Consider the following 60,948-nt stretch of genomic DNA (forward strand, 5'->3'; position numbering starts at 1 on the left):
AGTCTGCTATTTTCTTTGGGAACCAATGAACTAACAGAGAAGGAAGGGGAAGTGACTCAGTTCAGTTGTGCTGTTTTTGTGGTTAGTTCTGCAAAACATAATAATTCTGCTTCATTTTGTAAAAGCAGTGAAAGGCTGTTACATTTGACTTCTTTGGTGGTTTTAACATCCTCCGCGTTCCTCTTGATGGAGCTGATGAGAGTACTGACGTCTGAGAGGTGCACCTCACAGCGGACAAAGTACTCCAGGCCTTCCAGGCTGTCCTTGAGCTTTCGACACGGCCGCGTCTCCAAATGGTGCATCTTAGCTTCAAATGTCTGAAATACAACCAATACAACACAATGTGCTGAATCACATTCAAAGCATGACAAAGGTGGGGTACAGTTATGGAGCACAGTATTTCATATGGAGAGAAGTGCCTCCTCTCAATCCTCTGTCGCTAAGATCTTAATTTTTGACACAAGCAAGCCCATTAAAAATGTGGAGCAGTTTCTGTGACTCAAAAATAAAATGTGCATGCATTCCGTGTCAAGAAAAATGTGCACAGCTTTGTATGATAACAAACTAAACACTTCACTAATTTAAAAAGATTGTTAAAAGATATAAAACTGAACTGCAACACCTACATTTAAAAACATTTTTTGCCGAACAAAAGACGTTATATTACAGTTTCAAACCATTCCACAACCTTCATCTCTCATAGAGGGTCGGGATGTCACTGTCCAGTAAATGAGATGCACTAGCCCACAGTATATCCAATAATGAGGGATATAATATAACATTGATTACACATATTTATCTTCCAAAACCTTTTTTGGTTGGCTACCACATCTAGTGAGGCACCATTTATAAAGGGACTTTCATTTTATACAAATGTTTTAATGTTAAGAAATCATTTGCTAATTCTTTACAGATCAGTAATAAGCCGTTGATAGAACATCTTTTGGGTTGCCAGGTTGTGAAAAATCACTTGCCTCATGGAAAAGGGCTCCAAATGATCTCGACCACGATCTATTCATCAACAACTTATCAGAAAGTTAGAAACCCATGAGCATATTAATGAATTACCAATATTTATAACTGTATTCCCAAATAAAAAGCAACCAACCAGAGGGAATTTCAACAACCTGGCAACCCCAAATCTAGTCTTTAGACCATTAATAAAGCCATTAATTCATTGTAACCTTTAGTCATTTGTGGAAACTCTCGATGCACATCTATTGTGATACCTCGAAAACTTTAAGTGTCCGCGACAGCGCAGGAGTCTTGGAGTTCCTTAACGTGAAGAAGAGGTTGAGAAGCGCTTTTCCATCGTCTTCCTCAAACACTATCTGTTCACTGGCCTCTGCAGCCTCTGCCGCGGCAGCGGCGGCTTCCCTCTCCTTGCGCGCATCCTCGATCAAGCTTTGCCGTCTACCGAGGAATCTGGGAGACTGTTCAAAAAAAAGGAGAAAGATATAAAGTCCGGCATGCAGCAAAGGTTTTGATTTTACTCACTGACAGAGCACACAGACACGAGAAGAGAGCAAGGTATCTGCTGGGCTTTTCTTACCTTTTGGATATCTCTTTGGATATTTGATGGGAGCGCTTTACATCTCCAAATGCGCATTAGAACAGCAATGCAGTCAAGGTAAACCTACGACATAGCTAAGACTGAGTAGCTGCCACAGCACACATTTAAGCTGGTGTTAGCTATAAAAAAAATCTTTTTTTTTCTTCCTATGTGGATATGATCTTGTGCACATCAGCCAGTGCGTAATGTTCGCCTCCACGCCCACCTCGCCAAACTGTCTGTGCGCAATAACGCTAACTTTTTAGTGGTGCTCTGAATATAACTTAGACATGTCACTGGGAAAAACAATTACAGACAGAAAATTATAACTCAATCTTTAAATTTTTTTTAAATAAAATAAAATTTTGTAAATTTGACACTGTTGATATTTCTTACCGTGATGGAGTCAGACCTCTCCAGCTCGGATGCTGCTCTGCGGATGCTCTTTGTGGAGGATGTGGAGCTGCTTGAAAGGGGCATCTTTAGTCTTCTGTATTATCTTTGTTTGCGAGTCAAAGTGTGACTGGAGTGACAGTGTAGCTGTGGCGCTCACGAGACCTCTCAAGCTGTGCTGTGCGCCCAGAGCTTTCCTTTTTTGTTGAGACAGGTTCCCTCTTTTTATGGGGTCATTTGTTTGCAGTTTCTGACGTCAAACACGCTAATCCCGCTCTAATCAATCAATGCGCAGAATCTATCAGTCACAACGTAACTTGGAGCCGTCTATTTACAGAGATATGACCTTTTGTAAAGTGCATACAAACACAGAGAATTTTCAAACAGAGCGTATTACTAATGTTTGGCACATTTACACTCATGTTAATCATCAATAATACAATGAATGTTGAATTTACAATAAAATTAACATTTTAAGTGCATTTCAAGTTATTATGATTTATATATTTTTTTACTTTAACAGAACATCTTGATAATTTAATCTCTAAACATTTCTTTATAATAATTTAATGTAAATTTCGTATTAAATGGTTTTTCAAGTTTTTTCTTCTCAGTTCATGTTTGTTTAATCATAAGTTTTTACATAAGTAAGGTGCAGTTTTGTGGTTACAAAAAACAGCTGGAAACACTGTAGTCAACTTAAGACAATAATGAAAGCTTTGACCTCAGGGCTTTACATAAAGGTTAGACCTGAGAAAAGTCAACTGTGGAAAATTAAGTCACTTTATCAGTTCAATCCAATCTCCACAGATCCTCACAAAATTAGATTTGATTGTGGAAACATACACACACACACACACACACACACACACACACACACACACACACACACACACACACACACACATAATGAGGAAAGTGAGAACAACACATTGTTTTCCTGTTTGGGCCATTGTGTTTGATTCTTACCTCAGCAACAACTAAATCAAGTGACTGTGCGCTGCTTTTGGCTGAGGACTGTGGTGGTTATCGCCCACAATCACAAGATTGTGGAGTGATGTATGGTGCCCACAGGCTAGAACAGGTAAAGGGATTGTCTTTGGACCTCTGGCCACACGCTGCCACAGCAGCAACCTTACAAGAGTGCGGAGAAGACAAACGGACCCCAGTGTGACTCTTCCTCCAGAACACACAGGATGAAAATGCTAAAGAGCACCGATGTAGCCCCGGGCACAGACAGCGGCATTTCCTTCATTTATTGGGGGATGACAGCGTGAGTATGAAGAAAGAAAGATAAAACAAACAGACAATAAGATAGAAACCACCTTTCCACCTTGTTAGCCTCTTCTCTGCATGGAAACAGAATAAATTATCTTTAATAATGAAGCTTTTTGCCTTTTTTCTCTTTATTTTGACCTTTATATGACATAAAAGACTGAGCAACAGGCAGTAGCTTGACATTTATTCAGAGATAGGAACAATTATCAATTTCATGGTTTGTTCCATCCACGTCTTTTAAGTAGTTTTTTATTTTTTTTATTTTTTTTAAAGCAACCAGAAATCTTACAAATGACTCCTGGGGTCGATGTAGATGATAAGAGATAGAACAGTTAGATTACTTGCTGCCATAATAATACACAAGTTATTGAGGCTCCCCAGAGAGAGACATGTTAAAACAGCCAGGAAAACATTTGCCATTCAAAAATACATCTCTGACCAAAAAAGTAACATAATATTTTTACATAATTGTGTATCTATACTAACTGAGTCTAGGAAGAAAAAGAAATTTGATATAGAACAATTGTATTCCAAACCACAAGAGATTTAATGATTGTACAGCAGCCCACCAGATTTTGTGTCTGTGGAGCTACAGGCTGAATCAGGATCAAGATAAACTGCTATCCCTCCCTCCAAATGTCTGCTTTCCTGTGTCAGCCCAGTTTATCAAGACCACAGCCTATTACTGGTTATTTAAAATCTCCGGGAGAAAAAGCTTTCCTTGATCTTCCCTTCCCTTCACTAAAACTCGATACATAACACAACGCATACTGTAAATGCAAGATGATAAAAGTTGTAGTATAAGGCCACGCAGAACAAAATTCATTCTGGACCTCTCACATAGAGACATTGTAATTTCAACCGTGACTGTGTCCAACCCACCAGTGTGAGTGTGTTTTTGTTTTTAATTCAAAGCACAGAGTAACTAATAATTAATAATACATTAAGCGCATTTTTTCGTTTTTATCCTTATTGTATTCAGTGCACGCTCTGTTTATTTCCCTCTCAAACCTCAGTGAGACTGCTGATCCTGTATCTGCTTTAGCTCCCTGTTACCAGGCTGCGACAGCTCCTCATGGCCTTTTTTTTAGCATAACCTGTATATATTATCAATTTGACATATGGGTGTTTTATAAAGCTGCAAGTTATTATTATTGTCATTGTCAACCCACTGTTCTTACTCAATTAATGGATTAATTGGTTTGTCTTTGACATACTTGAAAATTGCGAGAAAAAACAAGAAATTTAGTTTTTCCAGAACTGTTGGTGATGTCCTCAAAAGTCTTTTTTTATTCAATCAACAGTCCAAAACCCAAAGGTATTAAATTGACAGTGATATCAAACAGAAAAAAGCACCAAATCCTCACATTTAAGAAGCTGGGACCAGCACATTCTTGACATTTCTACTTGAAAAGTTAAATCACTTTATTAACAAAAATAGTAGTCAATCAATCAACCAATCATTTCTGCTCATGTTTTACATTTGTGAATAATATTATTTGAAATGACGTAATCTAAGTTCAAGCCCTTAAGTGATCTTGAATGTGGCCAAGTAAAGTGTTAAAGCCTTGGTCTTTAATTCTCTTCTAGCAGTGTGAGAAGTGTTGAGCCATACAGAAAATCCTGTTGGTTATGTACCGCGGTCTGAAGCACGTGTCGTTTAAAGTTCAAAGTGTCTAATCTGTGTTCCTGTGAGAGATTTGAAAACGGTGGAAGTGAATTACCTTCAGAAATAATTGTGACACACACCCTATCCTACTCGACTCTTGCTGCTGTGTACAGTCGCTCAGCAGCAGCAGAGGGGCTGCAAAGTCCTTCCTGTCTGCGTGTAGTTAGGCTGACTCATCATCACCACTGAGCCGACACCCCCCCCCCCCCCCCCCCCCCCCCCCAGTATTGCTCATACCAGGTATTGAGGCTGCCTTTTGTTAGAAATGTTGCACTTGAAGAGGCGATATCTCTCTGCAATTCATCCAATGTTTATCCAATTCCATCTTCTTTTCTGGAAGTGTCAGACGTGTCCACAAATGACACCAGGATGATAATTATTACAATTATGTATTGATTCGGCGGCAGCATTGTGGCATTGTGAGTGTCAGCTTTTCCCTGCATAATTGTGGGACTTCAGATGGGCTAATTGCAGCTAACACGACCAGCTGGGCTATTATTCATCATCCCCCACATTTCTTTTCTCTCCCTCGCTGCTGAACAATGCTGGTCACCTTTATGGGGGTCATTAGGACTCATCCAGTTGATGAAGCGAAGAGGAAACACAAAATAAATGTCCTATTAATCTCAATAATGTTGGGTAAACAACCTCAAAATGAACATATTAGCTTGTAGTGCTTGGTGCGTGACTATTGGTACTCTCACAAACCTGTGTGTGTGTTATATGTCTAGAAGTATGCATATTTGTGCATTGTGGCTGCCTGTTCATAGTGAATGCTCTCATAGCCACATACTCTCGGTTTAGCAACCTGAACACAACTCTCTCAAGATGTTTGCTTTGATGATGTTTGAAACAAAAACCTCATTGGAAAAATGACATTCAGAGAAGCTCATGCTAAAGAAAACTCAGCTTGGCAACTGTGATGCTGGAACCATCTATATGACGTCTGATTAAGTGTGATTGATTGTCGCTTGTGATTAAGATCAAATTGCATTGCTCTGGTATTTGTACCTCTGTAGCTTGTACACACTGTACATACGCATCAAAAGTAAGACTGATGGGCTGATTGAAGTTTACTTTGCAAGTCACAAACATGATTTCTCATTTACTTACAGTTGGAAAATTATGTATCTAAGATTAAAGCTCAGCTAAAGCTCAAATAAAAATAAGCTTCAAAACATATTGTGTTTCCATTCTCATAAAAAATATTTAAAGCCAATTTTTTTTTTAACATTATACCACCCGCATTGTTTACACCCATGTTTACATGCTAACAGTCTTCATCTCCCCTGCGTATCACCACCACCTGTACAGTGGAACACTGGAATAGTATGAAACCTATGGCAGGAATGTGTATCGCATTAGCCACACATGCACAAGGACACATTCAAACAAACAAACAAAAAAGAAGCTCTATAGCACTACTAGTGGTCAATAATTCTTCAGGGTACTGTGCACTCGTAAATGAACAATATACCAATAGGTGACAAAACTGTTGCAGAGGCCTCCATACAGGACATGAGTGGTCATACAAAATGATACAATAATATATTGTGGCCTTCCAAGTCACCACAACCCAAGCCGATTGAACATCTATGGGAGATTTTGGACAACGTTCTTCAATGCCATCATCAACACACACAAATACGGGAATTTCTTTTCGGAAGAACTGTGTTCATCCCTCCAGCAGAGTAAGGTATCCCGACACCTTACTAAGACAGTTTATGTTGCTTTTCTTTTAATATGTCAGCCATGTGAAGCTGGCTAGTGTCCGTATATTTTTGGTTCAACAAGCATAAGGTGATCATGTTAAGAATAGCGTGCATAAATGTGATCAGTATAAAAAGAACACAATACAACTTTGCTCTCTTTTTAACAGAGCATCTGGGCGTCTGTGACTGGAGATGACTGTGATTGTTTTTGCATGTGTCAAAATACAGCTGCCAAGTGGAATGACTAATCACACAGAGTGCTCCTCCAATGTCTCTCTCTGCATGTGTAATTTGACAGTGGTGGCATAAAGTGTTGCTGGGGTGGGCGAGTGGTTGAGGAACTGATGCTCAGTGGTCAATGTAAACTGTCGTCACTACACCGGTGCCATGGTGGAGCTGCGGATGTGACACCACCACATCACCACTAGAATCCTCACACCCGAGGGAACAAACACTCACGCAGAGCGCAAAGGTAATTTCACGTCCTCCCATTATGATTGAACAGGGACTTTTTTTAAAACAAAAAAACCAATAGTTACATGATACTAATATTAAACCAATCCTACACCAATGTAACCCTCAAACAATACCAAAAGTAATTATTAATATCTATGAACTTCAGCCACACTCTTTTGTTGAAACATAAATAGCATTCAGTGTTAATACAGCACTAACAGAGAAAACAAAAACTAATCGAATCCATAACAGCTGTAGCAGCAGCAACACAAATACTGAAGTAACACAAGACAAAAAAAAATCAACAGGGAAAGTTGATTTAAGATTTCTAAATTGAGCACAATGACTACTCTGATCTTTGTTTCTTCTTTAGGAAAACAAACCATTTATCTTAAGTGTTGCAAAAAAGGAACAGCAGGTTATGATGACAAAGAAACACTTTTGAGTCTATATGTGTTCAAGAGCAGTTCAAGGGAAGCAGTGGTTTAAACTTTGTAAGCGATAACTTGGAAGCTTTTCTACCACACATCATCAGAGCTTTAGGCTACACGTGTCACGCCTCTCTCTTGCTCTTTGTTTCTCAAGCAGCCTTTGCTTTTCTAAATGTCATATCTGATAAGTCTGATTGTGGTCCGGATGCATCCACATATCTACTGTGTGTGTCATGTTGGATATGCCCAGCAGGATAAAAATTCACATGAGGAGTTTTATGTCATTCAGCAATGATTTCCATCAGTCACTATAAGTGGTCTGAGAACTAACCGGTCACAAATTGGTTTATTTCTGGCTCATGGGCTGCAAGGAATGACAGAAAAATCTATATTTGACATCATGATCCATTCAAATATTAAATGATTTGTATGTTTGCTTTCAGAACAGGATCCACTCCCTTGCACATACACACATGCACACAAAAACATCCATGTTGATTTGCTTAACACGCAGACTTGTAATGCATCTCCTTAAAGCTACCACACGTCCAGAGAAACCACTCTTACGACTCAGCACTTCTCATCTCTGACGTCCTCCCTGTGTGTCCAGAAACATAAACCTGCTCGTAGATAAGTAGTCTAAGCACCATGTTAAAGTCTTATCCAATCATTTGCCCCGTGCTTGGGTCACAGAAGCAGCATAATGACGCTGTAACATTGCCCATTTCCCTCCAGCAGTGACACACGGCGCTGTGGCTGGAGAGACTCCTGATTAGATTTACCTTTCCTTAATGGGCCCCTGTCACCCACCAGCCTGGAGGGCAATGCTATTGCAGCTCATGACAAAAAAAAAAAAGCAGCTGGATTCTCAGATAAACCCCACCTGTGGTGTTGCTGCTCATTCTGCCAGTCATATGACTGTGTTCTGCTGGTTTAAACTATTCATGTTTGTTCGTTTTAAATTGACACATATTTAAAAGCAACGCAACAGTATTCTTGAGATGAAGACATGTTGCATTACACTGCTGCACCTTGTATCAATATCCTTGGGAGAGAAAACAGTTGGTGGGAATCAGCTCTCTCAAACATCCTCTGGGTGAGAGAATGAACTTTTAGCTGTCAACTATTTGGTATATCAACTGTCAACCATCTTCTACATGCCACATCTGCTTTCAATACATACACAAACTCTGAAAATATTGTAATCGACCAGTTTGATGTGCACAGAGTCACAGACGTGTGTGGAGCTGTTTTGCAGCAGTCTGGTGTTGGCTGCGTGTGATTTTAATGGACCTAGTTGGACAGTTGTCAACATACTGTGAAAGAACCTATTTCCACCAAAATACAGGATTAAAACCTCACCTTTGCACCTTTGCATCATGTGAATGGCAAAGGATACAAAATGCCAAATGGCCAAAGTGCATGATATGTCATAGCTCTTCAAAAGATTGTTTTCAGCATTAAATTAAAGGTCCTATAAGGGGGTACTGACTCCATTAGTCATTGTTGTTTTTGAACATTTGACAAAATGAAGGTTTTACATAAACTGCCAAATTAGTGCAGAAAAATGTGTAAGATGTGGTGTAGTTGAAACCATTTCATATTTTGACAGTTATCTTAACTCAAAATCCTTTTTTTTTTCTTCAATTTAGACTTAGTTTGACTTTAGAGTGTACACCTTGAAAGACCAGACATGCGGTTCAAGGATTGGGAAAAAAAAAAATTACGTGGACCTCGTCTAAATTAATTCCCACAGAAAGTCTAAGACTAGTTGACTTCAAGACTTACTTCAACACACCAAATGTAAATGTTTGCCCATTGAAATATTTGGCATCAGGGCCAAAATTCAAATTGGACATTGCTTCTTGGACTTGTGATTTACATATTGTGGTCTGTGGTCAGCCACACAGCTGTGTTGATCATCGGTGCTGATCATACTTAAACCACACAGGAAGTTCAAACTACACCGTCCACAGATGGAGGCACAAGAACCAGATTTCAGCTAAATGTTTTGCACTGTCCATCCATACATAGGGTCTATGGACGTAACCTGTCAGTCCTGGTGCAAAACATTTGGTCGGCCTAAATATGAAGTAATATGTCGAAAAAGCTTGTTATATGTAATGTTTTTTTCCGAGTTTGATTGAACATTTTATACATTTTTATTATAGGACTATAACACCCCCAAAGCCCATTATGTTTTTGAATCTTGTGGGAGCAAGATATTTAATGTGTCCCCAAGTTTGGGACAGTCATGAGCATCTCTAATACTTCTGTAAAATAAGCTCAGAACCTTTCAGGTTACTGCTCGTCTTTGAGGCAAATGATTTTGCATGAGAAACTGTCAATACATTAATAAACACACCAAAAGACTGTGTGTTAATATTGGTTAATGCACCAATGTTCTGTCTTCAGTGAAGTTGTCGTCTCTGCTGTATGCTCAGGATAAACATCCATCTGGAGTTATGCATTTCCCTAAACTGCGTAACTGATCATTGTGAAGGTCAGTGTCATGATCAAAATCTGTGTATGACTAACCCTTTTGTCCTTTAAAATATGCAGCATATGATTTCTATTTAGAACAATCCTGTGTTATTGTGCCAGAGGAGCAAGAATTTAATCACATCACATGCAGGTGAAAATAAAACTTGATTAACTCTCCATTTTGAGGAGAGTGGGTAAGCACATCAAATTATGTTCAATTATCTTGTTCCAACAAGGTGACAACTTGTGTTCCCAATATACAGTTCTTGTTCTAGCACAAGATATATATATATATAAAAAAAGGCGTCATTTTTTGGGATCTCAGGGGAGTGACTGACCACTGCTGCATAAATTAAAGTATGGACACAAAACCCATTAAAATAAAACAAATTTCCCTTTTAGAAAAATAACTGGTACACTTGCAGAATAAATCTATTCATAATTAAAATGATAAAACATGAAAGTAAGTGTGCCCTTGGCAGAAAATCCTTAACTGTCAGAATTTGAATAAACTCTGTTTTGATGTCAAATTTTTGATACTGAAATTATAGGGAAAAAACAAGTCAATTATATTTTGTCAACACACAAAGTCTGTCATTTTGTGTGTGTCTGTGCGTGTGATAGGAGGTGTTATGGGTCGTTTTTGTTGGTGGCTAAAAGGTTTAGCTGTCGTTGCAGAATGAGAATGATGGCGACCGTAGAGGACAACCAACAGACAAAGACAAACAAACAAGATGTCATGATTGAAATTGCTTATCGGTGCACATTAAAGTAAATTGCACACACATCGCGCAAAGCGTGAGCAGAGAACTCAGCCTGCCACAAGTTGGATCGATGGCTCTGCTGAATTTGTTACGCATGCAGGGCTGTCTGTCGAAGCCACCTCAGACGAGATCTAGTATTTCCGCTTGCCATTTTTCACCCCCCCCCACGAACCCAAGACCTCCTCCTGTGAATAATGACTGCAGCTGTGTCAATGTGGCTGCAAACCGTGTGTGCGTCTGTTTGTGTGTCTTATTTTGATGGCTTTTTACAGTCAGTGTGTATGTGTGTGTCTGTCTGATTATGGTGTACAGATAGGCCATTACCCATGCGTTAGGAGGAGAGGGGCTTAATGGATGACAGAGGATGCAGGGGCAGGATGGCTCGTAAACACTCCCCTGTCCTCCCGGCCATATCAATACTGCCATCTGGGAGTTTGGACACTTCATTCACAAAACCAATACCCCAGTGGGATGAGAGGGGCCAACGGAGACACTGCTGCTACATGTTTAATCAGCAGGAAGAGACAAGAGCTATCATGACATCCACCTCCAAGAGGAAGTCGATTCTCTTTTTTATTTTTATTTTTTGTGTGTGTGTGTGTGCATGTGTGCATGTGTTAGTGCAAGTGAGACAAGGACACAAAAAACAAAGACAGAGAACAATAAATTACAACAGGGGTGATGACTAGCATCTAGACCACTTTGATTCCAGGCCATGACCAATATAGGCAGCAAAATGTGTATTTCTCTTTCCAATGGCAAAGATATTGATCAGAGAGATTTTATAGTCTCCAGATCTGTCTGCACCATACATTTCCACCTTCAAGCAATCAATGCTGAAGAATCGACTAATCAATGTATGAAAATGTGAAGACAATTACAAACAAAGGTTCAGTCATTCATTTACCGTTTTTACCTACTTATTTCTATTCACTGTCACGGGGGACGGCCAAGCATGCATCGGGCATACGATCACACCTGGTAACTGGTACAGCAACCAGAAATGCTGGATAATACACAAATATATTCAAGTCAAGCACATTCTGTTTATATTGCCAAAAATGTATGGTTTGAGCAACACACAGCATATCAACCACTATCTTTACATCCTCAAATTGGATAAGGAAAGCTTTAACAAGAAACCTGTAACTGAAGAACATACAAGTACAGACATGCTCTAGCTGTTGTATGTACAGAGGAGACAGAAATACATAATATAAAAGGAAAAATCTGAGATTGACAACACAGTTTGCAGACATTTTGTTTTAGTGTTGGGTGTTGTACTGAAAAGAGAGAGCAGACAGACACTCTATTGTTAGAGACAGAGAAAATGCATTTGACTAATTCAGATTTGCTGTGATGTTCTCTGTGTTTCCACCAGCTCTAACAACCTGTTATTCAAGACAAAGAGTGATGTATGATGAGCACAGGAATTGGTGAATTTCACCTCTTAACACCCACTCTGTGGTGCTTCTGCCGTAATTCACAGACATGATCTCAGTTGTACAGATAGATACAGTGCTTGAAGGTGTGGTTGCTATCAGCCAATCTGACAGAATGCACAGGAGTGTGATAAGAATTCATCTTGTATACTCTACGTGTGCACAGCAAACACTTGCACTATCATACAATAAAATGTGTGCACATACAGCTGGGCAGGCCCTTTGACTAGACAAGATACACCAGCATACATAACATTTGTACAGCCAGGTGTATGCTATCCACTCAGGAGGGGGATACAAAAGACTGAGGGCGGGTGTAATCTTGTAGTTGACTTGCTGATGGGCTGAGGCTGTAAAGTAGAGCTTTGTGTGAGAGCCGCAGGTGTGACTATTGTCTTAACAGGCACTTCAACAAAGGTTATGCAGAGGGTCACAAAACTATAAAGGGCTTTCAAAAACCTTAATTCAAAGTCACTTTATTCTTTGATTTATTAGTTTTAACTCAAAGATCCACATTACATTGAGGTGATAGTGTACAATGAGCTCCTCTGTACATTTAGTTATGGATTCTGCTTCAAATGACACTACCACCACCCTACAATTCCAAAACTAGCGATTACTGTACACTTTCTACGTTTCTAGATCTCTGGCTCATCCCAAATGCTACACAATCACATTTGATTTCCTCTGTGAATACAGACCCTGCTGGTAAATGTCACACTGTGACAGGCACAAAGCCTGGTCACCACAATCGTACCCTAAGGGGCCCCAGTGCTGTCACTTCCTCTCAAGTGTGTAGACTACATAATGGTTGATAGCAAACAGAATTTTAGTGTTGTTTTATGTCTGTTACTCAATGGGCTATTTCCGCAAAAAACATTTCCAACAGAAAAAACTAAAGTTAATGGTGGGTCAGTAGGATACTGTATATGAACAGATGATCACTATTGATTTAGCCTTGTAACATGCTCTGTGCCCTTGTGATAGTACATTTTCAAATAAATACTGTATTTCTAAATAAATGAGATGTGAAAAGGCTGTGGAATTTCAAATTTTAGATGTAATTTCTAATGACTGGAGAAGAAAAGCAAATGGGTCTGTTCATTTGTGGATGGTGACAGAAAATGACTCAAAGCTATTACCACTTCCCACTTTGAAACCTCTCTGTCACACATATTTAAAATCTCCTTCTATGTCATCTCTTGGATCCAATAAAACACTGATGTTATCTGACAATGCAGGTAATTGATAGCTATGTGCTACTGCCTAATTCATGCAAACACGAACTACCAGTGCTCGCTGATAAGGCTTTTTGTTCAGCGATGATGTGTTGTTTCATAATACAGAAAGGTTATTTCAGCTAATTTATAGTGTAAGAAAAAAGTTTTGCATTTGTGTCATCAAAAATAATTATCATAATCTTCAGCTCATACCACCAGAATCATTCCCAATTAGTTGTTGACCAGTAAAACCACAAAATATTTGGCTTTAACCATTATTTTCCATATTTTCAAATTTTGTAAAGAGATTTGAACACATGGACTCATTCCAGTCATAAATCAGCTGATCCAATCATCTCTAAAAAGCCATGTTAATGCACTAAGAGCTAGGTCAGCTAAACTAAATGTTCTGTATATCTCATGTGTTCCTGTTTAATAGAGTTTTTTTTGTTGTTGTTTTGTTTGGTATGTAAGATTTGGCAGACAAACACCCCATGGGCTTGTCAGATATGTCTTTGCAGAATGAAAACAAGCATGTTTGAGTGTTTCACAGGTGAAAACACACAAAGGTACACACACTCACCACAACACACACACATCAAATGATGACTTTTAATGCAAATATAAAAAATCTCAGCCTCTCAGTGTGCAGACACTGATACAGTCACTGTCTCCTGTGAAGCACAGGTATATGAAGCCCTCTTGTGGTCTAAGCATAATCTCGAGCACTCACAACATACATCTATAGACAAAAATGTATTCCAAGTTGTAGTCTGAATCCCACACGAAAAGACTGAACGTATGTCTCTTATTTCAAGACCCCCCCCCCAAATCTCACAATCTTTTTGTCTAGATCTGCTGTTTGGCAGAAATGGTGCAGAGACTTATAATTAGATTTTATTAATGCAAATTTATTTGAGAGAACAGAGGCGATTGAGTAAGACTGTAATTGTCTCCAAGATTAGGATTTTCTCAATGCAGCACTTGAACGCAGCACAGTGTCCCCTTCACCTGTTGTCCAATCAGAATCCAGGATGCTGAAGCGCGTGTGTTGCTCGCGCGTGGGGGTTGAAGCGAAGACGCGTGAGCGAGGCGACCAGCAAGAATTCCGCTCAGCTAGAGGTAAGTCAGCGAAAACAGCAAGTAAGCACAGGTATATCATTAATTTGAGCATTTTCTCGCATGTTATAGCATTAATCAATAACATGACGAATTATTTCACCAATTTGACTGACTGCTGGTGAGCTGTCTTCCTGACACTTTCCTCTGACTCTGGAGCTTTTAATAACCCGCGAGCTAACCGTAGCTAGCTTGTGGATGCGGCTAGCCGTAAGCTAGCAGTCGTAACGTTAACGGCTAGTTTTATCTACATAATCGAAAGGCGTAGCTTTTTTGCTTTAGTCATTCACTGGAACAATTCATTCCAAATATATTGTGTGAGTGGAGGAGAGAGGGTTGATGTCAAGTGTTAACCTTCGCATTTGCTGTTAGCTGAAGCATTGTTCATAGCACGTTGTCTCGTAGTTACTTGGCTAGCTAGCTAGCTAACCCGGTTAGCTGCTGTCAGATCTTTGCCACCGCCCATACTGGGTGGTTGTTAGTATTTGCGTGTTGGTAAGATGGTGTTAGCATGTAGATTCATTTGATATTGTTTTCTCAGTGGTACTCTGTAACTGTCAGAGGCTGCGATGGCCACTTTAGTATGTATAAATGGAGATGTGCTAACTCTGACTGTCATAGCCTAGCCCAGCTGCCATTAGCATGTCAGTGCGTCATCGGCCTGCGCTTGCTCAACACCAGTGTTGCTGTTGATCACTTGGAGAAAACTCAACTGGCTTGCCACTCTCTCCCTCTCGTAGTTAGGGCTTGTCTCAGCCTGTACCTCTGGTGAAATCATATTTAACCTTTGAGATTTTAGTAATGATGTCTAACAAGTAGAAGTGCGATTAAATGCAAACCCAGGCTCCCTGATGAAATGCAATCGACAATGATTGTGTTCCTCAATCACGTTGTAGGTAGCTTCCTCTGTAAGTACCCTGTCGTGACTCCTGATTAGCATATGTTTAATATAACTGATCTGCTTCTAACAGAGGAAGGAGTTGCCACTCGAAAATGGACGCCAGTAAAGGTAAGGAGGTTGTAGGACAGTTGTATTTCAACTTACCACAATGAAGTAGACATATAATGTGAGAAATGTTGGTTCTTCTGATGAGAGTCAGTATTAGCTGTCATATGTTCATGTTTACATCCATGTAATAAAGAGAATAGTAGAAAGGCTAACTTGTTTAGTTGAATATAACCTAAAAAAATACCAATTATCAGTAACACTGAGTCAGTTATAAATAAGTCAAACAGTCAATCATACACTCAACATTGTAATTGTAGCAAAACATCTCAATAATGTGAGGGCTGTTGTATTGGATGGATTTTCTTGCATCATTTTGTGTAGGTTGAGACATAATTAAAACATAGTTTAAGAAAAATCACTGCTGGAAAACTCTTTAAATGCAGATGAAAAGAATGGCACAACTCAGTTTTGTAATTTTAAATGTGAAAAGTACAATTCAATGTTCTTTGTTGGTTTGGCAGGTAAAGGGGATCAAGGGATGCAAAATCCAGGTGGGCAAATGGACAGACCTGTCAGCTTCCACTTCTTGGAAAGGTCAGTGTAGATACTTTATACTGTGTTTGTGCTATGGCAGTTGGAGGGTAAAAATGGAAAGATTGTCATGGTTACAACATACAAACATTCACATTAGTTGCTGGACAACTTAAGGTGGCAATAGTGTAAAATGGTGACTGCTTTTGCTTCTCTTTTGAAATACCTAAACCTTTTTATCTACCTTATTAAACCCTAAATGTCTTATCTAAACAACCGTTAGAAGGGATAAAAGTAAATATATGTAGTGTCTTGGCACTAACAGACAACGAGCAACTTCCACATAATGTAAATATGGTATTGTAATTCCCAAGATGTTGATTGTATTGAGGTATACTGTGACTTCGATATCATTTGGCGATATTTTTGTTACCTTATTTGAAATACTGTATACATAGATACTAAAATCAGAATCAAATTTATGCAAAATTGCATAAAACAGTATCCAGTTGAGGTGAACTACAATGAACTATTCTAGTGCTCATATCAAATTGCACAAAACTTGCCATACATGTAAAACAAAAGTACCTTTTTGGATTGACTTTCTCAAATCAACATACAAAGTTGATGAATGAGTCTAGGTAATTGACAGCATCACTGACACCCAAATACAATCAAAGTCATCTTTCAATCTCACAAAACCATTAGGATGAGGACTCACTAGTTTAACAGATTAAAGATTGTGTACGAGTTGTTTGAGGATTACAGTTATACGTCATAGTAAAAGAAACAACCTACTTTATAATCATATTTTTACTATAAATGGCTTAAGTTTAGATGTGTCCAATGTTTCTCCTCTTTCTTAGCATGCTTCCCAAAGCAGTGAAGAGGCGAGTGCATGCCTTGAAAAGGCTACAGGTGCAGTGTGCTAACATAGAGGCTAAGTTCTACGAGGAAGTCCATGAGCTAGAGAGGAAGTATGCTGCCCTCTACCAGCCACTGTTTGACAAGGTACAGTTGATAATATTTTTATAACAGAATGTTTTCTTAACACTGCTTTACTGTACTTGACTAAATGTACTAAATGTCAGAGTTTTCTTTGTTCAGTATATCTTCATGCAAACGCAGCAAAAACTAAAAAAATTGCCATTAACAAATAAGTTCCCTTATTTATAAAGAGAAAAAATATTTAAGATTCACTTGTCATTCCTTGCACTACTGGGTGGTGAAGTATGTCTCTCTGATCCGACCTGAGGTCAGTGAGGATGCATCCTTGGTGCTAAATCAAAAACTGCCACAACGAGTAGTCAACTGTTTGTAAGTAAAGGCTATTTCCAGAGCCAGTGACAAAAACTGAGCCATTCTTAGTCGCCCTGAAGACTGGCAGCTGTAATCCTGCTGCACCTGTTTGTACTATGTGTGTGTGTGTCTGTCTGTGTGTGTGTCCATCTCGCTCTCAAATGGTGTTGATTTCAGCATGCTAGCTGAAAATAATTCAGCCTTGTTAAATGAATGCTTGGTCATATACAAATATTTCATGCTAATATTCCCAAATCTCTCTCTAAAATCCTTAACTTTGTCAAAATGTGTTTCTGTCACAGAGACGAGATGTTGTCACAGGAACAGTGGAACCCACAGATGAGGAGTGTGAGTGGCACAGTGACAGAGAGGAAGAAGAGGAGCTAGCTGTAAGTACAACTTTGATTTGTTTACCTTTAGAGCCTGATCACTTTTCCAAATCGTGCTTCTTCTGATTGTCCACAGCACAGGTTTTTCATACCACACCACACACAGGAATGTACCAAAAACAAAAAAGACTTCAAGATCTTTATCCTCTTCAATAAAGCAAATGAGAAAACACACATACTGTACTTAAAGATATACCCAAACATACGCATACACAAAGCTGAGAGTAGTGTCCAACAGGAAAGAAGAGGGTAATGGGCGTCTGATCACACAACATCTGTGTTTTGTAAAAGGTCTTGATCTCAATAAGACATCACAAAAGCTTTAAAAAAATGTATACAAATTTATATTTATACACAGTGAGTTTAAATGTGCTCTGGTCACTGCTTGCAGGAGGAAGTAAAGGAAAAGGCTGCAATTGAAGATGCAAAGAAAGAGGAAGCCACGCCAGAGGAAGACCCAAAAGGCATTCCTGAGTTCTGGCTCACCATATTCAAGAGTGTGGACATGCTCAGTGACATGCTACAGGTGTTTTTTAATTATTCATCTACCTCCTAGACAATTCAAATTTCTGAAAAGTGTCCGAAGTGTCTGACCTGTCTCTTAATCTCCCCCCAGGAGCATGATGAGCCCATCCTAAAACACCTGAAAGATATTCAAGTCAAGTTTTCTGAGCCAGGACAGCCAATGGTCAGTATCTACATGATGTCATAATGAATTGATATCATTCCAAACCAACAAAACAATAAATGCTGAGTGAAATTATCTTGTTTTTTCTCTCAGAGTTTCACATTAGAGTTTCACTTTGAGCCCAATGGTTACTTCAACAATGCAGTCCTTACTAAAGTCTACAAGATGAAGTCAGAGCCTGATGCCTCAGACCCTTTCTCATTCGAGGGACCAGAGATCATTGACTGTGAAGGGTGAGAGCCAGAGCACACATCATGCATTTTAAATTGTGGCTTGGACATACATGATGTTGAGTTGTAAAGTAAAAAATAGATATTGTGTGGTTTGTAAAACATTTCTGTTCACTCTTTCTATATTTACATCCCACATATCAGCCTCCTCTTGGCATCTCTTCTAGCTTTTACCTTTTTGCGTCCTTACTTTCTGCAGCCTCTCACTTCTTTCCACACCTCCTCTCTCTAGCTGTCAGATAGATTGGCACAAGGGGAAGGATGTGACAGTGAAAACTATTAAGAAGAAGCAGAAGCATAAAGGCCGTGGCACTGTTCGCACTGTTACCAAACAGGTCCCCAACGACTCTTTCTTCAACTTCTTTAATCCTGTCAAAGGTGAGAAAACACATAAACAACCACACACAGAATGTAGTGGATTTCTCTGAAGGTCTAATGTCACTTTCAAAGCAATTACTCCCATTTCTTTTCAACAGCTTGTGCAGCATGTCTTTGTTAACCTGCAGTGTGGCAACATGTTAACATGCATGTCATGTGGTCTTACTATCACTGCATTGAACAAAATTCAGCAGCAGGTGGTGCCACACTCCTTTGCTGTGTCGGATTATGCAGTCACTCTGCAGTATGTAGGTGGAATTGGCAGCATGTCTCTTGCTCACTGAGGTGGACTTTGTACATGAAGCTTTGTTCACTCAACTTTATATCAACTTTGGTTTTTACTATCTGATTTTACTATTAATTTCCATCTTAGAGAGTACAGGGTTTTATATGTTGCTAAACAGCCAGTGAATGACTGGGATATGTGACTAACCTAAAAATATGAGGCAAAGATATGAGACCACTGATAAAACCAGTCTTTTTAGCTACTATCTGATAACATTGCACATATATATTAATTATATTATAAAGATAAAGTAATTGAAGAGGTCAATTCACAGACTGAAAAGCTGAAGAGGAAATTCCAAAGTTTGGTTAAAAAGGAAAAAAAAGTTTTATGTTGCGTTATTTAAAAGATATTAACAAAACCTAAGCATTTTCTCAAATTTGTTGAGTTGCTGTCATCAAAGGTTAGGAAGGTCAGTATAGAAGCAGGCCTTTGTTTCAGTTTAACTGCCTTTTTTCATTTGAATAAACAGTAGATTGAATAATACAATGACAGATATCCTATGAGTAATTCTTCCTCAAATAAAGGTGTATTCTGCCTAACGTACTGATCCTTTAATGACTCTATTGTCTTTCCTGTATAGTCAACTCACCTGTCAGACATGCCCAGACTCATTCTGACTTTGAGAAGTTGGCTTGAACACTGATTGGCTGAGCAAATGTTTGTCTTACTGGTTCAATCATAACCTTGGTATATGACTAGTGAATATAAATAGCTCTTTGTCAGCTGTGCAAGGTGTGCAGTGCGAGGACTGGGATGTCCATAAGTGAAGAAGCCATCATGTGAATACGCATGTGCATGTGTGACTTCACTAACTAGCTAAGCGCATATAAGATTGCATAAGAAAGTATGAGAGATGTCACAGCAAATATTGGTTTTGATGAGTCAGAATTATTGAAGAAGAAATGGTATCTTATCATTTTTACTATGGCAATGCTAACCAAACAATATGAACCCAACTTTTCATATCTACATCTACTCTTAGCGATGTGCATTTTTTGCTTATAAATCTTATCTCTATCAGGGTATAAGAGAAAGTATTTTGAGAATGTTTTTGTCAAACAGCTAAACATAACATTGATGCGTTGATTGCACAAACTCAATGGAATTCTGTTCTCAATCCTGAGCAAGACTTAAAAAATCTGCAGGGTAGATATTAGCTTATTACAGATACACTAATATGAGTGTATATGTAGGCAGATAAGTAACAAGAAATGTTAGTACAGAAGTGACAAATGGGTATTTGAGGTAACATCAAAATGATTTCTCCATGTTTTGTCCTCCACAGAGTACTCACAAGTTTTCTATGTTTAAAAAAAAAAAAAAAAAAAGGCATGTCAGCCAATACGTCATTATCTAATTTTTTTCTTTTTGTTTCAGTGGGCTGTAATTGCACACTCCACCATGAAAAAATGTATGCTTTTGACTGACTGACATGCTAGTTTGTATTTATTTTACACAAATATGTGAAGTTAATTGATGCTCAGATTTTGTTCAAAAATTGGTCCCAGCACAGGAAGGATTATTTTGAAATTAGCTACAAAACTTGTGTTTTATTGGTTAATTACATGAAGTAATACAACTTCAAGTGACAGTGTTATTTTTTGTGAAAATGTGTGGAATGTAGATAACAAGCTAACAAAAATGTAGTTGGTCTACATTTTTGTTAACCAGATAAATGGAGATCCTGGGTAGTGTAATGCTGGCAAAGCAAATGCCATTCAGGGCAAGATTTTGCAGTTACTCTGAAAAGCATGGGTCATATTGAGCATGTTTTTTTGTTGTTGTTTTTTTTTTTAATTGATGCTAATTATGGTACTGTACTGGACCTACATGATGAAATTAACATGTTAATGTGTGCACAGATCCATGCAAGTGTAACAAATCGGTCAAATACAATAGTGTTGACAGAGCAGGAAGGACAGGGTGATGTCACCTTTAGTCAGTTTAATGATGGGCTGGTAGGGCACAGCTGTTTGCTAAGGGCCTGTCACAGCCTCTGTGGTGTGACCTCATTTATAATAAGTATAGTCTTAACCATAAATGGGCTGTTGGTTGAGTTAGAGGTAATGCAAAAGCTGTCTCAATTACAACATATCTGACTGACTGTTGGCTTAAATGGCAATTAAAAAATTAATGTGCCAATTAAAATTCATTTTTTCCATCACACCTTAAAATTCCTTGTAAACCAGTATGTTAAGCTTCTTATTGCTTAAATTCTTTGTCCTTTGCCTTACAGCTTTACCAGATGGAGAAATGGTGAGTAAAATGTAGCTTATTCTTCATAAAATCACCACCCATTTTATTGCTTCTTCTCTTACTGTCAATATATTAGATTTGTAGTTGTGCTTAAAAAAAAAAAAGTGTCTATGTTCTTGTCTTATAGGACGAAGACTCTGAGTTCACTCTAGCCACAGACTTTGAGATTGGTCATTTCTTCCGTGAGAGAATAGTTCCCAGAGCAGTGCTGTATTTCACTGGAGAGGCCCTGGAAGATGACGAGAGCGTGAGTGATTTTCCTCCAACAGACACTCATGCACACAGTTACACATGAACACAGAAAAGTTCCACAATTCTAGCAACAAGATGGGATGTTTGCAAACTGACTCATTTTAAGGTATATAAGCTAAACTTGTCATTGCTGTTGGGTTTGTTTTCATTCTTGATTTTATTGATTTTACTGCAGTTTGAAGAGGAGGAGCTGGAAGAGGGAGATGAAGAGGTTGGTAATACTTATTAATACCACTGTCACTCACAAATGCTTTATATTTGATCTGGAATGCCAGACATCTGATCACCAGTGCTCACACAGGACTTAAGTGTGCAATTTTACTGCTATATAGATCACTGCTAAACCTTAGAATTATACCAGCCCCTCATATATTTTTCTTAAACAAGGGTTGTTTGCACAATTACCTTGTTTTTGTGTCTCAGGAGCAAGACGAGGAGGCTGATGATGACGATGATGAGGGAGACTTCGACCCCAAGGTCAGTTTGCATCCCACACTTTTTTTATTTTCTTTTATTCCCTTCATTTAAAAGTCATCAAACAATTGGCATTATTGAGACTGTTCCAGGACCGGGCTCACTGGCCATTCACAACCAAGTTTCAACCCCCACATCATGTTAGTACAGCAGATAAGCTATATGGAAGGTATTGTGTGTTTTATGACTAAATCATGAAACTTTATCCAGTGTTTCTATCAACCATGAAGTTTATTTTCAGACGTGGAGGCATTACCAATGTGACCTCAGGGACAGGACAGCGCCCCCTGGAGTAATCAGTGTGGTCCAGAACAAACTACCATGCTAGCTTCTAATTAGGATGTTCACTAATGTCCGTATAGTAAGGCATGAAAAAGTCATAGTATAGTAAGACAATTTTATACCTTACTATACTAACATTTTATTGACTATTGACATTTTTAATGCTTTACTATACTATACTATACTACTACTATACTATGCCATTTTTTGACGATTTTATGTCTTACTGTTCAATGATGTTTTTTGTCAATTTTACACTTTACTATATTATGACATTTTTATGCCTTACTAAGCTATGGCAATTTTGTTATTTACTGTACTATGACCTTTTTATGACTTGCTTTACTGTTTTTTTATCACATTTTTTATGCCTTACTGTACCATGATGTTTTTATACCTTAATATACTATGATGTTTTTATGCCTTAATTAATATGATGTTTTATGCATTTTTAAGCTTTATTATACTATGCCATTTTTTGGCGATTTTATGCCTTATTATACGATGACGTTTTATGCATTTTTATGCCTTACTATACTATGGCAATTTTTTGACTTACTGTACTAAGACCTTTTTATGACTTACTGTACTATGATGTTTTTTATACCTTAATATACTATGACATTTTATGCATTTTTATGCCTTACTATTCTATGCCATTTTTTGACGATTTTACACCTTACTATACTATGACATTTTTATGTCTTACCATACTATGCCATTTTTTGACATTTTTACACCTTACTATACTATGACATTTTTATGTCTTACTATACTATGACATTTTTATGTCTTACAATACGATGACGTTTTTTGACGATTTTACACCTTACTATACTATGACATTTTTATGCCTTACTATACTATGCCATTTTTTGACGGTTTTATGCCTTACTATACTATGACATTTTTATGCCTTACTCTACGATGATGTTTTTTGAAAATTTTACACCTTACTATACTATGACATTTTTTGATGATTTTATGCCTTACTATACTATGCCATTTTTTGATGATTTTATGCCTTACTATACTATGCCATTTTTTGACATTTTTATGCCTTACTATACTATGCCAATTTTGACGGTTTTATGCCTTACTATTCTATGACATTTTATGCATTTTTATGCCTTACTATACTATGGCAATTTTTTGACTTACTGTACTAAGACCTTTTTATGACTTACTGTACTATGATGTTTTTTTTATACCTTAATATACTATGACTTTTTATGCATTTTTATGCCTTACTATTCTATGCCATTTTTTGAAGATTTTACACCTTACTATACTATGACATTTTTATGTCTTACTATACCCTGACATTTTTATGCCTTACTATACTATGCCATTTTTTGACGATTTTACACCTTACTATACTATGACATTTTTATGTCTTACCATACTATGCCATTTTTTGACATTTTTACACCTTACTATACTATGACATTTTTATGCCTTACTATACTATGCCATTTTTTGACGATTTTACACCTTACTATACTATGACATTTTTATGTCTTACCATACTATGCCATTTTTTGACATTTTTACACCTTACTATACTATGACATTTTTATGTCTTACTATACTATGACATTTTTATGTCTTACTATACTATGACATTTTTATGTCTTACAATACGATGACGTTTTTTGACGATTTTACACCTTACTATACTATGACATTTTTATGCCTTACTATACTATGACATTTTTATGCCTTACTATACTATGCCATTTTTTGACGGTTTTATGCCTTACTATACTATGACATTTTTATGCCTTACTCTACGATGACGTTTTTTGAAAATTTTACACCTTACTATACTATGACATTTTTTGATGATTTTATGCCTTACTATACTATGCCATTTTTTGATGATTTTATGCCTTACTATACTATGCCATTTTTTGACATTTTTATGCCTTACTATACTATGCCAATTTTGACGGTTTTATGCCTTACTATTCTATGACATTTTATGCATTTTTATGCCTTACTATACTATGCCATTTTTTGATGATTTTATGCCTTACTATACTATGACGTTTTATGCATTTTTATGCCTTACTATACTATGCCATTTTTTGATGATTTTATGCCTTACTATACTATGCCATGTTTTGACATTTTTATGCCTTACTATACTATGCCATTTTTGACGGTTTTATGCCTTACTATTCTATGACGTTTTATGCATTTTTATGCCTTACTATTCTATGCCATTTTTTGACGATTTTACACCTTACTATACTATGACATTTTTATGTCTGTCACGACCCGGCTCTAAGGCCGTGACATACAAGGAGGGAAACGCAGACCAAGATAAACAATCAAGATGAATTTATTTAACAAAAGACCAAAATCAACACCTAAACAACGCAAAATACGGTGGGATGTGAGCATCAGTAAATCTGTAGTGAATGTACATGAGTGAGTGAGTGGAAGGCAATGTGTGTGAGCGAAAGTGTTGGATGTATAAAACAAAAGACAGCAACGCCGGGAAAAATGAATGGGGTGAGAGAGAGCTCTGGTAGAATGAAGCCGAGGCTTTATAGTAGTGGCAACATCGGGCCCAGGTGTCATCAACTACCGCTTAGCACCTCCGCTCACGAATCACCTGCAGACAAATTAACAATCAAAATGAACACAACAACACAGCCTGACAGCTGACGACGGAACAGGGGTCCGTCACATGTCTTACTATACTATGCCATTTTTTGACGATTTTATGCCTTGCTATACTACGCCATTTTTTGACGATTTTATGCCTTACTATACTATGACATTTTTATGTCTTACTATACTATGCCATTTTTTGACGAGTTTACATCTTACTATACTATGCCATTTTTTGGCATTTTTATGCCTTACTATACTATGCCATTTTTTGACATTTTACACCTTACTATACTACGCTGTTTTTTGACGATTTTATGCCTTACTATACTATGCCATTTTTTAATGATTTTATGCCTTACTATACTATGACATTTTTATGCTTTACTATACTATGCCATTTTTTGATGACTTTATGCCTTATTATACTACACCATTTTTTGATGATTTTATGCCTTACTATACTATGCCATTTTTTGACATTTTAAACCTTATTATACTATGCCATTTTTTGACGATTTTATGCCTTACTATACTATGCCATTTTTTGACATTTTTATGCCTTACTATACTATGCCATTTTTTAATGATTTTATGCCTTACTATACTATGCCATTTTTTGACGATTTTATGCCTTACTATACAACCACCTTTGTATAATGAACTGAGTTAAATTCAAATACAGAGTATAATCTAGGTAAAGTTACAGTTTTAACAGTTGCTATCACAGCATGTTCAGAATGTGTTGTCCGTCAGCATTTTCCACCACCAGCTCAGACATGCAATCCATTCTGCATATGGTAGAGTTTTAAAGAGGTGTTTGCTTTTCTGCTCTCACTTTCTCATGCTTCAAAATATTATGTAATGACAGCCAAAGAGAGAGCGCTTTATTTTGTGGTTCAGTTGGAGTTAAGTTGAAATGAGTATGCCCAATTATGAGCTATTCCAGTCTGATAGTAATAGTGCATCACATGTCCTGTAAGCAGTTTTTCTAGGAGTGAACAACAACAATGGTGCTGTGTCTGTGAATGAGTTTCTTTAGTAGTTGTTGTGTTTTTTTCTCATGGTACCTGCTGTCAGCTTATCAGTTATTCATTTTGCCTCAGGAATCCAGCGTGCTAATTCACCAACTTCACCAATGTTTCACTATGCTCACTGTCATTTCTCAATGTGACAATTAAATTTGTGCATATTGTTGTCTCTCCCTCCCCTGGATTCCCCTCCATTACAGGCATAATCAATCATTCTCATCCCATGCATTTCTAGGTAAGGAAGAAATAAGGAAGGCGCCCCACATACACTGTACACTGTCTTAATCTATCGGTTTTTGTTTACTATTCGGGCTGCCTCTCTCTTTCACTACATCCTCGATTCTCCCAGTAGACTGAGGCGTTTAGGACCTTTTAACTCACAGCTTGGGTAGATGCAACTTCTATTCTTCTGTCCTCTTTTTCCTCCTGTAGTCCCATCCCAGGTTTCTAACACTGTTCCCTTTACTGTACCAAACCAGGTGCTTTCATTCTCTAGCGTCTGCTTCCTTTTTAGCTTCCTCTACTTGCTAGTTAATGCCTTGTGGCTTCGTTACCTCTTTCTCCTTATTTTCTAATCTGGTTTCTCTCTTTCTCTGCTCCCCACAGAAAGAACAGCCCCAGCCTGCCGAATGCAAACAGCAGTAACCGTGATGATCAGTGGAGGTGGAGACCTGCTCTCAGTCAATTCAGATCTTAGCCAATCAGCAAGTCCTCCCACTCTTACAGGCTCCGCCCTTTTATGAACTCTCACCTGAACGCAATAGAACGCAAACCAAACTGCGTTTTTACTATGTGCATGACTTCTTTTTCTTTTGTCTTGCGCCCATCTCACCCCTTTTTATTTGGCTTCATTCAAACTCAAAGCAGGAAGTGACCTGAATTAAATTGAAATACCATGGCATCAGTTAGGGACAGTCTTCTTCTTCCTTGGTAAGATAGAGTAGGTTACTACTGCCAAAAAAGTGAGATCATCATCATATATATATAAATAAAAAGAAAAAAAAAGAGAGGAACAGAATGGATCCCAACTTTAGTTTCATGGAAATAAATCAGTTACTCAGGGTTTTTTAATGCCAACAAGAGAAGTGATAGTTAACCAGGAAACTGCTGAACAACTTTGACTTAATCTTTCACTGGGGTTGCTGAAGTGTTTTTCTTTTGTTATGGTGTTTTTTTTTTTTTTTAAGAGACATACAATGTATCATTTTGAATTTAATTTACAATTTTTTAAATGTTCATTGTCATGTCATTGGACTATTTATTCTGGTGTCATGCAGCTGTATGAAGTGGTGCATTTTGAGATCTCTTTAAGGCCCAGCTACAGTTATAGGTCCCCCTTCTCATTGGTTCAAACATTTGGGCTTAGCAGGTCAACAAAACGTGAATACTGCCAAATTGTGTTCAATGATCAAAATGCATTTGAAACATTGAGGAACTGTGTTCTCCGTTAATACTGCTCACTACTGCCCAGGTGTACTGGGTTTAACAAGCATTTAAACTGAGCACTTGAGTAGACACGTAACACTAATTAAGATCATGTGACAGGCGTGTGGTTATACCTCAGATATAACCTCCAAAATGACTCTTCCCTGTTTTCCCCATCATCCGTGAAATGCTTTTAATTTCTGTTACAAAGAATGAAATTAAGACACGGATTTCCCAAGCATGACATGTAGTCTGGTAAATGAGATGACAGATCTAAGCAGACACACTGGCTGACACTCCACCTTTTGTGGTTTATAAGAGATCTCTTCTGGTATGTATGTATGTAGTTCTTAACAAATTTCATTTAGTGATGGGACAGGGTGCAGGATGTTTGGAATAAATTTAACTTCTGTTGCCAAGAAGCCAAAATGGAAGACAAAACACACCGTCCTCTTTTATGAAATTGTCTGCCAATTGTCATTAACACAGTGTAATCTAATTCAGCATTTAAAGTTGTTTAAGAATATATAAATATTTCTGTTATTGTCTGATATGATTCTGTAGAATGTCTGTGGAAAACAAATGGAAGAGGTTGCCAATGTATTTTATATACTGCTCTTGGATTTCGGCCGTTTGGTTGGACCCCTTTGCCTGGTGGCTGGTCATCGATAGCAGCGACAGCTAAATAATAACCCACCCTTTCTCTCTTTTTAAAAAGAACGATTGTAGATCTTGTTGGACAGATCTCTCAGAGCCACGGTTGACATCTTCAAATCTACCACATTGGACCGTGTGCTAGCAATGGCCTTAACTGGTTCTTATTCACAATTTGTTACTTGCGCAATATTTCTTTTCAATTTGTACAGAGTTAGTTAAAATATTCTATTAAAGTTGTGTGACATGGAAATGTGTCTTCTTTGTCCCTGGTTGTGTGTTTGTGTCTCATTTGTGGGTTTACCACTAGTGTAGAACATTTGTACTCAAACATTTTGCCTTTTAAATTAAGCAGCGTTTACAACATTTTACAACCCATCATCACAGGATGCATAGTGCATGAGTAGTCCCACCAAAGACTGAATTTCTCTTTAAAAATAAACAAAGACAAGAAAAGATTTGAGTGAAGTAAGTTTGTGTAGTAGAACTGTATTTTTCTTCTTTCCTGTCATATAAATGTCAGATTCAACATGTGACCCCTTGGAGATTTGCTCAGGGATTTTAAAGCCCCTAGTAAAGAGGTAGAGGCCTGTGAAAGTAATTAAGTGAAGTTCTTGGGAAACTTAATGACCTATTGGCCGTTTTTACAGCAAGTATAACAGTAAAAGCACAGGTGTCAATAACAACAATGTCTCAGCTGAATTTAAGCATTCCAGTGAGCCAGCATGAACAAAAAACAAGGACCCTGAAACTGAAGCAGCTAAATGGAATTCGGCCATCTTTCATTATATAATTTACACCTGTGCTTTTCCTGCTGGGACATTTCAACATGTTTGCTATGACAAAGACCTGAACACGGCAAAGCAACGGACTTCAATTTTATGCCTTACTATACTATGCCATTTTTATGTCTTACTATACTATGCCATTTTTTGGCATTTTTATGCCTTACTATACTATGATATTTTTATGCCTTACTATACTATGCCATTTTTTGACGATTTTACATCTTACTATACTATGACATTTTATGCATTTTTATGCCTTACTATACTATGATATTTTTATGTCTTACTATACTATGCCATTTTTTGGCATTTTTATGCCTTACTATACTATGCCATTTTTATGTCTTACTATACTATGCCATTTTTTGACATTTTTATGCCTTACTATACTATGACATTTTTTAATGATTTTATGCCTTACTATACTATGCCATTTTTTAATGATTTTATGCCTTACTATACTATGCCATTTTTTGACATTTTTATGCCTTACTATACTATGACATTTTTTAATGATTTTATGCCTTACTATACTATGCCATTTTTTTGATGATTTTATGCCTTACTATACTATGCCATTTTTTGACGATTTTACATCTTACTATACTATGCCATTTTTTGGCATTTTTATGCCTTACTATACTATGACATTTTTATGTCTTACTATACTATGCCATTTTTATGTCTTACTATACTATGCCATTTTTTGACGATTTTACATCTTACTACACTATGCCATTTTTTGGCATTTTTATGCCTTACTATTCTATGATGTTTAATGCTTTACTATACTATGTCATTTTTTGATGATTTTATGCCTTACTATTCTATGCCATTTTTTGACGATTTTATGCCTTACTATACTATGCCATTTTTTGATGATTTTGTGCCTTACTACACTATGCCATTTTTTGATGATTTTATGCCTTACTATACTATGCCATTTTTTGGCATTTTTATGCCTTACTATACTATGCCATTTTTTGACGATTTTACATCTTACTATACTATGCCATTTTTTGATGATTTTGTGCCTTACTACACTATGCCATTTTTTGATGATTTTATGCCTTACTATACTATGCCATTTTTTAGCATTTTTATGCCTCACTATACTATGCCATTTTTATGTCTTACTATACTATGCCATTTTTTGACGATTTTTATGCCTTACTATACTATGCCATTTTTATGTCTTACTATACTATGCCATTTTTTGGCATTTTTATGCCTTACTATACTACGCCATTTTTTGGCATTTTTATGCCTTACTATACTATGATATTTTTATGTCTTACGATACTATGCCATTTTTTGACGATTTTACATCTTACTATACTATGCCATTTTTTGGCATTTTTACATCTTACTATACTATGACATTTTATGCATTTTTATGCCTTACTATACTATGATATTTTTATGTCTTACTATACTATGCCATTTTTTGGCATTTTTATGCCTTACTATACTATGCCATTTTTATGTCTTACTATACTATGCCATTTTTTGACATTTTTATGCCTTACTATACTATGACATTTTTTAATGATTTTATGCCTTACTATACTATGCCATTTTTTAATGATTTTATGCCTTACTATACTATGCCATTTTTTGACATTTTTATGCCTTACTATACTATGACATTTTTTAATGATTTTATGCCTTACTATTCTATGCCATTTTTTTGATGATTTTATGCCTTACTATACTATGCCATTTTTTGACGATTTTACATCTTACTATACTATGCCATTTTTTGGCATTTTTATGCCTTACTATACTATGACATTTTTATGTCTTACTATACTATGCCATTTTTTGACGATTTTACATCTTACTATACTATGCCATTTTTTGATGATTTTGTGCCTTACTACACTATGCCATTTTTTGATGATTTTATGCCTTACTATACTATGCCATTTTTTAGCATTTTTATGCCTCACTATACTATGCCATTTTTATGTCTTACTATACTATGCCATTTTTTGACGATTTTATGCCTTACTATACTATGCCATTTTTATGTCTTACTATACTATGCCATTTTTTGGCATTTTTATGCCTTACTATACTACGCCATTTTTTGGCATTTTTATGCCTTACTATACTATGATATTTTTATGTCTTACGATACTATGCCATTTTTTGACGATTTTACATCTTACTATACTATGCCATTTTTTGGCATTTTTACATCTTACTATACTATGACATTTTATGCATTTTTATGCCTTACTATACTATGATATTTTTATGTCTTACTATACTATGCCATTTTTTGACATTTTTATGCCTTACTATACTATGACATTTTTTAATGATTTTATGCCTTACTATACTATGCCATTTTTTAATGATTTTATGCCTTACTATACTATGCCATTTTTTGACATTTTTATGCCTTACTATACTATGACATTTTTTAATGATTTTATGCCTTACTATACTATGCCATTTTTTTGATGATTTTATGCCTTACTATACTATGCCATTTTTTGACGATTTTACATCTTACTATACTATGCCATTTTTTGGCATTTTTATGCCTTACTATACTATGACATTTTTATGTCTTACTATACTATGCCATTTTTTGACATTTTTATGCCTTACTATACTATGCCATTTTTATGTCTTACTATACTATGCCATTTTTTGACGATTTTACATCTTACTACACTATGCCATTTTTTGGCATTTTTATGCCTTACTATTCTATGATGTTTAATGCTTTACTATACTATGTCATTTTTTGATGATTTTATGCCTTACTATTCTACGCCATTTTTTGACATTTTTATGCCTTACTATACTATGACATTTTTATGCCTTACTATACTATGACATTTTTTGACGATTTTATGCCTTACTATACTATGCCATTTTTTGATGATTTTGTGCCTTACTACACTATGTCATTTTTTGATGATTTTATGCCTTACTATACTATGCCATTTTTATGTCTTACTATACTATGCCATTTTTTGACGATTTTTATGCCTTACTATACTATGCCATTTTTATGTCTTACTATACTATGCCATTTTTTGGCATTTTTATGCCTTACTATACTACGCCATTTTTTGACGATTTTATGCCTTACTATACTATGCCATTTTTCAATGATTTTATGCCTTACTATACTATGACATTTTTATGTCTTACTATACTATGCCATTTTTTGACGATTTTACATCTTACTATACTATGCCAATTTTGACGGTTTTATGCCATACTATTCTATAACGTTTTATGCATTTTTATGCCTTACTATACTACGCCATTTTTTGACATTTTATGGCTTACTATACTATGACATTTTTTAATGATTTTATGCCTTACTATACTACGCCATTTTTTGACATTTTTATGCCTCAGTATACTATGACATTTTTATGCCTTACTATACTATGCCATTTTTTTATGATTTTATGCCTTACTATACTATGACATTTTTTAATGATTTTATGCCTTACTATACTATGCCATTTTTTGACGGTTTTACACTTTACTATACTATGAAATTTTTTGACATTTTTATGCCTTACTATACTATGCCATTTTTTTATGATTTTATGCCTTACTATACTATGCCATTTTTTGACGATTTTATGCCTTACTATACTACGCCATTTTTTGACATTTTATGCCTTACTATACTATGCCATTTTTTGACGATTTTATGCCTTACTATACTATGCCATTTTTTGACGATTTTATGCCTTACTATACTATGCCATTTTTATGCCTTACTATACTATTTCATTTTTTAATGATTTTATGCCTTACTATACTATGACATTTTTTAATGATTTTATGCCTTACTATACTATGCCATTTTTTGACGATTTTATGCCTTACTATACTATGCCATTTTTATGCCTTACTATACTATTTCATTTTTTAACAATTTTATGCCTTATTATACTATGCCGTTTTTTAATGATTTTATGCCTTACTATACTATGCCATTTTTTGACGATTTTACACCTTACTATACTATGACATTTTTATGCCTTACTATACTATGCCATTTTTCGACGATTTTACACCTTACTATACTATGACATTTTTTGACATTTTTATGCCTTACTATACTATGCCATTTTTTGACGATTTTATGTCTTACTATACTATGCCATTTTTTGACGATTTTATGCCTTACTATACTATGCCATTTTTTGACATTTTTATGCCTTACTATACTATGACATTTTTTAATGATTTTATGCCTTACTATACTATGCCATTTTTTTGATGATTTTATGCCTTACTATACTATGCCATTTTTTGACGATTTTACATCTTACTATACTATGCCATTTTTTGGCATTTTTATGCCTTACTATACTACGACATTTTTATGTCTTACTATACTATGCCATTTTTTGACATTTTTATGCCTTACTATACTATGCCATTTTTATGTCTTACTATACTATGCCATTTTTTGACGATTTTACATCTTACTACACTATGCCATTTTTTGGCATTTTTATGCCTTACTATTCTATGATGTTTAATGCTTTACTATACTATGTCATTTTTTGATGATTTTATGCCTTACTATTCTACGCCATTTTTTGACATTTTTATGCCTTACTATACTATGACATTTTTATGCCTTACTATACTATGACATTTTTTGACGATTTTATGCCTTACTATACTATGCCATTTTTTGATGATTTTGTGCCTTACTACACTATGCCATTTTTTGATGATTTTATGCCTTACTATACTATGCCATTTTTTGGCATTTTTATGCCTTACTATACTATGCCATTTTTATGTCTTACTATACTATGCCATTTTTTGGCATTTTTATGCCTTACTATACTATGCCATTTTTATGTCTTACTATACTATGCCATTTTTTGACGATTTTTATGCCTTACTATACTATGCCATTTTTATGTCTTACTATACTATGCCATTTTTTGGCATTTTTATGCCTTACTATACTACGCCATTTTTTGACGATTTTATGCCTTACTATACTATGACATTTTTTAATGATTTTATGCCTTACTATACTATGACATTTTTATGTCTTACTATACTATGCCATTTTTTGACGATTTTACATCTTACTATACTATGCCAATTTTGACGGTTTTATGCCATACTATTCTATAACGTTTTATGCATTTTTATGCCTTACTATACTACGCCATTTTTTGACATTTTATGGCTTACTATACTATGACATTTTTTAATGATTTTATGCCTTACTATACTACGCCATTTTTTGACATTTTTATGCCTTACTATACTACGCCATTTTTTTGACAATTTTATGCCTTACTATACTATGCCATTTTTTTATGATTTTATGCCTTACTATACTATGACATTTTTTAATGATTTTATGCCTTACTATACTATGCCATTTTTTGACGGTTTTACACTTTACTATACTATGACATTTTTTGACATTTTTATGCCTTACTATACTATGCCATTTTTTTATGATTTTATGCCTTACTATACTATGCCATTTTTTGACGATTTTATGCCTTACTATACTACGCCATTTTTTGACATTTTATGCCTTACTATACTATGCCATTTTTTGACGATTTTATGCCTTACTATACTATGCCATTTTTTGACGATTTTATGCCTTACTATACTATGCCATTTTTATGCCTTACTATACTATTTCATTTTTTAATGATTTTATGCCTTACTATACTATGACATTTTTTAATGATTTTATGCCTTACTATACTATGACATTTTTTGACGATTTTATGCCTCAGTATACTATGACATTTATTGATGATTTTATGCCTTACTATACTATGAAATTTTTTGATGAATTTATGCCTTACTATACTATGACATTTTTATGCCTTACTATACTATGCCATTTTTCGACGATTTTACACCTTACTATACTATGACATTTTTTGACATTTTTATGCCTTACTATACTATGCCATTATTTTTTTTTTTTAAAGTATATTTTTGGGCTTTTTATGCCTTTAATGGACAGTATAGTGGAGAGTGACAGGAAACAGGGAGGCAGAGAGAGGGGGAATGACATGCAGCGAAAGGCCGTCCGATGCGGGATTCGAACCGGGGCCGACTGCAGCGAGGACTGTAGCCTCTACACATGGGGCGCCTGCTTAGACCACTACGCTACATGACGCCCCTACTATGCCATTTTTTACGATTTTATGCCTTACTATACTATGACATTTTTTGACATTTTTATGCCTTACTATACTATGCCATTTTTTGACGATTTTATGCCTTACTATACTATGACATTTTTTAATGATTTTATGCCTTACTATACTATAACATTTTTTAATGATTTTATGCCTTACTATACTATGCCATTTTTTAACAATTTTATGCCTTATTATACTATGCCATTTTTTAATGATTTTATGCCTTACTATACTATGCCATTTTTTGACGATTTTACACCTTACTATACTATGACATTTTTATGCCTTACTATACTATGCCATTTTTTGATGATTTTATGCCTTACTATACTATGCCTTTTTTTAACGATTTTACATCTTACTATACTATGCCATTTTTTTGGCATTTTTATGCCTTACTATACTATGCCATTTTTATGTATTACTATACTATGACATTTTCTAATGATTTTATGCCTTACTATAGTATGCCATTTTTATGCCTTACTATACTATGCCATTTTTTGACATTTTTATGCCTGACTATACTATGCCATTTCTTTATGATTTTATGCCTTACTGTACTATGCCTTTTTTTGACGATTCCATGCCTTACTATACTATGCCATTTTTTGACGATTTTATGCCTTACTATACTATGACATTTTTTGAAATTTTTATGCCTTACTATACTATGACATTTTTATGCCTTACTATACTATGACATTTTTTGACGATTTTATGCCTCAGTATACTATGACATTTATCGATGATTTTATGCCTTACTATACTATAAAATTTTTTGATGAATTTATGCCTTACTATACTATGACATTTTTATGCCTTACTATACGATGACGTTTTTAGACATTTTTAAACCTTACTATACTATGCCTTTTTTTAATGATTTTATGCCTTAATATACTATGCCATTTTTTGACGATTTTACGCCTAACTATACTATGACATTTTCATGCCTTACTATACTATGCCATTTTTTGACGGTTTTACACCTTACTATACTATGACATTTATTGATGATTTTATGCCTTACTATACTATGCCATTTTTTGACGATTTTACACCTTACTATACTATGACATTTATTGATGATTTTATGCCTTACTATACTATGAAATTTTTTGATGATTTTATGCCTTACTATACTATGACATTTTTGATGATTTTATTCCTTACTAAACTATGCCATTTTTTGACGATTTTATGCCTTACTATACTATGCCATTTTTTGACGATTTTACACCTTACTATATTATGACATTTATTGATGATTTTATGCCTTACTATACTATGACATTTATTGATGATTTTATGCCTTACTATACTATGCCATTTTTTGACGATTTTATGCCTACTATACTATGACATTTTTATGCCTTACTATACGATGACGTTTTTAGACATTTTTAAACCTTACTATACTATGCCATTTTTTGACGATTTTACACCCTACTATACTATGCCATTTTTTAATGATTTTATGCCTTACTATACTATGCCATTTTTTGACGATTTTATGCCTTATTATACTATGACATTTTTATGCATTTTTATGCCTTACTATACTATGACATTTATTGATGATTTTATGCCTTACTATACTGTGACATTTTTGATGATTTTATGCCTTACTATACTGACATTTTATGCCTTACTATACTATGAAATTTTTTGATGATTTTATGCCTTACTATACTATGACATTTCTGATGATTTTATGCCTTACTATAATGACATTTTTATGCCTTACTATACTATGCCATTTTTTGACATTTTAAACCTTACTATACTATGCCATTTTTTGACGATTTTACGGCTTACTATACTATGACATTTTTATGCCTTACTATACTACGCCATTTTTTGACATTTTTATGCCTTACTATACTACGCCATTTTTTGAAATTTTTATGCCTTACTATACTATGCCATTTTTTGACGATTTTATGCCTTACTATACTACGCCATTTTTTGACATTTTTATGCCTTACTATACTACGCCATTTTTTGAAATTTTTATGCCTTACTATACTATGCCATTTTTTGACGATTTTACACCTTACTATACTATGAAATTTTTTGATGATTTTATGCCTTAGTATACTATGACATTTATTGATGATTTTATGCCTTACTATACTATGAAATTTTTTGATGATTTTATGCCTTACTTTACTATGCCATTTTTTTGACGATTTTATGCCTTACTATACAACCACCTTTGTATAATGAACTGAGTTAAATTCAAATACAGAGTATAATCTAGGTAAAGTTACAGTTTTAACAGTTGCTATCACAGCATGTTCAGAATGTGTTGTCCGTCAGCATTTTCCACCACCAGCTCAGACATGCAATCCATTCTGCATATGGTAGAGTTTTAAAGAGGTGTTTGCTTTTCTGCTCTCACTTTCTCATGCTTCAAAATATTATGTAATGACACCCAAGAGAGAGCGATTTATTTTGTGGTTCAGTTGGAGTTAAGTTGAAATGAGTATGCCCAATTATGAGCTATTCCAGTCTGATAGTAATAGTGCATCACATGTCCTGTAAGCAGTTTTTCTAGGAGTGAACAACAACAATGGTGCTGTGTCTGTGAATGAGTTTCTTTAGTAGTTGTTGTGTTTTTGTCTCATGGTACCTGCTGTCAGCTTATCAGTTATTCATTTTGCCTCAGGAATCCAGCGTGCTAATTCACCAACTTCACCAATGTTTCACTATGCTCACTGTCATTTCTCAATGTGACAATTAAATTTGTGCATATTGTTGTCTCTCCCTCCCCTGGATTCCCCTCCATTACAGGCATAATCAATCATTCTCATCCCATGCATTTCTAGGTAAGGAAGAAATAAGGAAGGCGCCCCACATACACTGTACACTGTCTTCATCTATCGGTTTTTGTTTACTATTCGGGCTGCCTCTCAGTAGACTGAGGCGTTTAGGACCTTTTAACTCACAGCTTGGGTAGATGCAACTTCTATTCTTCTGTCCTGTTTTTCCTCCTGTAGTCCCATCCCAGGTTTCTAACACTGTTCCCTTTACTGTACCAAACCAGGTGCTTTCATTCTCTAGCGTCTGCTTCCTTTTTAGCTTCCTCTACTTGCTAGTTAATGCCTTGTGGCTTCGTTACCTCTTTCTCCTTATTTTATAATCTGGTTAATCTCTTTCTCTGCTCCCCACAGAAAGAACAGCCCCAGCCTGCCGAATGCAAACAGCAGTAACCGTGATGATCAGGGGAGGTGGAGACCTGCTCTCAGTCAATTCAGATCTTAGCCAATCAGCAAGTCCTCCCACTCTTACAGGCTCCGCCCTTTTATGAACTCTCACCTGAACGCAATAGAACGCAAACCAAACTGCGTTTTTACTATGTGCATGACTTCTTTTTCTTTTGTCTTGCGCCCATCTCACCCCTTTTTATTTGGCTTCATTCAAACTCAAAGCAGGAAGTGACCTGAATTAAATTGAAATACCATGGCATCAGTTAGGGACAGTCTTCTTCTTCCTTGGTAAGATAGAGTAGGTTACTACTGCCAAAAAAGTGAGATCATCATCATATATATATAAATAAAAAGAAAAAAAAAGAGAGGAACAGAATGGATCCCAACTTTAGTTTCATGGAAATAAATCAGTTACTCAGGGTTTTTTAATGCCAACAAGAGAAGTGATAGTTAACCAGGAAACTGCTGAACAACTTTGACTTAATCTTTCACTGGGGTTGCTGAAGTGTTTTTCTTTTGTTATGGTGTTTTTTTTTTTTTTTAAGAGACATACAATGTATCATTTTGAATTTAATTTACAATTTTTTAAATGTTCATTGTCATGTCATTGGACTATTTATTCTGGTGTCATGCAGCTGTATGAAGTGGTGCATTTTGAGATCTCTTTAAGGCCCAGCTACAGTTATAGGTCCCCCTTCTCATTGGTTCAAACATTTGGGCTTAGCAGGTCAACAAAACGTGAATACTGCCAAATTGTGTTCAATGATCAAAATGCATTTGAAACATTGAGGAACTGTGTTCTCCGTTAATACTGCTCACTACTGCCCAGGTGTACTGGGTTTAACAAGCATTTAAACTGAGCACTTGAGTAGACACGTAACACTAATTAAGATCATGTGACAGGCGTGTGGTTATACCTCAGATATAACCTCCAAAAATGACTCTTCCCTGTTTTCCCCATCATCCGTGAAATGCTTTTAATTTCTGTTACAAAGAATGAAATTAAGACACGGAGATGACAGATCTAAGCAGACAAACTGGCTGACACTCCACCTTTTGTGGTTTATAAGAGATCTCTTCTGGTATGTATGTATGTAGTTCTTAACAAATTTCATTTAGTGATGGGACAGGGTGCAGGATGTTTGGAATAAATTTAACTTCTGTTGCCAAGAAGCCAAAATGGAAGACAAAACACACCGTCCTCTTTTATGAAATTGTCTGCCAATTGTCATTAACACAGTGTAATCTAATTCAGCATTTAAAGTTGTTTAAGAATATATAAATATTTCTGTTATTGTCTGATGATTCTGTAGAATGTCTGTGGAAAACAAATGGAAGAGGTTGCCAATGTATTTTATATACTGCTCTTGGATTTCGGCCGTTTGGTTGGACCCCTTTGCCTGGTGGCTGGTCATCGATAGCAGCGACAGCTAAATAATAACCCACCCTTTCTCTCTTTTTAAAAAGAACGATTGTAGATCTTGTTGGACAGATCTCTCAGAGCCACGGTTGACATCTTCAAATCTACCACATTGGACCGTGTGCTAGCAATGGACTTAACTGGTTCTTATTCACAATTTGTTACTTGCGCAATATTTCTTTTCAATTTGTACAGAGTTAGTTAAAATATTCTATTAAAGTTGTGTGACATTGAAATGTGTCTTCTTTGTCCCTGGTTGTGTGTTTGTGTCTCATTTGTGGGTTTACCACTAGCAAAGAACATTTGTACTCAAACATTTTGCCTTTTAAATTAAGCAGCGTTTACAACATTTTACAACCCGTCATCACAGGATGCATAGTGCATGAGTAGTCCCACCAAAGACTGAATTTCTCTTTAAAAATACACAAAGGCAAGAAAAGATTTGAGTGAAGTAAGTTTGTGTAGTAGAACTGTATTTTTCTTCTTTCCTGTCATATAAATGTCAGATTCAACATGTGACCCCTTGGAGATTTGCTCAGGGATTTTAAAGCCCCTAGTAAAGAGGTAGAGGCCTGTGAAAGTAATTAAGTGAAGTTCTTGGGAAACTTAATGACCTATTGGCCGTTTTTACAGCAAGTATAACAGTAAAAGCACAGGTGTCAATAACAACAATGTCTCAGCTGAATTTAAGCATTCCAGTGAGCCAGCATGAACAAAACACAAGGACCCTGAAACTGAAGCAGCTAAATGGAATTCGGCCATCTTTCATTATATAATTTACACCTGTGCTTTTCCTGCTGGGACATTTCAACATGTTTGCTATGACAAAGACCTGAACACGGCACAGCAACGGACTTCTATTGCTGTCGAGACACTGTGTGCACAAGGTAACATTTCTCGGGTCAATGCACATGCTGTTGACAGCACAATGTGAAAGGACACTGAATAGTCACACACATTGACTTTACTCCTAGGCATCAGGTGACGATTTGCAAATAAGTGGCAAGAGCTTAGAGCAAAGCCTGCAGTCACAGCCTCAGCATGCTGACCTGACAGCAGAGGACCCTCTCTGCCTCGTGAACAACATGGTGACTGTAACAGCAGGGTGGTATCCAGGCGGGAGGAATTTGCTCATGGTCAGCCCAACGTCAGGCAAGGCAACCAGAATGTCTGGAATCCTGTCTTGCAGATAAAGGAAGCATGCACGCTCCTCAGTGAGACCCTTGTAATGCATTGTGGGAGATAGTGGCTGAGTGCGCTGAAGTTTTTGGAGGAGGATGGCGACACTGTCCTTGCAACCCAGGTTTCCTGCTCAGTGTTGAAACTCAGGTACTTTCTTATCCTGTCACCTTGTCCAGCAACACTCGCATCTGTGGGAACAGCGGTGACAACATGTGACTGTGAGAAAACAAGTCTGGATTTGATCAAGATCATAACAGCCTAGGTCACTATCAACACTACATTCTACATTTTAATATTAATAAAATTACTACCAAAATAAAATGTATGAGGGGTTCAGATGTTTGGAGGAAATGAGTTGGCAGCAGCAAATTCTGATCCTTCTGTCGTACACAGATAAACCACAGACTGGAATCTCTCCAGTTTCTGTAATTTTGGGGATTTTGCTCTACAGACTTGTGAACAAGACCTTATTCATGCTGTGGCTGCTGTGTGGGGGGTTTGAGGATTGCCTCACTGTAACAAGGAGTCTGATTGTGTCTCAACACTCATTTCTGTGCTTTTAGTAACAAGGCCAGGGAAATGGAACTGTACACTTACTTTCTTTTGGTTTGCACTGAAAATTGAAATCTAAAGTGTCTGTGTCAGCTAAATTTGCTATGTATAACCCCAATAAAAGCTATACAGTGGCTTCAGAAAGTATTTCCATGCCTTCACTTTTTGCTCACTTTATTGTGTTGTAGATTTAATTTTAAAAGGATAAAATTTCAGTACTTGAAGCCCTTCTACTACAGCTTCCAGTCACTTGCGTAAGTCTCTACAAGCTTTGCACACCTGGATTTGGACAGTTTATCCCATTCTTCCTGACAGATCTTCTCAAGCTCCATCAGATTGGATGGGAAGCATGTGTGAACTGCCATCTTCAGGTCTCTCCACAGATGTTCCAGTCAGGACTTTGGCTGGTCCGCTCAAGCTCAGTCAGAGACATGTTTGGACTCCACTCCAGTGTTGTCTTGGCCGTATGCTTCGGGTCATTATGGTGCTGAAAAGTGAACTGCCGCCCCAGTCTCGGGTAACATGCACCCTGGAGCAGGTTTTCTTCAAGCAGCGGTCTCTCCATCCCTTCTAATGAGAAGCCTGTCTGTATTATGAGAAATTTTTTTTGTATTTAGAAATTTAGATCACAAGCAAACACAGGTGCAGCACCAAACCTGAGATCCAGAGAGTTAGAAGGATGCTTGAAACTGAGGGGTCCACTCATGAGTCAAATCAACTCATTAGATCCTGTTGAGAGACAGAAAAGAGAGAATACAGTCAGACTTTATCTTCTGCCCTCTCTATGACATCCTCTGCACACTCCTCCTCAGCTGTTTGATGTTTTGACAAGTGTGTATGTGCATAGACGGATGGACAAAGAGGATTTTTTAACTATATCAAAAACGCATATATAAGAAATCAGTTAGGAGATGATCTTCACGCTGCGCACATGTTCAGAGCAGCAGAACAAAGCAAAGTATTCAGACTGCTGGGATTATCCCTAAATGACGCCGTCTGCCATCGTCTCATCCTCATCCAGCAGAAGTGTAAAGGGCGCAGTCTTCTTCCGACCTTCCTCCCAAATGCAGCTGCACCCACCGTCCCACTCTTGGCCCTAAGGTGCTTTTGGCAGCTCTTCTACGGGAGCACACATATGAGTGTGTGTTTGAGGGAGTTTGTCTGTGTGTGGGGTCTTTTGTATCGTCCCCTCCCGGTCGGAAGTGATGTGAGCCAGATAGAGTTTCCACAGAGAGAGAGGGGAATAGAGAGGTGCTTTATGCTGCTGACGGCGGGTTGGTGCTCAAAACTGAATGAGCTGAACTGGCAGTGTGATAAAGAGCCCATTACCTCTTAGATCTGATAATGTTACTGGTGGCGTTGACATAAGAAGTCTGAGCTTTGCACACACTGACGACAGACCGATTACGGACATGTCGAATTTTGAGACATTTTGATCTTTCTTTCAGTTTATCTGCTTCTGCATGAAGTACAAAGCTGAAGTTTTTGTCTCTTGTGCTAGCAGCATCGCTCTGTTGATGGCAAAGTTTGGCTGCTCAGTCCCCCACTTTGGCCCAGATCGAAATATCTCAATGACTAGTGAATTGCCATTACATTTTGTACAGAAATTTATGCTCCCCAGAGGATGAATCCTAGCAACTACGCTGATCTCATGAGGTTTTCTCCAGTGAACATTTCTAGTATTGTTGTAGATTTTTGTTTATGCAAATCACTCTGAATTGGAAACCCAGTGATCTACTCATTCAGAACCCCCATTGAAGTTTTTACAAAATTTTTAATGGACATTTTATGCAAAAGAGTCAGTTCAGTCAATCATCAGAGATTGGGCTACTCCAGTATATGTTTGGTGGTTCTTCCAACTTAAGTAGAGCTTTGCTTATATGGTGCAGAGCAGGACATGACTAAAATTTAATTTTTAAGTGAAAGATTCCTTTGAGCCTAAACCAACAAAAAAAAAAAGAAAAAAAAAAGAAAATGGAAAATAAGACCAAACTTAAGGGGAAATTATGCGTGCAGTTCAAATAAATGTTGGCAAATAAATGAATAAACATGCAAAGGGGCGGTTCTGCTTTCAGTATAACCTTTCCTGATGGCACCTGCTGTACATAAACAAGAACTCACAGGAAACTCTGGGAAAGGGCAGCGTCCTTGGAGAGAGCAGCGCACAATCTCCTGTAAGAGCGAGACCAAACATGGCAGTGACTAACACTGGGTTTCACAATAAACTTTTTCCATCATCTCAGGCCTGCTCCTTCAGATCCCTCCAGTCATCTTGTTCTGGAGTGTTTGATTTATTTATTTTTTTACGTGGGCGTCAGGTGATGGAATTATGGATTTTGACAGCTGTTGGCAAAAACACAATCATATATTATTTCACGCTGGACTCTATCCCAGCATGCAGTCTACGTGATGGGCATGTCTCTCTGGACTGTGGGAGGAGAAACAGTGGGACAGAATGAGGAGAATGTGTAAGGTTTTTGTAGGAAAGGGCGAGGGCGAGTAATCAAACCTAAGCTGACCTCTTAGTAACTGTTTAACTAAAACTACATTTGAGGAAACATTAGAAGGAGCCCAGGTGGTCACTGTGGGAAAAAAAAAAAGTCATTTAAAAGGCGCTCAGTGGTAAATGGATTTTCAAGTATGAGGAAAAATTGAATGTAGCCAAGTTATCAGCTGTCATCTGTTACATTAAAGTTGTCAACCAGGCGCACTTTGTTCTTTTAAGTTTATCTATGTGTGCTTAGCATGTAAGATTATAAACAATGGTCACCATAACCAAGCTAATCTTATTTGCTCTACTGCATTATCCGGTTACCTCTCTGCCTGGCATGTGTGGGAAAGCAAGATTCACGCCCAATCGCAGCATAGCGACAGGGCAGCACACCTCTCTGGATTTATGAATGGATCAGTGAATGAACAGGGAACTAGGTGTGGCGTGTTTAACCTGAATCACGCTCCTTGACTTCCGAGCACAGGTGAAGGTGCCAGTCAGACCTGGACTACACGAACAGGTATTAGGTTACATAAAAGAGGGCAAAGAAAAAGAGAAAAAGAAAAAAAGAAAAGCAAGGCTGGTTTAAGTATATGTCAGTTTTTCCTGCTGCAACATGCTGTGCTTTATTTAATTGGCTTACGATTCATGGGAGCATGAGGTAATTCAAGGTAATGGTTACAAGAATGCAATGATGTGATTTTGATTGATGACCTCCAGTCATATTTACACTTGTTCAACCACTGCTGCTGCACAAATGAGCAAACATTCAGGAGAATTTCCTGACTAATTCATCATTTTATCACTCCCTCTCTTGGCTTTATGCAGATTATCTGACAATGAGGCATTATCTCAGCATTCTACTATAAGTCCACATTGTTAGCGGACAGAATAATGGATAAACTATCATTTAAATGAAAATTGTAGCTGTAGCTCAGAGCTGAACAGCAAAAGTTTCGTCAAGTCTAAAAGTCCGGTCCATGGCCCTGCTCCCGCCACAGAGTAGTTTTAGTTCTGTGGAAAGACTCTAGGTTTATCGCGTAAGCCGTAGTGAAGCTATGCAGATGGCACAGTGAATGCTACATTCCTGGCAGGGAGAAGGATTGCAGACCTGCATACCTGTCGTTCTTTGCAGAGTCAAATTGGCAAGAAGAAGGTGCTGGTCTCTCCGAGCAACTCGCTAGATCACATCGCATAACTCTCACATGGTTTGTGGGGCGTGTGAAGGAAGTGTAGTTATCGCAGACTACATAGTTCCCACACATTCGTGTTGAAGTTTGTGTTACTGATAGTGGGACACAACAATTAGTGCGTGTTTAATATGACTGTTTCCTGTGGATAAACAGTAGTCTGGAAATACATGTCATAGTAATAAAATACTGTACTTCAGTACAATTTTGAGGCGCTTTTCTAGTTGATGCTACTTTATGCTTCTACGTCACTACATTGTAGAGAGAAATGTTTTTCTTTTTATTCCTTAACATTGATCAATTACATTGATCTGACAGCTCAATTAACTATTTCTTTTGCAGGTTATATTTCAAATAAAAATGTGATCATCTTATAAAATACGATTCACTTTTACATTACACAACCAAAAGTAAATTAAGTAGTTACAATGAATATGTCATTGCTAAAGTAATAATTCATTAAAATGTTGTTACAGTGGCCATTCTACACAATTACCATTTTTTTTATACTTAAATACAAAATTATAAAAATAAATTTGACTTTTATTCAAGTTAAATGATCTTCCATCACTAAATGAGTGTCTGGCTGGAATACAACGAGAAACATGGCTGCTGGCTGATGAAGAACGTGATGTAGATTCTTTATCTCAGTCATCATACAGGATTGCCCAGTCCTAAGAAAGTGCAGAGTGTATGACAGCAGTCATTTCTGCGCTCATTGTTCTCCAACGGTTCCTCTAGCAGCAGTGTGTTTGACTGTGCACGCTGCCCTCATCAGCCATTTGTTCTTTTTCCCACGCTGCTGAATGCCACAGACACACACACACACACAGAGCTTATCAGAACAATGCCTCAAATAGCTCCGGAGTCTCATCACAAGGGCATGTCACCAAAGAGCAGAAGAGCTGAAGAGGGTGTGTGTGTATGTGTGTGTGTTTGTACACATGTGTGTGTATGTGAGCGACAGGCCAAAGTCGTAAACGTGTCACAGTATGCAGCTGTTACCTGTGGGCTCAGCTGTACTTGTCAGCGGCCCATCACAGCCAGCTCATCCATACTGCTCCCCATTGTTAGGCCGACTATGTATAGTTCACTGTCTGAGGGAGGCTTTCACCGGCTAACACAACGCACATAAACACAAAAATATCAAATTCATTTACCTGTACTAATACACACACAAATTATAACAAAAAAGCCTGGTGAACATAATTTGTTCTTTTGCAGAATATTTTCTCTGGTCGTATTTATGGATTATGGGAGATATCTTTGCCCAGGATATTGCAGTCTGTTAAAATCACTTATTTCTTGTAACAGTAATTGCTGGGTGTGGCAGTTTACAGAGTCCACACTTTTACTTGCATTTTATTGTTGCTGTCCTGCACGTCTCGCTTTCATCAGAGATTTGAAATCTTTATTACAGTAATTTAGATAGTAGTTTAAATAATCTTATAATATATTATAATAATTCTAAATTTGGTTGGCTAATTGGACATTTCCTTACAAAAAGTACACTAGCAAAATTTTATGTTGCTCGTCGTAAGTTGCTGTAACAGATTATATTTATTGCTTTTTTTAATCAGAGTTCTGCAACCCCTGAATCTTGTTTTTGACATAAATAGAATACCAATGTCTTAGAAACAATCCTTTTTCAGAATAAAGCAAACGAATTCACTGAGTTGGGATCTCCTGTATTTTAGTCTCTTTTATATGCTGTGAGTCACGATAAACATTCAGCAGCTTCATGCCTCGACACGACCAACAAACTCTGGGCCTTTCTGGTCCTTCCACCTGCTGCCTTGTCACACCTATGTGCCCATGGCTGCGAAGCTCCATCGCACTGAAGTAAACTAAGTAGAAAAGAAGAGCGGACATGAAGTTCTTTTGACCCCTGTGGTCAGTTACTCGCAGTTTATCTGACTTGATGCAGCGGACACATTATCTCATTTCCTCTCTGGGGGTGTTGTTTTGTCTATGCAGAGACAGTGAGGACGGGAGGGCGCTGATATGAAGCCAGGGTTGTCACAACACACCTCCAGAGATCCATCACACAGTCTGATTCCCTCCAGAAATACATGTACTTTCCCATACGCCTGAGAAACAAGGAAAACAGTGACACATGCGAGTTTTACTACTGCTGTAACTCGGCAGTCAAACTATGTGGTTTGTGATGTTTTGAGTGCTTCAGCTCAGCCACAACTGTCACTGTCTGCAGTATATGATGTGTGGGGAGAGCACTAAAGGGATACAAGAGCCACACCACTCAATGTAAAGAACGCTGTCTGTGCTGCCTGAATATGGGTCATATTTATTCGAAAGAGTAACTCCTGGTGCCTGCTTTTACAGTAATACTCCCGCGTGTGATTAATTATTCCCTAACCTTATTCTTATAAGAAATAAATAATGATCCTTGCGCACACACACATGTAGACATATAGACACAATGTATTCAACCTGTTCACATACACACGTGTAACCCCCCCCCCCCGACTCACACACCTGGCCCTCCATTGGCAAGCAAACTCCTACAAAGTAAGGCGCTTCACCACATGCTGCTGAGTCACTGCCTGGGCATGTCTGAGAGGCTCCACCACAGTACTCCTTAAAACAGAAAAACCCACATATGTCCATATGTGCACATCCAGGCAACTAAAAGAAAAGCCCCTAATACAAAAGGGGAAGGAGGTAAAGAGGCGGTGGTGCACCTCTTCATTCAACAGAAGCTGTTTGACTCAGTACACACATGTGGTTTCCTTTTCTTTGAGATCAGAGGATTAAACAGGATGCCACATCCCACTCCAGTGGCAGTGCTCATGCAGGGGTTGCTCAGCAGACTGACTGGCTGTCAAGATGATTCACCACGGCCTTTGGTGCTGCCTGTGTCTGTAAGATCATAGTGGTGTTCATGTGTGAAGTTTTATGGGTGGTCCTCTAATTCCATTGCTCACAAGACCATCCAGTAATTTGTATAATTGCTGGAGAACTGGTGTATATGTGTTTTGGGGGGGGCATTTCACTTCCTGAGGGAAGCTGTGGGGGGGGACTGATAGAGAGGCAGACAGGAGAGCCTTCTGAAGTTTGCCACTCTGCACACAAGTGACGCATATGTGGTGTGCGTATCTGAACCAGACACTGGGGGTCAGGATGGTGTTTGTGTGGCTGGTGGACAGGATAAGACAGGACAGGCTGCAGAGGAACACTCGATGACATCAGGCTTCTTACCACCACCTCCTGCCAATTCCCACACGCTCCAGGATCTCAGTGATACAGTCTGCCGCTGTCAGTCTGACATGATTAACCAGGACTAAATCAGTGAGGCACCTGACAGCGTGACACGGTTCTCAGTTGTTTGTGAATGGGCTCAGCCTGGGAGTGACAGATCTGAGGATGATAACAGAGTGGACACACCTGTACGGCGATATCAAAGTCCTTCTGAGTCATTCAATATAGCTTTACTTTTGGTCGTGGCTGCCTGCTATATCATGTGACACCTGATCAAAATCAGGACATAATTATAGCTGACCTTTCGTTTTATATCTTTCTTTCATCCTTTAAGCACACTGAGTTTACCTCACCTTATATTCAAGAGTTAAAACTATCCACAGGATTTTATTTTTTATAGTTTGAAGAAAATAGACATGAAATAAATTTGGTGTTATTACATGCTAAGGTAGGTCATGGTTGTTTCCTCTCATAAGAAGCCTTGTTTTCATGATGATAATGATGAAAACAAGGCGAACCATGATTACATGTATTTATTAGTTCAAGTCCCTCCCTCATATACTGATTTAACACAATCATTAGCCTTGCGTGTAGACCCTCCTGTGCTCAGTTCGGTCTGGCGGGAGTAGCCCCAGTTTTAAGCTCTTTGTTTCGACTGAAACTGAGAAAATGTAAACAAAGAAACTTTTTATCTTAACTTCAGTTTGCAAGTTAAGTCACCTTTTTAAAGGAGCAGAGAAATTAATGCTGAAGCTGAAAATGTTTCGGGCTCTGTAACTGCTGTAGCACTTGCATAAGTACCTGTGTTTTCCAATCCCCTTCTCTTTCTGTAGCTGCTGACGCACAGTCTGATGAACCCTCTGCTCACTGAATGGAAACTGCAGCTTGTGGGCTGTTTGGGTGTATTTCAGTGGCTTGACATCCACAGACAGGAATAGCAGAGTTTATGTAAAACACCACTGATGTGAAACATGTTTAGTCTGAAAGGTTACCTTTTAAAAGAATCACTAGAGAGCCGGGTGGCACGGGTGAGGGTTATAAAGGGAATGAACTACCAGGCAGTGGAAAAAACAACAGGGAATCCTAAAAATCCTTCTGAAATTATTGTTGATATTAATGGTTTACAGGGACAGGGTGACTTTTATGCACAACCTCAGCTGTGTGCACTGTGCGCATCTGGTAATTAACGATGTTAGACTGAATCACTTACCACAGAGTGGGCAAATATTTGGACTAATCTCCGCAGTAGGATGTGGATTACTAATTAACATGCTGGAAGTGTAATTAGGTCCACGTTAGGACTTCCTCTGCCCCTCGCCCCCTCCTGCGCCACAGCTTCCGCCCACACAGCCTTGAATTACCCTACTGGCAACTGTTGATGCATTCCCAAACCATATGACGTCAAGTGGGAAGGGCTCAGGCCAGAGTACACTATAAAAGTCATGTGGTGCCTTAGTTCATTCACAACGCCACTCTGGATTATCAAAGCGCTTGTAGGTAGAGAGGCTCCTTCCTCGGGCTCCTCGGGCAACACAGCAGGGAAGCAGGGGTTTCAGAAACCTGCCCGACATAAAAAATGAAAATGTCAGCGGCGGAGATCTGCCAGGTCCTCAAGGAAGGAGAGCTGGAGAAGAGGAGCGACAACCTGCTCCAGTTCTGGAAGAGGAAGACGTGCGTCCTGACCACGGACAGCCTCAACATTTACGCGGACACGCAGAAGCGCACCAAGGGCAAGGAGCTCAAGCTGCAGTCCATCAAGAAGGTGGACTGCGTGGAGCGCACCGGCAAGTTCGTCTATTTCACCATCGTAACCACAGACAATAAGGAGATCGATTTCCGGTGTTCTGGAGAGGAGAACTGCTGGAATGCAGTGATCACAATGGCCCTGATTGATTACCAGAACAGAAAGGCCATCCAGGACTTTAAAACGCGGCAGGACAATGAGAGCGCGTCGCCCGGACAGCAGGAGAGGCGCATGGCGAGGGCGCCCTGAGCCGCAAAGGGAGACTCTGGCACTTAACCACTCCTAATATGGTGAGAGACACACCACGACATATAGCTGACATGATATATGAATGTAAATGAGTAAAAAATAAGCATTAAGTTCAGCTGAACACAGTCGGAGAACCTCGAAACTAATGACGTGTTTTTTTTTTCTATCTCCCTCCAGTGTCAATGTGGACCATAAAGAAATAATACGCGGACCAAAAAGGAAGACGAGGTCATCCGGTCCAGAGATGAAGGATTGTTCAGGACTGAGCTCTCGGAGACACGGGACAACTGATCCAAACAGACAGACGGAGAGACTTTCAGAAGCTCCACACTCAGGACTGAACCCTTGAATTGTCAAAACTATTTCAAGTTTGCTCTCCTGGGAGGGATGACCATGATGTTAATTTATTTGTTTCCAGGATATGGTGTTACTGGCAAACAGCTTGTGTTGTTTAAATTATTTACTATTTCAATGTGTGTTCAGTGTGTCATGGTATTTATTTGAATAAATATTCCTACATTTTTGACATAAATTCCTGCTGTTCTCTGCTTTTATTTTTTTATTTTTTCACTTAGAGATACTTTCTTTCTTTCAGTATCTCATTACAAGATTATAGTGTCAGTAACAGTATTTTTAACAGGCAGGGACACTTTCCAACAAAAGTATTTCTTAGTAAATGCCAGACCGCAAAAGTAAAAAAGGGAGTGGGGGACAGGAAAGTCCCTTTCCTGTCTGCTGTCAGGTGGAATGTGACACTGTATGGAGGCTTCAAGGCTTGAGTAATAACTGATAAGGGAGCAGATTTAGTCACCAGCACGGGACACTTGAAAGACTCAGTGGTGCCTTTGAACACACCTTAACTGTTTCTGAGGTGTGGTAGGTTTATAGAGAGGCACAGATGGAAAGGAAATGAAAAAAAAAGAAGTTACATTTAAAAATACACAGTTTAATTTGGTATTGGCTACTTGTGGCTTGTTACCCTGTTTGGTATGTCGGCTTTTAAATGATATTTAAGCTGCTTTCTAACAGGTGTTCACATGACAAACTCCTCTTCAGGCTCCTTATCAGATGCTTGTTCTTTTCAGGGCAACAAAAAACACACAGGAAGTCTGCTTTACTGCCCTGCTATCATAAATAAAGGCTGTGTCATTGGATATAATGTGACACCATAGGCACACACCCATTTAATTGCTGTTATAAAAGCTGTGAGCAAGGCCTTAGTCATATTCTGGACCTTAGACCTACAAAAGAGAGATTATAAAATGCAGGTTAAAAGTTGATGTGAAAAAACTACTTGTCATATTATTATAGCATTATTATGAGATATTGATATTAGCCCTGTGATGGGCACATTTAAGTCAGAAGCTTAGTATGTAAATACACTGTAGGATATGCTCTAATTTCTGACTTGTTTTATGCAGCTGTCTTGTAGATTCACCTCCAAGAGACACACTTGTAAACTTAGGGCAGGTTATGTTTATACATTCATAGACAGTCTATGAAAAAGACAGAGCACTACACATTACATTTAGCTGTTGTGTTTGTACTGATTCCTACTGGCTTTATTATAAGCCTCTTAAAAAATATTCAGTTTAGAAAATTACGTACGGGTAAACTTTATTTTAAAGTGTTTTACAGGTGCACATAGAACACAATTGGAGTTTGAGCCACAGTGTTGGAGCTACATAAAAAATCTTTTTTTTTTTAAAAACTTGTCCGCTCTGCCTTGAGCCCTCTTCCACATAAATACCTCCGGCTGTGGATCATGTGGAGTGGAAGTGTGTTATGAGCACAAATGCCCGGAGGTCAGAGGTGACAGAAGGCAGAATCTCTGGCCAGCAGTAATGAAGTGTGTAGCAAAGTCACACCCCTCCCCGTCCCATCCCGTCCCTGTGTGCAGCTTTGAAGTGGGATCACACTACAATGAATGCATCAAAGGGTTAGACTGATCTGAGGAGTATTACCGGAGCGGATGGGCCTCCTTTCTAAAAATATTCCTTCACAAATTGGCACCACTTTAATCTCACGCACACATACGCACCTTTGGTCCCTGAGCCTAAACCCGCACAGCGGTTCTTGTCAGCACGAGAATCTTTTTTTTTTTTTTTTTTTTTTTTAAAGACAATAACATCCTGTTTTTAATTTTTTGAAGCAGAAATTTCCGACGTCATAATCGACTTAACATCTGGCCACAGAATGTAAAATCACCTTCCTTATTTCCTCACTGGTCTGCACTCACACCAACTACAGGGACATACACACTATGTCTTCCTCTCTGATCTCAGGCTGTATAAACATCCCCTGACGCAGCACTGGCACACACTCAGGCCATACTTGTAGCCTCGACGTCATCGCTCCATAAGCTTTCATTATGTGGATGGCACATGGCTGCGCAACAGTGAGTGCATTGTTACATTCTGAATGAAAAGATAAATGCACTAAATGGAGAGGATGTATGTGTGTGCGGGGCCGTGACCCGTAGACACATCTTCAGTTTGTCTTCAGCTTTTAAACCGAGCAGGACAAATAACTAGTGATTCACAGGCATTTATTGTAAACATAAAGACAGCGCTGGCAGGATGAGCGGGTGTGTGCGGAGTAACAGCTGAGCAGGGTGTTGTGAGGTGAAGGTTGGTGGCCAGAAGAAACATGTCTCGCTACATTTCATCATTTACAGCACTCCCACGCACACTTCTCTCGAATTCTCAGCAGCAACAACATCTCAAGACATTAATCTGTATTGACATGCAGATGGAAATCTTTCACATCGTTCCCTAAAAGAAGTAGTTTGCCTCAACATGAAAAACAATTCAGGCCATCAGAACATTGTGCTGCAAGTGAGACCAGCCAATTGCCTGGAAAGAAAATATAGGACAGAATGTGAATTAGATTAGATTTGAGAAAATGTGATGCAATTTTAGGCTTGTAAAGGTTAAACATAAAACCATCATGTTCATAATTAAATTCCTTTCCTTCACATGCAGGGCCACAGCTAAAACTGAGGACACTGCATTCACATTCTCAGCTCCGTGTATGAAAATTTACGGCTTTTAACCTGAAGGAGTTTACATTCTACATTTACATTTTGTGGGTTTAAAAGGTTGGATCTGATGATTTTAACACTACTTTTCTGATCCCAGATTTATATTTTGACAGTGTGGAGAGGGAGGTTTTGAAACAACATTTAATAAGATTTAAATTAGGCTACAACATTTTAGTTAAGTTAATGAAATAATCAGAAAAGATTGCAATTTTTCGGTCAATTTGAAAATTCTAACAAAGGGTGAGACAATTTTGGGGAGGATTTGATATTTTTCACCTGAGTATTTCTAAAAATCCTACATGCTGGATTTTCCAAAAGGAAGATTTAACCATAAAAGTCCATGCTAGATCTTTGAGAAAAATACGCAACAGAATATTTTAAGATCAAAGGTCCACCTACTAGCTTTTCAAAGCTTTCAGCTACATCTCATCGGCCTTCTTCACTCTTCTCACGGTCTTGTTATTGTGCGACTTAAGTTATACGCTTAGCTTACAGGATGACACCTGTGCCACCTCCATTTGTTGAGCAAGGTTGTTAACTGCGGTTGAAAGGTCTGAAAAGCTAATAGGTGAGCATGGATTATCAAGTTAAAAGTGGAAAGTGAAAGAGATGCTAAATATAGAAAACTGTGGCTGCAGCTGTGATGACAAGTCTGTCTGTTTTTACATAAAATCTTGTCTGGGCATTTTGTAGCACAGTTTCATGACATGTTACAACCACTTCACTTCACAGCGTAATTCAAGGGTTTGCTCAGGTATGCGTCATGACTCAGTGCAGCTCCCCATGCTGAATGAGGGTGTCGCACTGCTTCCTGTAAATCTCTTGCAAACTTCTATTCCAATCTGACGCCAGCGTGACACAACACTAGTGCTTCATGTAAATAAAAACGTCCTAAAACCCAAACAACAGAGACCACCAGGACATTAGGCAAGGCCTCGTAAGAGTTTGAATACTAACAACCCCCAAGACCTAGTGTCTAATTATTGTATATCATAGTGGCTTATAGTTATTGTTCTCTGATAAGCTTGAAACATTATAGCTGTCTGAAAATGCTGGCAGTGGTGTACTATGTGGTTTTTTTTTTTTTGAAACCACAAGAATGGATTATCTCACTTATGTGCTATTTACAGGTTCATTTTACTGGAAGAACCTTTGTAGGTATTTCCCTTTGTGACGCATGGCTCAGGTGAGCGCATACCAAAACACATACCTTAGTAAATACAGAGATAGACACACGCCCTCGGGTCATAACTAAGGCAATGTAAAGGCACCAGGTTTCTACGGTAAACTGAATGTTTGTGACAGTTAAAATTGGGCCGAAAAGGTTGAAATGTGAGTGTTTGACCAGAATCCAGCTCTCCGTGGTTCACTGCTGTTTCCCATTTCTCATTCCTTCATCCAAATAAAGGTCATCTGATTCCCAGATCTGGTATTCTAGATAAATTGGACAAATTTCCCCGCTCATCTTATCCACAAAGGCGTCATTCTCCAAATCGTCTGTGGCCATGACAGCCGTTTTTGTTTTTATATCGGACATCCATTTCTGTCTGCTGAGTCACGGGGAAAGAACTCCCCAGATCTGCATCTTCAGCTCTATCTGTCCACATGCTGGCTGTGATTGTGACTGTCACAAACGTGTAACTCAAATACCCTCAGAGGCAGGGGAACAACACTGAATGTGGACAACAAAATGTGGATTTGCAAGAAGTACTGTTGTCGGAAATCATGGGACTCAGAAGCACGTTTCAGAGATTATAACATCAAAACTTCCCAAGAGAGCGATGACTTATTGTTTTCTGTTTGTGAGACATTCCTAATAGCAACCTAATAGCTTTCCACGTCCAGACCACATCCGCTACACCATAAATATAGAAAAAAGTCTACAACAACAAGAAAACTATGTCAGGGTAAGGTGATATTTTCCCAAATATAGACAGAGTATCTCTCTTTGTAGGCCTCTTTTTCACATAGAATCTTATGAATGTGGCACCTCTCATATCTAAGACATGCGTGTGTATTGGATGTACAAAACCACACACACACATGCTGTATATATACACACAAAGTGTCGGCAGGGGCTGCAGAGCTGAGCAGGGATCATGTTGCTTAAGACCCAGCTGTCCAGAGAGAAGCTTCAGACAGAGAGAGGAGACGCTGTCAGGAATGTCTACAAGGCAGTGAGGGGGCGGACGGCTGAGGACGAGAGAGCTCCACAAACACTCTGTGCCTTGAGGAAGAAGGCAACGCAAAATCCACATCAGACGGAGTAGACTTTAAACTTTAGACCCGAGTTTAACTTAAGTAAAAAAAAAGAAAGAATGACGACGCTTCCAATAGTTGAGAAATTTTGCCCATATCCATAAATGTCAACCTCATGGTGGTGCTACAGAAAACATCAGGATCATTAAAGTCAGTAAGATATGTCATGTGGGAAGCATGAAGGTCTGTACAAAATTTTGTGCCAATCTATCTAATAGATGTTGAAAAATTTTACAAGAAAAGTGAAAACTTTGACCTGCTGGTGGCACGGGAGGAAAAGTCAGGGGATCACCAACGTCATTAACCTTCATCCTCTGGATACCATGAATGTCTGCACAAAGTTTCATGGTAATCTATCCAGTAATTGATATAATACCAATCTTTTTCTAAAAAAAAAAATGTCCCTTTGACTCTACAGACCAAAAAAACAAAGTTGTCCTCACAAACACTTATTGAAAGAAATATTGCTCCCAAAATTCATTCCAAAAAGTCATTTTTTTCTTTTGGGATGGAGGCATAAGTCAGAGAGGCTGAGGTCTTATTTGTGAAAACCTGGACAAACCAAAACTACATGTGTATCTCCATACAACCGGGACTAATCATTTAACATGTCAGTTACAGAAACATGTGGATCACAGTGGATGATGGGACTGTGAGCAGAGGAGCAGAGCAGCTGGGGTTCAGGAGTCTGATCACAGTCTAACTGGGCTCCTGAGGGGAGCTTTAGTTACAAGCACCTGCCTGAGTGGGTGTGTGAAGAGATGAGCAAGAACAGATTACAATAACATTACATGTCCCAGGAAGTCCCATGTGAGAGATCATTCAGAGCTCAACATTTTTATATTAACAAATGTCTGTTGAACCCAAATCATTGGATTGAGACTTAAAATTAAATAATTGAAAGCGCCTTTAAATTAAAACAATATCAAGCTTTTTAAACTGTAGACGTTATTAGATGAGATGGCAAAATCAGCTATTCTTCCGTTGAATAAATACAGTATCTACTGAATATTATTCATATCTTTTCTTATCAGAAGTAATAATTTGAGTCACAGAACCTCATACAATATCTAAATGCACTTAACTTGTCCTCCATATCATTAGAAGAGGCAAAGGAATAAGATGTCTCAATGCTGCTGAGCTGAAAGTAGCTGCTGAGTCCATGCAGACACACAAATCTCAAGTTCATCTACAATCTATCAACTACTCTCTTCAAACTGGCACTTTTCAGAGAGATTAAGAGGCAGCTCTTATTTCTTTAGTTCTCATGAAGGATAATGACCCACTGCAGTTTTCAAATTTGACTGATAACTCTGAATTCAGACATCAAGATCCATGCTAAAGCGTAAGCAGTGAGGATGGAGAAATATATGAACAAACTGGTACATGGAGATCAGACTGGGTTTTATTAAAAGGCAGACCGGCTTCTGTTAATTTATGAAATCTACTTCATACTATCGATATTTCTTTTCAGGATATAAATTTGTCAAAACTGACTAATGCTTCTAAACAAAGCAACTCCTCAATCTGTGCCATTTCCATTATTCGCGGTTCAAACTGATTCTGAAGGTTTTATTTCAGGTCTTATTAACAAGATCAATAATTCTTTCCATTGACAATATTTCCTATCACCTCTCCTCGTAATTATTCTAAACAAGAAATCTGAGGTCAAAGTGCTAGTGATGCCATGTGATCGTCTCAAAAGTTCCACTAAATAACACCACAGCTGATCACACGCGTTACAGTGAGTTACATCAGATTGTTGGTGCAGCAGATAAGGCAGCAACATGATCAACTTTGCCTGACAAGAAACGGAGGGTGAAATGAATGGTTGTAATAACCTTTAATCATGACCCTGGGTCCAGAGCCATTATCAGGGCAAGAGGAAATTAGTTCACCGCAGATATTACACAAGAGGAAAGCGAGTGAAAGAGAAAGAAAGATAAATGAGAACATAAAGGGAGGGGAAAATTCCAGCATAGGGAATATTAGAAGTAATGCGAAGATGAGTTTTCTAAGGGGGAAAAAAACTGGATGCAGGAATTCCCCTGCCACACCAAAGCCAACAACATACCAGGTACAACCTAATCATGTGATATTTCAAAAGAGATACTACACCCTGCACAAACACTCTACTAAACGATTTTCAATTTATCTTTCTCTCTGTCTCTCTACTTTCAGGAAATGGTTTGACATGAGCAAAGAAATGGAACAACACCCTTAATGAAAATAGATAAACCATTTTCATGACAGTTTTGACAGTTAAAAATTACACATCGCCGGTAGCATATTAAACATTTTCCATAATTGTACCCTGAAAAACTGCTGGGTTAAAAAACAACCTGACCTTGACCCCATCACTGGGTAACTATGGGAAAGTGGTGGGTTTTACGATTCAACCCAGAATTCTGATTGTTAATTTGACACAACCTAGTGATTAAGTCTATTGCTGGGTTGCATGTTACCAATACACTGGGTTATTTCCTGTCTCATTGCCATAATACTTTATTTACTGTTATTATCATAATTATTATTATAATAACAACAGAACATTGAACTGGGAATGAAAGAATTAAACCGTGAAAGCAAAGACAGATCCGAGAGTGAACAAAGCCTGATTGTGTTACATAATCAAAACAGAACAACTGATTTTAATTGCCTCGTTTGTTCCTTAGATTTTATTTTCGCATAATTTTTCTAGTGTACAGGTTTGGCGTTACATTTACAGTTTTATTTTGATAATTTATGGGTTTTGTTTCATAATCAGTTGGTTATTTTTTTGATTTCAAACCTTCCGGCCCTAAATTACCTTCATAGTTGTCAAACATATCAAGCAATACAAATGTCCACCCTTACTGAAGTAGAAAAACTAAAGCAAAACTTACAGTCTGCATGTCAATAAATGACCTCCGGGACTCCTCTGATGTCGGTCTGAAGACTATTCCTCCTCTCTTGTAGATGGATGGGGGAAGCAGAGTTGGCAGGACATTCAGAGCGCTCTCATCTTTAGCAACTAAACAGTTTGAGCATAATACATAGTATCGCATTAACATTTAAATAGTATGGTATATGATGACTGGTATTTCCAAAGCAGTATTTCTGAGTTTTCTGCCCTGGTGTTGATTGGTATCTATGAATGTACTGATTCTGTAGTCTATTATGACAAGACTGGACATTGTGAATCCAAAAATCACTCAAATGAACTCAACTTCAGCCCAACTTCAGTTTTTCAGTACTAAGACAAACAACACAGTTACCAACTAATACCATGTTAGAAAAATCAGAAATACAGTCTTATTTCAAAATTGTCTTACCTGTCTTTCAATTGTAATTTTTTATTATTATGACATATTACTATAAGAAATATCTTACCTGGTGTCACGTCAATCAGCACTAAGTGCAGTTTCCCTCTCGCTGGGCATATGTAAGGATTCTCAGCGATAACAGAAGCCGCTGGACCTCTTGTGATATCTGATCAATTCTGAAAACAAGGAAAACAAATGTAACTACAACAGTGTTTGAAAAAATTATATGTGCTTGCAGGAAGCACTTTTTAGGAAAATAATACTAAGATGTCCTAAGATGTCCTAGACATACAGTGCATTCATAAAGTATTCTCACTTTTTTCAAAATGTGTTATGTTGCAGCATTATGCTAAAATAATTTAAATTCATTTTTCCCCCTCATCAATCTACACTTAATCTTACTCTACACTATAAGATTATTGCACAGCTTCCTCAGTCCTAAACAGCATTTCATTTGTCATCTTGTTCACTATGAGGTTAGCCAATCAATATATGTGATTGTTGATCAGCTGACATTCAGAAATAACAACCAAAAACAGTTCATTTGATCGGCTATCAACACTTGCACAGTAAAACTAACCTGACGCCCCACCCCCTTAAAGTTTGTACGCAAATTTCAAAATTTTCATTCATAGGAAGTCATATACCGAGCTAACGTTAACTGGGTTAATTAGTTAAAATTAGCTGAGGTTGTTATGTTATGTGTTATAAACTCACCATAAGACCCGTTTCGTCCGGGATTTCTTCTCTGAAACGTTTCTTCTCTGTGTCTCTGATAATATGAAGAGGAGACGAAACAACAGAAAAAATTAGTAAAACTGAGTAAAACTATCAACACACACGTTTGCATCCGGACAGACGCCTCCGTCTGCGACTGGGTCTGCTGGGTGTTGTAGTTCTGCAGTGGCAAAGGTGTGCTTTCAATACATGGTTTTCTGTTTGTTCACCTGCATCTGAAACCACTTGTAATTGGAACACAAAACTTTGAGTATCAAATAACCCATTGGCTTTTTAAAGTCTGTTTGGTGTTCAATTTCATGATAAAATTCATAATCATGGAAATTCAACAAATAAACAAAATCTCTAAAAAAAAGTGAAATAAAGGGAAATGGCCCCAAATATGCTGACAAAGTGTGCATTGTGTCTGTATACTTGGTTGGTTTTCATGATTTGGCCTTTGTAGTATGGAAAATTTGAAATGCCTGAAATTAAAGTTCAAATACATTACATGAAAAACTTTTGTTAAATCAATGTTATTTAGCTTCCTGTCTTTCACTATATATATGTTTGTTTTCCATTGTGACAAATTTTCCATAACACATTGAAATCAATCACAGGAAAACAAAGTGAAGTGTATTACCTAGGCCGGAAATGTCCAACAGTTACCAGCTCATGCTAGCCTCATGTCTAAAAGGTTAGCAGCAAATGCTACCCTTGAAATTTCCAAAAGTAGCCATTGATGCTAGCCTCACAGTGTCCAAACATTAGAAGTTTAGCAGCTAATGCTACCCTTGAAATGTCCAAAAGTAGCTGCTAATGCTAGCATTATGATGTCCAAACTTTAAGATAGCAGATTATGCTACCCATATAATGTCCAAACTTTATGATAGCAGCTAATACTAGCCTTGTAATGTCCAAACTTCAGAACTCTTGCAGCCAGTGCTGGCACTGTTAGTAGCACTGTATAATGCAGCTTAATGCTAGTCTTTGTCCAAGAGTTAGTAGCTAAAGCTAGCCTTGTAATGTCCAAACTTTCCTAAAAGTCTGAAGCCAACCCTAATGTAGAATGGTTTGCTAATGCTACCCTTGAAATGTTAGAAAGTAGCAACAA

General features: G+C 37.6%; 3 protein-coding genes and 2 long non-coding RNA genes across 7 annotated transcripts in view; 3 read left to right on the forward strand and 2 right to left on the reverse strand.

Annotated features, from left to right (window-relative positions):
• th (tyrosine hydroxylase) overlaps positions 1–2,206 on the reverse strand; it is a 7,262-nt gene extending 5,056 nt beyond the window's left edge. The window contains exons 1-4 of one of the 2 annotated variants that reach the window (XM_056387470.1): positions 1,949–2,206; positions 1,230–1,433; positions 143–317; positions 1–30 (exon numbers count right to left, since the gene is read on the reverse strand). The exon at positions 1–30 is cut by the window's left edge and continues 59 nt beyond it. In XM_056387470.1, the coding sequence (XP_056243445.1) occupies positions 1–30; positions 143–317; positions 1,230–1,433; positions 1,949–2,032 (493 nt within the window). In that variant the 5' untranslated portion in view covers positions 2,033–2,206. Of the gene's footprint in view, positions 31–142; positions 318–1,229; positions 1,434–1,552; positions 1,621–1,948 lie in introns of those variants that run through there. The other variant, XM_056387471.1, reaches the window with a different exon arrangement.
• Positions 2,207–14,443: 12,237 nt separating this feature from the next.
• Positions 14,444–28,526, forward strand: nap1l4a (nucleosome assembly protein 1-like 4a). Of its 2 annotated transcripts, XM_056387674.1 has the most exons (15): positions 14,444–14,523; positions 15,492–15,529; positions 15,991–16,063; positions 16,867–17,011; positions 17,602–17,688; positions 18,080–18,214; positions 18,305–18,376; positions 18,470–18,609; positions 18,839–18,984; positions 21,510–21,529; positions 21,657–21,776; positions 21,957–21,992; positions 22,205–22,258; positions 26,391–26,425; positions 26,797–28,526. In XM_056387674.1, the coding sequence occupies exons 2-14, from the start codon at positions 15,514–15,516 to the stop codon at positions 26,394–26,396; spliced, it is 1,050 nt and encodes a 349-aa protein (XP_056243649.1). In that variant the 5' UTR covers positions 14,444–14,523; positions 15,492–15,513; the 3' UTR covers positions 26,397–26,425; positions 26,797–28,526. The 2 variants fall into 2 exon arrangements, with proteins under 2 accessions (XP_056243649.1, XP_056243648.1); XM_056387673.1 differs by lacking the exon at positions 26,391–26,425.
• Positions 28,527–37,424: 8,898 nt separating this feature from the next.
• On the forward strand, positions 37,425–39,018 carry LOC130176750 (uncharacterized). The gene is made up of 2 exons (XR_008828916.1): positions 37,425–38,082; positions 38,428–39,018. It is a non-coding gene; the product is annotated as an uncharacterized LOC130176750 (long non-coding RNA).
• Positions 39,019–40,239: 1,221 nt separating this feature from the next.
• LOC130176749 (uncharacterized) lies at positions 40,240–59,945 on the reverse strand. Its single transcript, XR_008828915.1, has 6 exons — positions 59,835–59,945; positions 59,185–59,293; positions 58,698–58,825; positions 42,274–42,346; positions 41,897–42,187; positions 40,240–41,253 (listed from the first exon to the last, which is right to left on the reverse strand). It is a non-coding gene; the product is annotated as an uncharacterized LOC130176749 (long non-coding RNA).
• On the forward strand, positions 49,983–51,042 carry phlda2 (pleckstrin homology-like domain, family A, member 2). The gene is made up of 2 exons (XM_056388026.1): positions 49,983–50,551; positions 50,688–51,042. Exon 1 carries the CDS (start codon positions 50,094–50,096, stop codon positions 50,508–50,510), a length of 417 nt encoding a protein of 138 aa, XP_056244001.1. The 5' UTR covers positions 49,983–50,093; the 3' UTR covers positions 50,511–50,551; positions 50,688–51,042.
• Positions 59,946–60,948: the final 1,003 nt, after the last annotated feature.

This window comes from Seriola aureovittata, chromosome 10 (genome assembly GCF_021018895.1).
Source record: "Seriola aureovittata isolate HTS-2021-v1 ecotype China chromosome 10, ASM2101889v1, whole genome shotgun sequence".
Taxonomy (NCBI): Eukaryota; Metazoa; Chordata; class Actinopteri; order Carangiformes; family Carangidae; genus Seriola; species Seriola aureovittata.

Coding starts and splice junctions, on each gene's coding strand:
- nap1l4a (XM_056387673.1), top strand. Junction 18,215..18,304: donor TGCTCAGTGACATGCTACAG/GTGTTTTTTAAT, acceptor ATCTCCCCCCAG/GAGCATGATGAGCCCATCCT. Junction 22,259..26,796: donor AGGGAGACTTCGACCCCAAG/GTCAGTTTGCAT, acceptor TGCTCCCCACAG/AAAGAACAGCCCCAGCCTGC.
- phlda2 (XM_056388026.1), top strand. CDS start 50,094: ATGAAAATGTCAGCGGCGGAGATCTGCCAGGTCCTCAAGGAAGGAGAG.